The sequence below is a fragment of the Castor canadensis genome, chromosome 2 (genome assembly GCF_047511655.1).
Source record: "Castor canadensis chromosome 2, mCasCan1.hap1v2, whole genome shotgun sequence".
Taxonomy (NCBI): domain Eukaryota; kingdom Metazoa; phylum Chordata; class Mammalia; order Rodentia; family Castoridae; genus Castor; species Castor canadensis.
The window spans coordinates 142,004,394-142,073,612 of record NC_133387.1 but is presented as its reverse complement, the minus strand read 5'-3'; the positions used below and the strand labels follow the sequence as shown (position 1 = coordinate 142,073,612).

The 69,219-nt window shown below is 47.3% G+C and overlaps 2 protein-coding genes and 1 non-coding gene across 4 annotated transcripts; all 3 read left to right on the top strand.

Annotated features, from left to right (window-relative positions):
- The first annotated feature begins 8,519 nt into the window (after positions 1-8,519).
- Positions 8,520-47,869, top strand: Gnb5 (G protein subunit beta 5). 2 transcript variants are annotated; one of them, XM_074065960.1, is made up of 12 exons: positions 8,636-8,721; positions 18,970-19,071; positions 23,598-23,734; positions 26,496-26,537; positions 27,203-27,279; positions 30,336-30,468; positions 34,243-34,386; positions 36,222-36,313; positions 40,887-40,935; positions 43,924-44,020; positions 45,120-45,286; positions 46,481-47,869. In XM_074065960.1, the coding sequence occupies exons 3-12, from the start codon at positions 23,642-23,644 to the stop codon at positions 46,490-46,492; spliced, it is 906 nt and encodes a 301-aa protein (XP_073922061.1). In that variant the 5' UTR covers positions 8,636-8,721; positions 18,970-19,071; positions 23,598-23,641; the 3' UTR covers positions 46,493-47,869. The 2 variants fall into 2 exon arrangements, with proteins under 2 accessions (XP_073922060.1, XP_073922061.1); XM_074065959.1 differs by lacking the exon at positions 18,970-19,071 and having other exon boundaries at positions 8,520-8,721.
- Positions 47,870-48,008: 139 nt separating this feature from the next.
- Bcl2l10 (BCL2 like 10) lies at positions 48,009-52,328 on the top strand. Its single transcript, XM_020162038.2, has 2 exons — positions 48,009-49,965; positions 51,689-52,328. Exons 1-2 carry the CDS (start codon positions 49,531-49,533, stop codon positions 51,818-51,820), a joined length of 567 nt encoding a protein of 188 aa, XP_020017627.1. The 5' UTR covers positions 48,009-49,530; the 3' UTR covers positions 51,821-52,328.
- Positions 51,128-51,230, top strand: LOC141421043 (U6 spliceosomal RNA). Its single transcript, XR_012445745.1, has one exon. It is a non-coding gene; the product is annotated as a U6 spliceosomal RNA (small nuclear RNA).
- Positions 52,329-69,219: the final 16,891 nt, after the last annotated feature.

Sequence of the window (69,219 nt, the reverse complement as noted above, 5' to 3'; positions counted from 1 at the left end):
GACATAAATACAACAGAACATGCTAAAGTTAATTTTAACTCATGATATAAACACTAAATAAAAACATCTGGACATATAAATGGGATAAATAAACAGTACCGCCTCAATGATCTTTAAAAAAATCTTATCTCACAAATGCCACAATGTGAAAAGGAATCCTGGGCAGTGAGATTGTAGGTAATCACTTTCTTCTTTATAACTTTTTGATTTTTCCAAACTAGAAATGGTAACATTATTTTAAAACACTTCAAATTTGCTTTGTAGCTTATCCATGTGTGACCAACCAGATCTGAAATGCTATGTGACATGACTTCAGGCTGATGCGACTCAAAAGTTGTAGTCTCTGTTTTAAAATAGTGTTCCCAAGAATATGCAATGACGTGTAAGGTAAACGTATACCAAGCCAAATGGTATATGGCACATCTTTCCAATCTTTAGAAAGTATACACGTCTATGCTTATAGAGATCCTGGAAGAGCCAGTCACTGGTGGCTCATGCCTGTCGTCCCAGCTACTTGTAGGCTGAGATGGGGAGGATCAAGGTTTCAGGCCAGCTGAGGCAATAAAATTCATGAGTCCTCATCTCAACAGAAAAAAGCTGTGTGTGGTGGTGCGTGCTGTCATCCCACTGTAAAACAGGATTGTGGTCCAGGTTGGCCTAGACCAAAAAGCAAGACCCTATCTGCAGAGCTAAAAGGGCTGGAAGCGTGGCTCAAGCAGTAGAGTGCCTGCCTAGCAATGCAAGTCCCTGAGTTCAAATCCCAGTACTGCTGGAGGGGGGGAAAAAAAAAAAAAGATCCTGGAAGAGAGAATGAGATGTTAGTGAGCCAGCTACTTGTGAGTGTCAGACCATGAACAGTTACTTTTCCTTCTTCGTGTCCTTCTGCTTCCAGTTAGCTATAATGAACATTATAATCTCCTTTTATGGTTTGGAAAATTTGAAATTCAGACGAAGAAGAAAAGCATTGATTTAGAATACTAGCAATTTTCCCACTTCTTTTTCTTTATGCCCTGTAACTCCCAGCCTTCCTGGTGCTCCTTCTCGTCTTGGTCCGAGGGTTGCTCCAGCCTTCCATTCCCTCTTCTGCAGAATACCATGCCACCTTCCTCGTCTCATCAGTTTCTGTGCTGTCCCCTATCCCTCCCCCTACTTCTGCCAGCACAGATGCTGCACTAATCCCTGAACACCACTGTTCCCTTGCCAAAGCCCAGGGCTCAGCGTCCTAATGCTATTACCCAGTGTCTTCAACCTGTCCTTGAAACGCTGGTGCCATCAATTGCCAAGGTGGGGGTGGGGGGCAGTGCTTACCCAGCCCCAGGTGCTGGTGGGCACACCTTCTTGTTCTTTAGCTCACCTTTTGTGACAAACCCAGACTCAGGCTCCACTGCTCACCTTGAACTCCTTGTTCAGTCTCTCTGTTTCCTGGGTGGTGACACACATGTCCTGCCTCCCTCCCCGGTTGTGCAAGATTAGGGCCACACACTCTGTCACAGTGAACAGATGGTGGCTTCCTGTGATCTCATGTCTCTGAGGGGCTGCTTTCTACTCCTCTGTCACCCTGAGTTCTCATGTATTGTGTCACACACACGCACATCCCTTGCTATAGGAGTTTCCACCCAACACAGCTTCTCATTCCTTCTCCTGCTCTGTGTGGCAGAGATTCCCCAGTGTCATCTCCCCGACAAATTCACCTCTGTTGAAATGTTTAGACCAGTGGCCTAAAAATATATGTATCTGTGCTCAAGGGGTCGTTTCTTTGAATCTTAAGGAACACCTGAGATGGCTGCTCCCTTCCGCCCTTAGCCTCCATGTCCTCCATCTTCAGCAATGCAGCACAGCCCTCAGTCTCCCCCAAAGAAACCTAGGCTGTATTGCAGACATCTTCCCCTCCACGTGTCCCCAAGACCCAGCTTCTTCTCCTTCCTAAGCAACAGCCCAGGACACCCCTCACACGGCCTTAACCAGCCCTTGGTCACATCTTCCCATGGGCTCCTCTTGCTCATTCCTCCACACTTCCCTTCCAAGGCTGCTGCTGCCATGCAATCACTGGCACTCCCAGGGCAGCGTGACCTTGCTGATGTACCCGTCATGTTTCTGACCTTGAGCTAAGTGCACTTTGTGCAGTGTCTTTTATAATTCCCCTGACAACCACAGAAGGGTCAATTTTAAGATCTCCATTTGACAGGTTAGTAAAGTTTCAGGGAGGTCAAGTAACTAGCTTCTCAGTGTAAGAAACTCTGTCTTCTGACCTGAAACTGAAACTCCTGGCTCGGGCCATGGATCACGAACTGCGGAACATGGTACACTGCCCAGCCTATATGGACAAGCCTGGGAACCTTCTGCACTGCCCAGCTCACGTGGGCAACCTTGAAACATGCTGCATTCCCAATCCCCTGCCTTTGGTCCTGCCTCTGCCTTGGCTTTAAAAACACAGCCTACACCCTCCCCACCACCCGGAGATTGCCAGACGCCCTTCTATCTCGCTAATAAAGCGTGACTCAACTCCACTGAGGTCTGTGTCCTTTCCAGCCTTGTCCTAACACTCAGTAAGGGGCCACATCTGGGCCACCAGGGCCTGTGCCTTTAGCCACTAGATGGCGCTGCCTCCCAAGGTCTCCTTCTCTCCAGTGGCCTTGGGCTTGAACAGGTAGGGAGGGAGCCTGGGTACTGGGCTGTCAAGGTTTTAATTAGTGGATGCTTACCTTGCTGGGAACCAACTCCACACTAACTCATAGCTTTGATTGCGATCAGGCTCTTTAACTTGCTGACTCCTGTCTGTACTTCAACAGTTCACCCAGAGGGGAAGAATGCTTTCTAAAGTTTTAAATTATAGTATTTATTACAACAATGTTTTCATCGTGAAGCCCATGGAACTCATACTGTGCTGTGAAGACCCTCTGCAAGTGTGGCTGCCAGCTGCCGAAGCAACCGATTAAGCTCGTTACCTCGGAAAACCTACTATCTGACGCTTGCTTGTCTGAGTTGTGTGGACCCAGCCATGTTGGTATACAGCAAAGCTGAGGAATTAACTGTGCGAGCTTTCTGCCACAAGAAGGAGAAGATGAAGAACCCAGTTACTGGTTTTTCTCACACCCTCCCCCTTTCACTTTCTTTCAGCTCTATCTTGGGTAAAACATGTGCGATCAGACCTTTCTAGTTAATGTCTTTGGCTCCTGTGACAAATGCTTCAAACAAAGGGCTCTGAGACCGGTGTTCAAGAAATCTCAACAACTCAGCTACTGCTCGATGTGTGCGGAAATTGTAAGTGCCACATTTTAATTTTCAGTTGCCTGCCCTAAATCAGTATCTAGTGAGAGTCCTATGACAGACTAGTTGTCACAGAATGAGTTGACAGAATGCACACCCAGGCTCAGACAGGCAGTGCAGTACAGGGATTCAGCTGTGGACTCAGGTGCCTGAATGCCTGGAGGGGGGGTGTGCAGGGAGTTCCTCTCTGGCTTGTGTTTCTAGGACAGGTGTGTCTCCTGAAGCCTGTTTTCCCACCCACAAGACAGGAACACTAGTGGCATCTGTCTCCTGGGGTTTCGTGAGGATCCAGTGAGCTCATTTGCTATGTATGGTGTTGAAGACAGTGCCAATACAGGAAGTGAGCAGGAACCATCGTTTAGCTGTCATTGTTCTCCCAGGCTAATGCTTTTCTCTTCTGTCCTCTACCAGTCTGCTTAGCAAGAAACCAAGCTAAAAGAGACCTTGGCCAATAAACAGTCTTGGGACACCTTTCCAAGGGCCCCATCTCAGCTTATGTACAACTGTGTTGATCCTTTCTGGGACTACGTAGCAAGCAAAATTAAGCTACAAAAGTGCTCCCTGGGCCCAAGCCTTCAGGGAGAACTGAGAGCTGAAAAATAAATCCTGGCATTTTTTTTCAAGGTACACAAAGTCAAATCCTTGCCAAAGGTGGCTATGCACAGCTTCAGATCTTGCACCCAAAATGTTCACAGCTCTAGGAATTAGTCCTGTCTCAGAGGATTGGCAAAGCCATGCTGAATAGTGTGGCCCAGCAGAGCCCCCATCTGGTGAAAAACGGTAAAGCACCCTCCCACAAAAGCCTAACAGGAAAGCCCCAAAATATCAAGGCATTAAAAAGCAGATGCAAGAGGGTTGGTGGAGTGGCTCAGGTGGTAGAGTGCCTGCCTACCAAGTGTGAGGTCTGTGAGTTCAAGCCCCATGCCACATGTATATATATATACACACACAAGGCATGTGAGTGTGTGTAAGAGGAAAGAAGGCTTTCACATTTTATCCAACTGAAAAGAAAAAGGGAGATTTATCCTCCTGATTCCAGGGTAACTGCCCAGTGATTACATGGTAAAAGAAATTATTATAGCAAAGCAAATGGCAGTGAAGAACCCAGGATGACGTAAACTATGGGCTTGGTGTAATGGGATTCTATGTGCAGCACATCTTTTTTTTTTTCTTTTATTATTCATATGTGCATACAAGGCTTGGGTCATTTCTCCCCCCTGCCCCCACCCCCTCCCTTACCACCCACTCCGCCCCCTCCCTCTCCCCCCCACCCCCTCAATACCCAGCAGAAACTATTTTGCCCTTATCTCTAATTTTGTTGTAGAGAGAGTATAAGCAATAATAGGAAGGAACAAGGGTTTTTGCTGGTTGAGATAAGGATAGCTATACAGGGAGTTGACTCACATTAATTTCCTGTGCGTGTGTGTTACCTTCTAGGTTAATTCTTCTTGATCTAACCTTTTCTCTAGTTTCTGGTCCCCTTCTCCTATTGGCCTCAGTTGCTTTTAAGGTATCTGCTTTAGTTTCTCTGCATTAAGGGCAACAAATGCTAGCTAGTTTTTTAGGTGTCTTACCTATCCTCACCCCTCCCTTGTGTGCTCTCGCTTTTATCACGTGCTCAAAGTCCAATCCCCTTGTTGTATTTGCCCTTGATCTAATGTCCACATATGAGGGAGAACATACGATTTTTGGTCTTTTGGGCCAGGCTAACCTCACTCAGAATGATGTTCTCCAATTCCATCCATTTACCAGTGAATGCTAACATTTCGTTCTTCTTCATGGCTGCATAAAATTCCATTGTGTATAGATACCACATTTTCTTAATCCATTCGTCAGTGGTGGGGCATCTTGGCTGTTTCCATAACTTGGCTATTGTGAATAGTGCCGCAACAAACATGGGTGTGCAGGTGCCTCTGGAGTAACCTGTGTCACAGTCTTTTGGGTATATCCCCAAGAGTGGTATTGCTGGATCGAATGGTAGATCAATGTTTAGCTTTTTAAGTAGCCTCCAAATTTTTTTCCAGAGTGGTTGTACTAGTCTACATTCCCACCAACAGTGTAAGAGGGTTCCTTTTTCCCTGCATCCTCGCCAACACCTGTTGTTGGTGGTGTTGCTAATGATGGCTATTCTAACAGGAGTGAGGTGGAATCTTAGTGTGGTTTTAATTTGCATTTCCTTTATTGCTAGAGATGGTGAGCATTTTTTCATGTGTTTTCTGGCCATTTGAATTTCTTCTTTTGAGAAAGTTCTGTTTAGTTCACTTGCCCATTTCTTTATTGGTTCATTAGTTTTGGGAGAATTTAGTTTTTTAAGTTCCCTATATATTCTGGTTATCAGTCCTTTGTCTGATGTTAGCTGGCAAATATTTTCTCCCACTCTGTGGGTGTTCTCTTCAGTTTAGAGACCATTTCTTTTGATGAACAGAAGCTTTTTAGTTTTATGAGGTCCCATTTATCTATGCTATCTCTTAGTTGCTGTGCTGCTGGGGTTTCGTTGAGAAAGTTCTTACCTATACCTACTAACTCCAGAGTATTTCCTACTCTTTCCTGTATCAACTTTAGAGTTTGTGGTCTGATATTAAGATCCTTGATCCATTTTGAGTTAATATTGGTATAGGGTGATATACATGGATCTAGTTTCAGTTTTTTGCAGACTGCTAACCAGTTTTCCCAGCAGTTTTTGTTGAAGAGGCTGCTATTTCTCCATCGTATATTTTTAGCTCCTTTGTCAAAGACAAGTTGGTTATAGTTGTGTAGCTTCATATCTGGGTCCTCTATTCTGTTCCACTGGTCTTCATGTCTGTTTTTGTGCCAGTACCATGCTGTTTTTATTGCTACATGCAGCACATCTTGTTCTAAACTTGGCTCTGCAAGTTGCAAAACTGAAAATATTCCTACTGTTAAAACAAGCTGGCTTTCCAAGGGCCCCTTCCTCCTGACCTTCTTAACCTAACTCATCTGTTTCTTAAACAAGTTCTTCTGTGGGCAGAAGGAGCCCTGAACCCCCCGCTCTCTGTCCTCTGCTGCATGATAGCTTCTCCCCGGCCCAGAGGCCCTGCCCAGGGAGACTTCCTGGAGGCTGTCGCTGGGGCTTCCCAAATATTCAGACAGCGTCCTTTGGCTGAGGAGATATCCGGTGATTGACAGCTGGCTTTTCATCCGGGTGTTTGGGCCCTGGATGGAGCCTTTTCATGGATGGGGTAACCCCGCAACTCAACTATTGCTGAGATGTGGCTGACCTCAACTTTTCTGATACCCAGTGTCCTCGCTTCTACAAAAAGGGAACTGCCACCAAAGGACAGGGCTGCCCTTTGCAGGAGTGGCCTGGCCATTAACTGTTCCATGGCCTCATCTCTAGACGGTAGACTCTCCAGACTAGAGGATATTTGGGGTTTAATGGACACAGAGAGCCCTCCAAGGAAGGCACACACCAGTGTGAGGCACCACACATCCCAGGTCTCTACAGTCAGGAAGACCCTGAGCCGCCACATCCCAAACAGAGTAAGAGGGGAGGAGAGGCTGTCACCTTGCCTGGGCCTTCCAAGACAACCCGTGGGAGAAGTGTCCTTCATAACCTCGTGTCTGATCAAATCACTTCACCAAATTGCGCAGGTGTCCTGGGCAGCCTCAGTAAGGCTAATGGTGCATTCTGTGTGTCACTCTTGGGTCTGAATTCTGGACACGGTGTGAAAAAGCTGCCACCCCATTATAGATAAGGAGCCGAGATACTGACAGGGCAGAGCTGGTGTTGGCTCCCAGACAGCATAATCTACAGAGAACCTGAGGCCTCAGCCTTCAGCTCTTCAAATTCTGAAGCAAATATCATATTTTTTGCTATTTTAATTTTATTTTACATTTATTCCTTTAGGTATAAATAGTTGTGTGTATAACAACATTTCTAATTTATATGTTTGTTTAATGTTTAACTACATAATCTGTATATATTGTTTTATATATGCATTTAATGGACTAGCATTAACTGAGTGCCTGCTGTATTAAGCCAAATGCTGAGGACAAATGAGGAATAAGCCCACATTGACAGGGCAGGGAGTTGGCACTTGGCTGACAAGCATCAGTACCTGTGGGAACCAGCGCTATCTACTCACACTGTCTTACTTAATTCTCAGAGCAGCCCTAGGAAGCAGGTATTAGGAAGCAGATTTTCCAGATGATAGAGCTGAGGCTGTCAGAATCTACCCTGCAAGACAGTTTTGAGGACACGAATACATTTCTTCCAACTTCCTCAGACAGAGGACCACAGAAAGGAGCTGGAGTGTCAGCGGGGAGGGAGAAGGAAGGCTTAGTGTGCTTGCCCATGTTCACTGCAGAATTTGTAACTGTGCCTGCCTTCCCGTCCTGCACATAGACGCACACGAAAGGTCACAGAGGAAGGGAAGAAGGTCATTCACACCTGAGTCCAGGGGGCCCTGGTGGAGCCCGACTGCCTGCGTCCAACTTCTGCTTTTCCCTCTTCATAGGAGTGTGAGCCTCTGTGTCACTGCCCATCTGTGCAGTGGGGACAGCAGCACCCAGTCAGGGCGACTCCAGAGGGGATCAAATGAGAGCACTCAGAGCAGTGAAGTGAGACTGGGAGAGGGGATCCTTGAGTGCCCAAGTCACTAAATCCGGGTCCTGGCGAGAACAACAGCCTTTCTTTCCTTCCTGAGGGGAGGAAGCGGCCTCACCCCAGGTCTGAGCTGTGCAGCCACCGCCCCCTGCTCCTGCTGCCGCAGAACAGGCACCTGAGCCCCTGTAAAGAAAGGAAAAGCCAAACCAAGAACCGGCCTCCAGGGCCTCAGACACCCCAGAGCTTCCCAGCAGGCAGATCTGGTTTTAGTTTTGTAAACTTAAGTCAACAAAGTTTCCGGTTCGTAGGAGTTGGAGGGGGGTACCCAGGTCCCTCTCCTGTCCTCTCTGCAAGCAGGTGCCATTTGTCACGCCCCTGGCAGGTGGGATTGAGGGGCTGTGACGCTGGGACTTCATCAGGCTCTCCAGGAGCCAGGAGTCCCGAGTTGGAAACCCCGCTTGGCCTTTCACGGCGTACGTAAAGTCACGCACCGTCCCTGAGCCTCAGTTTCCCCCCCGGGTGAAATGGACACAAGCCTCCTCCCGGCTTCTCCGGGGTGGAGTGCGGGCGCCGCGTTGGGGACGGGTGCCAGGGCCGGGGACCGGGAGGGAGGGGGACAGGGCCGGGCCGCAGCCCCGCAGCCATCACGTCACCGCGGAGGGCGGGGCGCGGGCGGCGCTCAGGGTCACGGCCACCCCAGCTGCGCCCGGCCGCCCGCGCCGCGCGCTCACCGCACGCGCTCTGCGCTTCCCTCCCCGCGGCGCCCCGCGCGAAGATGGCCACGGACGGGCTGCACGAGAACGAGACGCTGGCGTCGCTGAAGAGCGAGGCCGAGAGCCTCAAGGGCAAGCTGGAGGAGGAGCGGGCCAAGCTGCACGACGTGGAGCGTGAGTGCGCGCGGCCGGGGACGCCGGGGGTCGGGGGGCTCGGGGCGCGGGCCAGGCCCAGGCGGGCAGCGGGGACCCCGGCGCCGGAGCTTCGCGGGCGCGTCCCCGTGGTCACCTGCCTGGAGGGTGCAGACCGCCCTCGGCGGGGTGGGGGAGGGCGGCCAGCCCGAGTGGGCGCGGCCGGGACACTCCGCGGTGTGCTGGTCGTCGCAGTGGGTCGCTCCTCGGCTCTGCGGCTACCAGCAGGGAGACTCTGATCTCAAAGCTCGGTTTTTCCCCCATCTCCTCGCTCCGCTTGGGGACAGGGAGCCGGGTGGGGGAAGGGAAGCAGAGGGCCTGGCAAATGCTGCAGTTTCTTTGGGTTCAGGCTGTTTGAGCTCCTGGGTAGATGCTGTGATCGGCGCGAAAGGGCCCTAGCGGTGTCAGATACTCGTCAACACGGGCCAGCACCATAATTCAGAACCCTCTCTGACGATGATGAGGGAGCAGTGACGTGGCCAGGTTCGTTGGCCCTTGGCAAGATCAGCTTTCCCCCTTCTCTTAACTGCGTGCTTTTCTCCAGAGCGTGCCCTCTCCCCTTTGGAGAGCAAGGGCAACCCAGGGTGCCCTCTGCACACCTATGCGTCTGGCTTTGCTATTATCCTGGTTGTTCCACCCTTTCAGTTTCATTTGGAATTAAAATGGGGTTCATGCAAGGGCCCTTGGCCTTTGATTTCTTTAAAAGTCACTTGCTGGAGGTGCACGACCTGAATATGGAATGTGCCGTGCTTTCCCAGTAGGAAACTCTGCAGGAGCTTGTGCTAGACCTAGAGATGTGTCCAGCTATTATTAACCCTGCACCCCAATAACACAGCTAAGAAAACTGGGACTTAGTTTTCTTTCTGTATTTAAATTTTTTGTGGTGGTAGTGGTGGTGGTATTGGCATTTAAACTCAGCACTTCACGCTTGCTAGGCAGATGCTCTACCACCTGAGCCACTCCACCAATCCTGAGAATTAGGTTACTTGCACAACAAGAGCAAGGGTAGGGCCCAGTGTGGTGGGACATGCCTGTAATCCCAGCTATACAGGAGTTATAGATAGGAGGATCACAGTCCAAGGCCTGCCCTGGCAGAAAACCTGAGACCCTATTTGAAAAATAAAGCAAAAAAGGCTGGTGGCATGGCTCAGCACAAAGCCCTGAATTTAAACTTTAGTAGAGCCAAAAAAACCAAAAACACAAGGGTAGGTAGGTAATTGTCAGCCTTGGTGCATTTGGTCAATGCTCCTTCAGGAACTCCGGCCCTCCGCCTTCCCCTGCCTTTGAATGCCAGCATTCGCCCCACGACTGTGACATGATTGCCATAGCTCCAAGTATCACTTCTGTATCCAAGGCAGGAGGAAGGGGGAATGTGGACACCAGTCTCTGTTTGCTCCTTCTTGTCAGGAAAGCCAAAGTTTTCCCAGAAACTCTCTGCAAGTGAGACTGGCAGAGGGAAAGCCAGGCTGGACACATGTCACCCACCAAACACAATAGGGTCGGTTTGGTCAGGGACAGAGTGGGGATGGGCATTGCGAGGTGTGGCACAGGCGGCCCCATCTCCCTTTGCCAGTCCACACACCCTGCAGATGATAATGGTGGTACTGCAAATGTGGCATTTGTGCCTCTGAAGTGGGTCATCTGACTTCTCCATTTGACAGATAAAGAAACTGAGGCTCAGACAGGCTGAAGGCCTTGCTGAAAGACCCCTGCTAATAGAGAGCAGGGCGGGGACTCCAGGCAGGCCGTGTCAGACCTTTTGTCACTGCCCTTTCAGCTTTATGCACAGGGGTTGTCTGGAGACATTTTCAGCCTTTTTTGGGAAATTTGTAAATTGCCGCCATGTCAAGAACACTGCTGTGGAAGGTTCAGTCCCCACCAACAGTCAGGAGATTATTCCCTGCAGCCACAGACCTCCTTTCTTCCACCACCTTGCAGAACCCTGTTCCCATGAAACTCTTGTCACCCACTGTCCTCCCAATGTGTCATTTCCGGTCCTCCCAGCTAGGTATCTTTGTTTCTTTTTTATTTATTTTTCGGGTTTTTTTTATGGGGGGGTGTACCCAGGCTTGAATGCAGGGCCTCATGCCTGCCAAGCAGGTGGTCTACCACTTGAGCCACTCTACCAGCCTTTTTTTGCTTTTAGTTATTTTTCAAGTAGGGTGTCTTAAACATTTTGCCTGGGCTGACTGTTTCAAACCATGATCATCCTAATCTCCATTTCCTGAGTAGCTGGGATTACATACATGAGCTACCATAGTGGGCTAGACTTAGGTATTTCTTAGGACTATGGATGGGTCTTCCTTTTGATCCTAACCCCCCCTCACCCAGGGTTGGTCCTCATGACACAAGCCCCTCACTCCAGCACAGCCCCCAACTGCACAAATGCCTAGCATTTTGTCACCTCTCAGAATTGCTTCTCCTCCTCCTCCTGAGTTCTCATTGCTCTCACCACAGCCTCCGCAGGGATCCTCTCGGACCCTTGGCTCTCCTCTCTGTCAGTCTCTCAGCCCATCCTTTCTTTTGTTCAGTGTTAACTCTTTGACATCATTTAAGGAGCAATGTCACCAAGTCACCTGACTCTCTGGACCTCCTGTCTCTTTATCAGAGCTGCCTGGCAACACCTCAGCCCTGGATGAACCCACTGTCCCCTCTCTCCTTCCTCATCTCCCGAACACCAGATGATGTAGGACAGAGGGCGCCAGGAGGTGTTTTGTCACCATTATTCCTCCCAGGGTCACTAAGTCACCTGGGCTGCCAGAGCTCTCCACCAGGACAAGTTCTGACTTCCTGCACCTGCATAGGGCTCTGCACCACTCTCACTTCCTCCTCCATGGAGAATGGAAGGTAGTAAGCCAGCCCCTCACACCCAACTTCCGAACTTTCCTCACACCTGTCCCCACCCCCCCCCAGCCCACCAGGCTTACTTAGGGCCCCCACTGCCGCCTTTCACCTTTGCATCATTCCTTCTCTCTCCGTCTTTCTGGTAACGGTCACACGTGCCCACAGTTTCATTTCTTCCTCACATTTTGAAGCCCATGATGTCTCAGGCTCTGTCATCAGCCCTCAGGGGCCATGCAGCGAACAAACCACACGGTGCCCCCCCACCCCCCGTGGAGCTTCGGCCCAGATGTGGGGACAGATGAGCAATAGGCTAGATGACAGTGCTGGAGAGAAAAGAGGGGGAGTGGAAATGAGGTGTGGGGGTGCAGAAGAAAGCTTCAGAGAAGGTGGGGGGAGGCTCCTGGAGAGGGGCCTTTGAAACAAGAATCCTTACCTGAAATAGGGAAGGTCAAGCAAGATGACTGCCAGAGGGCAGTGTTCTCAGGACAAGGAACAGCAGTGCCAAGCTGAGGCGAGGAGGGAATTTAACAAGGCTGAGGAAGAGCTAGGAGGGAGTGCGTGGAACAGAGGAGTTGGAGATAAGGGCACAGGTGGAGAGGCCACAGTGAGGACCTGGGCTTTTAGCCTGAGTCAGGAAGCCATCGGAGGGTTTTGAGAAAGGCCCAGCTAATTTTAGCAGGACCATTGTGCCCGCTGCATTCTGTGGGGGAGCAGACTTAGGAGGGAAGTGAGGTGTGAGCTGTGAGTGACCTGGGATGTAGGATGCTCACCAGATCCCTTCCGAAGCCTGCACTGTGCACAACCCCACGTGCACACCAGCTGAAGCTGCAGGTAGGAGAGGGAGCGGTGGTGGCAAAGCCTGTCTTCGTCCTGGTTTGCCCTGCAGCTGTTCTCACAGCACCCCAGGCTCCCTGTCTCCTTCCTACCGAATGTGTGTGCATCCCAGCACTCAGGTGGGGAAGGAGGGGACGGTGCCTGTGAACTTCAGTTGTGAGCGTGATGTGACCTCCCTTGCAGGGTATCAAGCTATTGTGTTTTATTTTGCCCTGTGAAAGTGACAGCCCCGCATTGGGTGTCACCTGGAAGGTGTTTGGAAGACAGGAGATTCCTGATAGGAGAAGGGAACTCTCAAATTTCCAGGCTTATCTGGGACTCGCCCCCAGGCATTTGGAATAACAATGGAATGAATTTTGAAGTAATCCAAGAAGGAGGCACACAAGGTAGTAGGCCAGCAGAGATTTCTTTAATCTAGGAAGACAAAGTGGGGTGCCAAGAAAGAGGAGACTAAGCTGGCAGAACCTTCTGACAGGCAGTCAGAAAGTGGGAGCAGAGGACCCGGTGAGGGTCTTCATCTCTGGGTATTTTTGTCTCCTAATGGGCTGGGAGTTTCCAGTTGAGAGCTGGTCACCTGGATGGGTGCTCAGCAACTTCCCAGTTACCTTGTTTTGGTACTGTCTGTCACTCAATCATGGAAAGAAGAGTCTGGGTTGGCCTTACAATCAAGGGGTCTGTGGCATGGATGTCTGTTCTGTGGTTCTTTTTAGGCATCCTTCCCAGACACAGATTTACAAAAGCCAGGCATTTTCTGTTCCTGGACCTAAGTACTCCTCTGGGGCAGTGGGTCTCAGTTAACATCCAACAGAGAAGGAAGGACGATGGAAGGAAGGCAGGCCTGTACATTCTTGAACAGTTGATTCGATTTCTCGTTGTGCTAGTGATTTTTTTCAGCCTTATTTCCTGGTTCGGTCTCAACTCTTTTTTTTTTTTTTTTCATTTTTCTTTTATTATTCATATGTGCATACAAGGCTTGGGTCATTTCTCCCCCCTGCCCCCACCCCCTCCCTTACCACCCACTCTGCCCCCTCCCGCTCCCCCCCCAATACCCAGCAGAAACTATTTTGCCCTTATTTCTATTTTGTTGTAGAGAGAGTATAAGCAATAATAGGAAGGAACAAGGGGTTTTGCTGGTTGAGATAAGGATAGCTATACAGGGCATTGACTCACATTGATTTCCTGTGCGTGGGTGTTACCTTCTAGGTTAATTCTTTTTGATCTAACCTTTTCTCTAGTACCTGTTCCTCTTTTCCTATTGGCCTCAGTTGCTTTTAAGGTATCTGCTTTAGTTTCTCTGCGTTAAGGGCAACAAATGCTAGCTAGTTTTTTAGGTGTCTTACCTATCCTCACCCCTCCCTTGTGTGCTCTCGCTTTTATCATGTGCTCATAGTCCAATCCCCTTGTTGTGTTTGCCCTTGATCTAATGTCCACATATGAGGGAGTCGGTCTCAACTCTTGAACCTGGCTTCATTTTTATATATTTTCTAATTTCCCTGTCACCCTATCCTGGCTCTACTGCCTCAGAGAATGGACAGACAGCTTGCTCAGGATCATGCAGCTATTGAGAGTAGGGGCCACGGTCAGTTTGCAAATTAGGCTGCCTTTGCTGGGTCAGGGAGAGAAGGTTCTGTCGAGCTGGGGAGGAGCATAAACTGAGTCTGGTTCACTCCTCAAAGCAGAGATCGGTGTCTCTTTATCTAACACAGTGACCAGCATATGGATCTGTTCCAGACACACACATACCAGAGAGGCCCTATTTCTTCCCCAGTTGAGATGACCAGCCTCTGTCTGCTTCATGATGACCCAAGCAGACATTTTCATTATAGAGCCCGAGGACATTGTGCCTTGAATTGAGAACGTGAAGCCAGACATGCGAGATTTAGGGTATGTGATTCAGTTAGGGTGTGTTATCCTAACTGAACACCAGAGGACCCTGGTGTTACTAGATTCAGTGCACTAAGTTAGGACCAGAAGGTTCTTGGTCTCGTTGGAGAAAGAATTGAAGGATGGACACAGAGGAGACTTAAGTAGGAACAGGTTTGTTAATACAAAGTAAAGGGGAAAAATACCCTCAAATGGGAGAGTAGTCAAGCCTAGGAAGGAGCAGTTGCTCTGGAGATCTCCAGACTTCAAATTTTTATTGGAATCTGCAGACACAGGGGCAGTCAGCCCTGGAAAACTAGGTTAGTGTATCACTAACTTCTGGAGATTGACTTATACGTTATCAACAACTTTCCTGTGTCAGAGTTTTTCGCCTTGGATGCTCAGACCAAGACTGTCATTTCTGCCAGCTGCAGGGGCTGCAGGTCTGCAAGACCCTGCCACATGTCACAGGTCATGTGCTAATGTCAGCAGGTCAGACTGTGGCCATCACTCAGTCATCAGGTTTCCTGACTCCTGTATCCGTGGTTTATTGCTCAGGATAATGGGTTAGATATGGGTACATTTTTGCAATTTGGCCCTGTAGCCCTTTTTAGGCCATAAGCTAAAATGACCACCTCATCCCAGTTTTCATGGGACTGTTGGGTTTAAAATACCCTTTGGTCTTAAGCATACAGGATGGTTGGTCACCCTGCTATTAGCTCAGACTTGCCCAGATTCTCACCTTTAAAAAAGTCAGTATCGTAAACAGGGGGAGAAAAAGAACATTTCCTTCCTCCAGACCCTCCGTTCTGCAACTCTCATCCCTTCAACACTCAGACCGCACCCGTGCTGCTGTACCCCATCCCCAAGTCGACCCCTGGCCAGCATGTACTCCACGTGGTTTATGTGGCTGGTCCCTCTGCTCCCAGGGCCCTGCCTCTCCACCCTCCCCCAGAGTTTCTGCTTCTCCTGGACGTCTCCCTTGTCTGCTCATCTTCTACCATAGGTGAGTGTTCCTTCCCTTGATTTTAAAGCACTTGGCTTTTGTGTTCATTTCCTGTTTATACCACGATGGACAAATTCCCACAAATGTAATGGCTTGTCCAGTTTTGGCAGTCAGAAACCTAAAGTGGGTCAGCAGGTCTGAAGGCTGTAGGGGAGAATCCGTGCCTTACTTACTGTTCCCAGTGTCCAGAGGCTGCCCACATTCCTTGGCTCGTGGCCCACATCTCTTCTGACGCTGACCCTGCTGCCTTCCTCTTAAAGGACCCTGGGGCTTGCACTGGGGCCATCTGGTGATCCAGTATCATCTTCTCCAGATCCTAACGCAGTCACATCTACAGAGCCCCTTTGCCTTGTAAGGTAGCATATTCGCAGGCTCCAAGGATTAGGATGTGGATGTGTTTGGGAGCCATTATTTATCATGTCCCTCAGCTCTTGGATCTGGAGGGGTCACCTGTTTGCGCCTCAGTCTCCAGGTACAAAGATTTTTCTTCTTATGTCAACCACCCCATCCCTTCACTGAGACCCAGAGAGGCCTGGAGGCTATGCCTGTCCTCTAATAGCAGAAGATTCAGGCTCCCACTGCAGCATTCCCCACCTCCACACCCCCTACCCCATGCTTGCCCTGCTCTTAGGCTCTTAGAAAGCTGAGATTTGCACTAAAAAAAAAAAAGAAGAAACTGGGGTGGGAGGCCAGTGCCTATCATCCCGGCTACCTGAAAGGCACAGGTGGTAGGATCGCAGTGTGAGCCAGCCTGGGCAAAATCCTGCAAGACTCTAGCTGAAAAATAACTAAAATAAAAAGGGCTGTGGGTGTGGCTCAAGTGGTAGAGCACCTGCCTCACCAGCACAGAGTCCTGAGGATCATCAAAACACAAAGAAACAAGACAAGCAAAGGGCAGACATGCCACGCTCTCCGTGGTGTACACAGAGGTGTGTACAGGCACTAAGTGTGAGCACGCACAAAGAACGTGTGCTCTCGACAGGGCGTGGGAATGGAGATGCTTTTTGTTTGATCCCCGTCTGTACCCTTAATGCTTTATAATAAAAAAGGAGGCAGCGAGTGCTGGAATGGATCAAGAAAAAAAAAAAAGGAGAGAGGAGGAAACAGTTGGACTTTACAGAGAATTAAACCGAGGGATGACCTAGAAAACCGGCTGACAGCAGACAGAGCAGGAAGACAGGCTGTTCACCCCCTGCCAATGGGTATGGCAGCCTCTCGGGCTGTGTGGGAGCCTCATCTAGTTTCCAGCTCATTTGATTCTAATTTTGTAAAAGAACAAAGCAACTCCACACAAATTTATATAATTTCTCTTAGTACAGATCCAGACAAAGTCTGGGCGAATCATAGAATTTTTCGTTTTTGACTTTGCTGTCTGTTCTAAATGTAATTTTGTGAAAGGGTTTATCAAGTACTTGATAGCCTCAGCCTTAAACTAACCTGAATTAATGGTGTCAGGAAAAATCTAGGCAAAACCACGCTTCTAGATTAGCCTGAAGCAGGGATGTCCATTAACTTTCCATGTACTAAGAAAATACCTTCGGCATACCAAGGCTCACAGGAGTTGATTCCCTGCAGACTTCTGCCTACTCCTCTGCCTTCCTGCTGGGCCTTTCCCTCCCTCTCCCCTTCCTTTCGCTGGGCAGTTGTAACTACCCCTGAGCTAGCCAGTGCACATAAATCAGTGCTCACTCTGGAACATTTGCAAATGTTGGAGAAAATAAGCCCTCATAACCCTACCACTGGAAGTGGCCTCTTTTAATAGTTTGATATTTTCCATGACTTACGCTGTTTGCTTATGTTTATATTTACAAACATACTTGAGACTGGCTTTAAAGTTTGAGCCTAGTTTTACAGTTAACCCAGTAAATTGAACAGCTCCCGCCGTCATTTACGTTTCTCTTCAGTGGGATGGTAGTAGTGTCCTGTCTTAAAGATGGCACCACAACCACCCTTCCAACTTCTAATTAGGGAATTCAAGGTAGAGTTTTTGTGGCTAACGTATGGTTTTAACACAACTCAAGGTCTTTGACCACACAAAAGGCAGTATGATTGTAAGTGTCTTCTTTCCATACGGGTGTTAGAGGGTGTTATATCTCTCCCTCCTGTGATAGTCAGACTTTTTGCTACTGGGAGAAACCCTTTAAAGGAGAAAGCGTTTATTATAGCTCATGGTTTCAGAAGTCACAGTCCACGGTCATTGTGCTCCGTTGCTGTAGATCTGTACTGGGACATCATGGCGGCAGGAGGGCCCGCTGGGGACCTTGAGGTAGAATCAGAATAAATGAGTTTTTAAACATTAGCTTTGATAATTTTCCTCCTTGATTCCTTGATTTGCCAAATAGTAGTTACCATGAAACTGCATATCAGTACAAAACTTTAAAAGTGATTGACCTTTATTTTTAAACAGTTCTGTTTTCCCATTTCACTTGCCTTTGACCATATCTTCTTTATTTACAAAGAGCACTCAGTTTCAGAATATTCGTTTTCCAGGGCATTTTAAAGCTTGTTCACACGTTGGTTCTTTTTTCGATGGTCTCATGGAGTGATTTAAAGGACCCCCGTCACATATTTTCACTTTGTAAATTTATGTGGTTTGACTTCTTGTCAAGAAGCACATGCATGTGCTTTAGGTTCACATGTGCACAGATTATGCAATAAACAGCAGAACTAGTCCTTGAAGTTGAGAGTTGTGGCTGATAAAAAGTTAGTCTTTGCCACAATTACAGATTAATCCCAAGGCCTCGTTGAGATAAACTCCCCATTTCATGCAGGACAGCACAGGCTCAGAGGAGCCTCTTTGTTTCCCATTAATTTAGAAATTCTGCCCTTCCCCTGAGGCAGGCTAGCCACAGGACTTGCCTCTCTTAAGCAAACACACTTCTGTATGCTGGCCTTTCCTGCTCCCCCAGCACCACCCTGAGCCGCAGTCACCAGAGCAGTGAATCCCCTCTGAGTTGTAAATATCTTTGCAAGGTAGTGCCCAGAGGGAGGCCTTGTTTCCTCTCCTGAGAGGTAAGAGGGCTGGTGGAGCTCCCTGGCCTTCACACTTGTTTGGCCTTGAGGGTAGACAAGTTTCTGAGTCCCGCCATCTGCCCTTGACCATTTGCTTTGTCTAATCTTTATCTTGGTCTCCTAGTAAGATTTTGTCTAATAGAGAAAGAGGAGGGCATGGACATAGACTTCTACAACTAAAGAAATTTGAAAACCACTGTTCCACGTGGTTGCCATGTTTCAAGCTCCATGCAGCTAGGTCCTGCCATCACATTCAGCCCTACACACTGGTGTCCAGCACAGCACCAGCCTGTCGAAGGTGTCATTGCATACTTGCTGAATCACTCAGGTCTCTTCCGGTTCTAACTTTCCATGACCAGGTAGTGGCCAAGCTAAAATCAAGACAATTTCTGGCCTCTAACCCTGTGACCCTCTGATCTGCATGAAGGGGTGTAGGGAATCCAAGGTTAAGGCATGGACTAGGACGCCATTGTCACCACCTCACCTAATCCTTGATTCTCTAGAGAATTATAGCCACCTACCAGAGGGGCTGTATTATCCACTCTCAGAGGTATATGTTTGGATGCGTGTCCTTCCAGGAGCTTGTTGCCTTCCCAGTTAAATCTCAGAACATAAAATAGATATTAAGAAATTAGTTTCCCATCTACCTTTTCTCTTCTCCAATTCTTAAGCATCCTTCAAAACCAGGCTGTGATGATGGTGCTTCTGAGGGCCACACCTGCCGGCAGAGGGAGCCACACTGCCCCCGGCCTCTGACGTGGGGACAGCCTAAGGTAGCCAACATCAGACTGCTGTACTTGCATGCTGGCCTGTCTGCCTGCTCCAGGCTGTGAGCTCAGTAAGAGTAGGGACCAAATTATTCTTCTTTGTACCCAAGCACTGGCACAGAACTTGACACCTAGTACAGGTTCTAGAAACATCCTTCAAGCAGTAAACATTTGCTGATCTACATTCTAGCTCTCCATCTTCCTGAATTCTGGCCATGGCCTTCTGATTCCAGCTACTTTGGTCTGGAGTGGCATCGCAGACTATGCCACAGTTCAGGCTTCCTGGACCCAGCAGAGTAGGGAGGCACATCCTGGGGGGCGTGCAGGACATGGCTGTGGTTTCTGGAGAGGGGTCTGGCAAGGAAAGGAGTGTCCCGATTGGGTCTCCTCTTCCAGGTTGCCTTCATCAACACTGCCACCAGAGATAGTCATAAGAAGGCATGTCTGACCATGTCACATCTCTGGCTGGCAGCTGTCACCGTGGGATTGCTGAGCTCTGTTGCAGGTGTACAAAGCCATGACTTCCTGCACCCCTCACCCTTCAAGTTCCCATACTGTCCCTAAAACATTTGGTGTTTTTGTGCCTTTGCTTAGGCTACCCACCTAGAACCCCTTACATCTGACTCATCTTTTATCGTCTACTCCAAGCACAAATATCATCCCAAAAAAGCCCAGTGCAGTTCCCCGCCCAATCCTCTGGGGCATAAGCTCCGTGTGTCCACACTTCTAGCTCAGCAAGTCACATTTTGTGGTGAAGGCATCGCTATAGTTCCCTGACTGTGAGCTCCGGGGAGGGCAGGGGCAGAGCCACACACACTGGGATCAGTCAGGAAAGAGCTCCAGCTGTCTGTAGATGGCGTTGGGTTTTGTGGAGAGCAAAAGCCAAGGCCAAATTATCCCAGGGGCTGCACAGGGCTGACAGGAAGGCCCTATTCTGAGTCACAAAGGCTGGGTGAGAGTTCCTGTTGTAGCTCAGGGTCTAGGCCTAACAGCAGCCGTGGGTTGGCCCTGATCAATGATGAGTTGCTTGACAGTTTAAGGAGGGAGGGTAGCTGAAGGCAGGGAAGGAGAGGTACAGACTAAGAAGAGAAAGGAGCTTGAAAGCTTTATTGGCTCACCAATCCTGCTTAGGATTACAATTTTATAAATGTTGAGCATTTCATTCGTTCTCATTGATGCACCAGTTAAATATTTCCTCAGGCCCAAGCTGGAGAATTCAGTGCTAACACTTCCCTCTGTGCCAGGCTTGTATAGTCACGTCAGCAACCCCATGAGGGACACAAGACAGTGAGAAAGGAAGTGACTTGCTTCAAGTGGCACAGCTGGTAATTGGAAGACCTGGGCTTGCACCTGAGCAGCCAGAATCAGAGCTGGGATCATAGCTGCCCTGCTCCAGCTACGGTTCTAAGGGAGCCCAAATGAGACAACTGTCCTCCTGACGCTTACCTTCCAATGGCTTTGCCTGGCAGACTGCCGTCCTTATCACAGAAGCCAGCTGGTGGTGATCAGGACTCCTTTAAACAAAGTTGTATCCAAGAAGGATGGATGGTCAACCAGATGGCAAAGGGGAGACATGTCTGAGAGCCAAGCTCCTATAAATAACATGCAGGACTTATCAGCTCATTTTTAGATTTTTCTTTTACTTCCTGACCTTTAAATTTTTTCAAATTCTTTAATTCAGTGGTTGGAAGATTTGGCAGATAGAAACAGGATGCAGTGGGTTGGGAGACAAACTATGTGGGAAGGGAAAATGCAGCAAGAGAAACTAATTAAATAGTTGGGATTTGTTCAATTTCACGTTATATAAGAAGGGCCCTATTTTAGTTGGTGAGACATCATTTTTTTTTAAGATGGACATTAAAAAGCTATGATTATTCCTACAGCAGAATTGGGAGAGGCAGCATAAACTTCAAAGTCAAATATTAACTAGAATGTGCTCACAATTCTGAACTGATAAAGGCTTATGAAAAACACCTAGAAGAAGTCAGAAATTTCTGGTTTTCAATTTCTTTCAGTGTGCTGTTTGTGGCAGTGTTTCAGCAGAAGCACTAGCATAATTGAAGGCTGATGTGGCACTTTATGGTGCAGCAAGTGATTTCACGGTTGGAGTTTACACAAAGGCTATTTGTGCACCTTTGTTCTTTCATCACAAAGAAGTGGAACCAAGAGTTCTTGGACAACCAACTGACTCCTGGGTGGGGACAGGGAAAGAACAGCAGGAGCCTGGAACAGGAAGTGCTCAAAGAATAATGGGATGTGGCAGGCACAAAAGCCTGCGTGAGGTGGCTCCCTCGGCCATGAGGACCATTCGAGCATCAAAGTAAATAATCTTAGTAATGGGATAGAACCTACATATGGTAAGAACCCATGAGCCCAAACTAATGTAGATGACTCAATAAACAAATAGAGAGGAGGAAAAGCACCTCCTTAGAGTAGAAAGCAGGTAAGAAGCACAGAAGGAATGGTGGGCTTAGAAAAATCAACCCTGGTCAACCAGCACGCAACTACTGGTTCAGGCAGGGCCCATTAGGTGATGAGCCAATCAGGAAATTAAAGTTGGAGGAGCAGCTTGATACTTAATGTCTAAGTATGTCCCACAAGATACTTTTTAGGCACATTGTCTCCAGCCTGTAATCCCAACTACTTTGGAGGCAGAGATCAGAAGGATCTAAATTCAAGGCCAACCTGGGGGAAAAAGTTAGCAAGTGACCATCTCACCAAATAAGCCAGGCATAGTGACATGCACCTCTAACCCCAGCTGCCTGGGAGAAAGAAGTAGGAGAATTGCAGTCTTAGGTCAGTCTCAGGCAAAAATGCAAGACCCTACCTAAAAAAAAAGGATGGGGGGGTGGGAGTAGCTTAAGTGATAGAACGCCTGCCCATTAGCAGTAGGCTCTGAGTTCAAACCCAGTATTGCCAGAAAAAAACAAAAAAAAGATACTTTTTCTCTACAGAAGGTAAAAAGGAACTCTACAGTGGAGAAAACCAGGCAGGTGCCACTATAAAAATAATCAAAGTCACCGTCACCTGTAATGGGACAGATAGGCAGCACGAGCCTCTAAGAGCTCAGCGTAACCCTGTCACCCTGTGGAATTCCTGCCAGATGTGCCTTAGCCAGACCTCACCTAGAGCATCAGACAAGGCAGAATTGCAAAGCAGGACACCTTGGGGCTGAAGAGTCACAGCTGACTGCACATGACCTGGATTGTGCTTTTTTGCAAAGCATGTGTTTGGGACAACCTCATAAGGCCTTAGGTTAGACAGTGGTGTACTGTTGCAGCATTCACTTTCTGGTTTTGGTCATTATTCTGTAGTTATTTAAGAGAGTTCTTTGTTTTGGAAACTGAAGTGTTGAGGGAGAAGGAAGCAAAGGAAGGAAGGAAGGGGCACTGTTGCCATGTGGCTTTAACCTCAAAGGTTAAACCTCAAAGCTGGGCCCTCTCAGCCCAGCTTCCAGCTGCAGGAAGGAGGAGCCATCCCCTATTAGCCACGGCTCCCTGGAAGGAGGGTTGCCCCTGGCCTCTCCCTTCCTCGCTGTGCTGTCTGTTAAGGTGCCACTTCCCTGGCCATCCCCACATCTAGGTATGTCCTTTCTCTCTTCCCCTGCCTGCAGAACGACCTGGCTGAGAGGTTCAGAGGATGGAGAGGTGGATGGGAGGAGTCCACACCTGTTCTCTGGCACAGCTATTGCTAGAGAGAGAATGGCGTCCCCTCTGCCACTGACCATGGAGGGGAGCCCCTGGTTCTGGTGGACCTGTTTCCTCACTACTGTGTGACGAAGAACCCTTGCACTACTTCCTGTGCACTTGTCTTTCTTTGACTCATCAGTCAGCTTCTTCAAGAACTCCCTAGGAAATTCTCCCTTGGCCTCAGGAGAGGGTCCCAGCCCCTAAGAGATTGGTACTGGAGCTCTGTCCTGGTACAGGCAGTACCATGGGTAGACCCTGTGTCCAGGCTTCGAGGACACTGCACTGATCTCGGTGGATGTCACTACACCAGAAACAGGTGTGCCATCTGCTGACAGCTTGCACAGTGATTTATTCATTCATCCTTTCTGAAGCACTTGCTATATTCCAGGCTATGAAGGTACGGGGACAGTTAGAGTGCCTGATGTCAAGCAGCAGGGTGCACAGGGTGGCCCTAATGACTTCTTATAAAGTTGCCTTTCCTTGTGAGTAGAAAGGAGTAGGCAAAGGGCCAGAAAAACCCCAGCCTGGCTCCCAGGGAGTTGTGTGAACCTGCGTTAGCAAAGTAACCTCTGCAAGCCTGTCTCCTCACCTATTAAGCGGGGAGGGCGGTGCACTGCCTGCCCTGCCACCTCTTAGAGCCGTGGCCTTGCTGGGAGAATTCTGTAGCGTGAGAGGCAGTCTTGTTAATTCCTCCATGCACGCAGGACTTGGAAAGCACGGGTCTTCACAAAGAAAGCTGCTGTGTGCTCTCTGCCTCTACTGACAGTGGACCGGGGCCACCTGCCTGCTGCCTCCTGGGTCTGGGCCTAGGTCAGGCAATTGACTGTGGCCTTATCCTTCCAGTGCACCAGGTGGCGGAGCGGGTGGAGGCCCTGGGCCAGTTTGTCATGAAGACCAGAAGGACACTCAAAGGCCACGGCAACAAGGTCCTCTGCATGGACTGGTGCAAAGATAAGCGGAGGATCGTGAGCTCCTCGCAGGTATGTGACACCCACTGTGGCCCAGGCAGCTTGTGTTACAGCCAAGGGGGAAAGCTGCGCTCTCCCAGCCCCTTGTCATCTCAAAGCCCTGAGTTCAAGTCTCATTCCCACAAAAAAAAAAAAAACTTATTTGGCTGTCTTCCAATTTGAGAGTTTATCAACTCTTTATAAAGATCAAATTTAAGGTTGGGTTCAAACCCCAGTACTGGTCCATCCCCCGAAGAGAGCTACCAGATTTTTATAATGAGCGTAGGTCTCCCCTCATACACACCGTCTGCCCAGCTATTTCAAAAAGATGATTTGATTTTTCTTTTTTCTGTTTTTTTAAAACTTATTCTTTAATTAGCACATATTACAGGGGTACAAAGGGGTTTCATTGTAAGATTTGCACGCATGCACGTAATATAATTTACCAAATTCACCCACTCTCTCCTCTCTTATTCTGCCTTCCCCATCTCTTCTTAACCCTCAGAGAACTGCAAGTTCTAGAGAAACTACAGCATGACATTGGGTGACACAGTTGTCACAATCTCCTGTGTTACCTACAAATTCACTGTGTCCACAGTGCATCGTGCTCGCTTCTTACTTTCTGTCCGTACTAAACTTTTCATTTAGGGATATTAAGGAAACATCAAACAATACCGGAAGTTTTTACACCCACTGTCTTTTTGTTTGTTTTTTTTGAGACAAGTTCTCCCTCCATAGCTCAGGCTGGCCTCAAACTTTCGATCCCTCTACCTCAGCCTCCCGAGGGCTGGGATTACAGGTGCATACCACCATGCCTGGCTTATTATTATTGTTATAGAGCTTTTCTTTCAAATGCTCGTTTTTACAAAGTAATGTACACGTTGCCACCCAGCTCTTTTGACTTTTAAATCCTTACAAGCACACTAAATGTGTCGGGGGGGGGGGGGGGAAGGAGACCACACTGTGCTTCTGAGCACCCCCCACCCATCCTCCTGTGCTCCATCCAGAAAGGTGGGAAGAAGGGCATGGAGGGGGAGGGGCTGGGAAACACGGAGACTCTGAAACAGACTTTGACTCATGGCCACCTTCTCCCTTAAAAGGCAGAGTTAACGAATACATTTTAAAAAATCTGGTCACCCTGACAGTGGGATTGGGGTTGGGGGTAGAGGCACAGTCTCTCCAGGTGTGTAGGTGCTGGGCAGATAAATCCGTGCTTGTGAAAAGGACCACATTTAGCTTAATGTGACTCACTCCAGGGGTGGGCACTGGGGACAGGCGGACGCAGAGACAGGGAGGCCGCTGAGGTGGGCAGCACCCTGAGTCAGTGCCACATCCGGTGAGCAGGCTGTAGGCCTGGGTCCCCAAGGTGCAGACTCAGAGCCAGGCCCTGTGTCTGCAGGAAAGACACCTACACAGCCCACATTTATGTTGGGCCACTTAGTCAGAAATTAGACCAGAGGATCCAGTCGGCTTAGGAATCTTGAAAGGCCCCAAGCCACCAACTTTGACAGCAGTGTCACTTTAAAGTCAGACCTTGCTTCTGCCCTCGGTGGTGTTTTCCAGCGTGACCTCCCTACCTCATTCACCAACTTTGGCTCCAAATGGCTCAAGTGAGTGATTTAAAAATGGCCCTCACTGGATGGGCTGCAGATTTACCACCCCTGAGGACACAGGGGACCCACGCACTGAAGGAAGTCAGTTTGTCCATCCTCTTCCGCTCTTTGCCCAGGGAGCACCCTGTTCCGGCTGCTTTAGGGATCAGGCTTGTGGATTTTCCTCCACACAGTTTGTGCTACAAATGGGTGATGCTGTAGTCATACCCCACACCACGCAGGTGGCCATGGTGACAGTGAAAATGGCAGTGTTGTCTGTAGCATCGCCAGCCCAGTGCTCACCCAACAGGGAGTGTTCTTCTTCCCTGAACAACTGGCCACAGGGATCCCCACTGTCACAGGCGCATGTTTCATGTCGTTCTCAGCCTGGAGTGACAAGTCTGTAGAGGGGATTTTGATGTCTGTGGGCACCTGGAGAAGTGACTGAGCCTGACCTCAACTGTCCATAGCACAAAAGTGGATAGAGAATGGGGGAGAGTCTGTGTGCTGCAGGGGCAAATGGGAGATGGGGAGGTATTGGCACAGTGTAGGAGAAAGAGACTTCTTATTCACCTGTCAGGTACCTAAGGTAGTGTCAGCATTTTTCTGCTCCTGAATAATACATTGATATTTAGAGTGTAGAGGATGGTGATTGTATGAAACAATTCAAGCTTGATTGGTCAGTGGTATAAAAAAGTGTCTAGATCAGGCACAGTGGCTCACATCTATAATCCCAGCTACTCAGGAGGCAGAGATCTGGAGGATCACGGTTCAAAGCCAGCCTGGGAAAAAAGTTAGGGAGATCTCATCTCAGTCAGTACGCTAGGTGTGTGGGCGCAGGCCTGTGATCCCAGCTATAAAGGCGTAGGTTGGAGGAGCTCAGTGTGAGGCTGGCCCCAGGCAAAGACGCGAGACCCTAACCTGAAAACTAGCTAAAGCAGAAAGGGCTGGGGGTGTGGCTCAAGTGGTAGAGCGCCTGCCTGGCAGTCTGGAGGCCCTGAGTTTGGACCCAGTTCCACTGAGCACTGAACCTTTAGCTTACTCACCTTCCCTCATGGTCAGGTGGGGGGTCTGGACCACCCAGGCACCTCGCTGGCCCTCTGCTGCACACTGCCCAGCTGGGCACAGCCCTATGAGGACTTAAGCAGCTAGTGGTAAGAGCGCACTGCCAGCTTCTGAGCTGTGTCCTCTTCTCCCTCCAGGATGGAAAGGTGATTGTGTGGGACTCCTTCACCACCAACAAGGTAGGTGCCAGGCCGCCCCACAGCGGACTTCACGGCCCCAGCCTGGCTTAGAGGTGCCCCATCCTGATCCCCTGCAGGCCCCCCGTGAAGGGTCCACCCAACCTCCAGGTGTGGGAACCCTAAGGAAGGCAGCCATGTTTGAGTAGCTGGGCCAGTCCAGAGCAGCATTTATTCCTGTCTGGAGATGCAGTCACTAGCCCTGGAAAGAGTCCATAGAGCCACGGTCAAGGGCGCCATGCTAAGATAGTGTGGGCACTGCATGGAAGCTGTCCTGTTCATGCATGCAGTATGTGAGTGAAGATAAGCCCCAAAGCCCCGCCATCTCTCCCCCTCAGACCCCACAGCACTGCGGAGATTAGCAAGGGGTGGGGGGAGAAGGAGGCCGCGGTGGTATTGTTCAGAGCGCCCCGTGACACTGTGGGGTCTGAGCCCCTTGTGACTCAGCTCTGCACATGCACACCTCGAATTAGATCAAAATTTAGGCTCTTACCGCAAAATAAAGGCTGAACCCCTCGTCATTCTCCAGTCACCTTTATCCCTCGCCGCTTCCCCCTGGAGCCATGGGATCGGTCACTCAGTAGGAACGGGCGCTCTGATTTGGTGATGCTCACGTGGAGGCCTGGGGGCCGGTGCCTGTCGCTCACCCTAGGACTGCTGTGTTACAGGAGCACGCGGTCACCATGCCCTGCACGTGGGTGATGGCATGTGCGTACGCCCCATCTGGATGTGCCATTGCCTGCGGGTAAGTTGCTCGGATTCCCATCAGCCACAGAGACCATTGTGATGGCCTGAACAGGACAGCGAGTGGGAACTTGTCCTGTTTTTATTATTTGCTTGTTAAGCCATGTGTCAAATCTCACTAGCTATCAAAGAAGAAACCACAAAGCTCGCTTTCATAATTATTCTTACTATATATAAACCACAGAAGGGTAAGTTCAAGCCTGTCCCTGCATCTCAAATGCTGCTGGGGACTATAAGTCCATGCAGGCACTTTGCAAAGCAAGCTATGGTTGGTATGTTTCAGAAGCCTGGAAAACTTTGTAACTTTTGCTCAAAAGTGACTCCACTTGTAGGAACTTGTCTGAAAGAAGGACCCAGAATGTACCCAAAGCCATGAGAATGATGACATTGATTGTATCATTTTTTAAGAATAAAGGAAAAAAGAAGCAATATATTCACCAAAAAAAAAAAAAAACAATGGTTAAGTAAATTGTGGCATGTGAATTGAATGGAATATTATACAGCCTCAAAGAGGGACATTCTCAATTATGGCATGTAAAAAGAACATCAAGATTTCTAGGAACATTTTGCCTCTCCTCTGTTCTTCTGGAGCTCGGTTTTACAGAGTTTGCAATGAGAACCTAAACCTATGTAATCCTTTATCTCTGTATTAATTCTGGGACCATTCAAAATATTTTTCCAATTGTATCTCAGCCATGTTTGAAAAAAGAGACATAGTAAGGACTAGGGTGAGCTCTAGTCTGTGCAGTAGCAGTTCTTTCTGGATAATGGGACTATGAGGGGTTGGGCCTTCTATATGATTTTTAATCACATACTATTTTTATAATCAGGAAAAAATAATTTTATTTTAAAAAAAGAAAACCAAAATCTTGGCACGCTGGCTAGCCAGTCTCCACATATTGTTATAGGTAACAGTGAGGATATTTTCATCTTCTGCTGGCTTCTGGGTCTCTTTCTGATTTGGCTCCAAACTTAAAACACAGAACCCTGGTAGCAGTAACATAATCCCCTTCCCCAAAAAAGGGTGTCCATTTTTATGTCTCTAATACATAGACTTCTCTGTGCATCTTTCTTGTTTGAGAGCCAGGCTTCCAGGAAGCCTTTGTTAGGTGGTGGACTCTTAACCAAGCACCCGTGTGAAGCTCTGCTGGTTCAAGGACGAATGAGATGCAGATCCTGGCTCCAAGCAGAAAGAGACAGGAAAAGGAGAGTAGGCGTTTATCAGGCTTTTGTCTTATGCCAAGAACCGTCCTGAACTCTTTGTATTATCTTCTTAGCCACCCCTGGGGCTAGGTGAGTGGGATCCACTCCATTTTATTGTTGGGGAAACTGAGGCCTGGGGAAACTTATAAAACATAACCAAGATCACAAGATTAGTTGGGTAGGAAGACAGAGCTAAAAGGAGGCAGGGCTCCTGGGAATAAAGGCTGCTTTTAAGTCTGGGGAAAGAAAAGAAGTAAGCCTAGGATATTTTTTTGTTCCAGAAAGTTAGGAGGAGCTGGGGTGTGGCTTGGTGGTGCCCCAGGCTCCATCTCCAGCCACAGAAAGAAAGGAAGGAAATGTGCAAAGACCGGTAGTGGCCACAGCAAAAAACCATGCTGGCTTGAAGGGGCCCTGATCAAACATCCAATGAGGGAATGACAGTCATGGATCCAGAGAGAGAGAGAGAGAGAGAGAGAGAACATGGTCGGTGCTAGTGGGGAGCAGTTTGATCTTCACAGAAACGCAGGAATACCCTCAGAGGCACGACAGAAGTCGCAGGCCACAGTTCTGCATGTCTAGAGTAGTTCTTCATTCAGACACGCATCATCATGCTAACGCCATGCTTGAGAGGTACCACTTATTTTCGTGGTCTCAGACTCTCGTGCCACAGGTCATTACTGGTTACAAACAAACGCCCTTTCCTGAGACGTGGGTGGCCCGCCTGCACCACGTTGCCATACCTGGCTTCACCGGGCTTAGAGGAGCGGGCATTCCCAGCCTTCCCCAGTGAAGCAATTGGAAAGAGGTGCGCGTGAAATCACCTTGACATGGAAAGGACAGAACGGTGGTACCGGTTGTTTCCCTAATCTAGAAATCTGAAATACTCCAAAATTGAAACTTCTGAGCCTCAACATGATACCACAAGTGGGAAAGTCCACACCTGACTCCATAATACGGGTTACAGTCAAATCCCAAGTGCGTTAGAAATACTGTGAGGCTGTGTGCATAAAGCATATGTGTACATGATTTCATGTTTGGACTGGGGTCCTGTCCCCACAATTTATTATGTGTATGCAAGTATTCCAAAACCCCAAAACTCTGGAATCTGAAAACAGTTCTGGTCCCAATCACTTCTGATCAGGGACACTACAGCTGTACTTAACTAATCATTAAACAGTGTGACAAACCCAGAATGTGTGACATTCTATAAGACAGCTGACCCTAAGATCTCCTGTCATGAGCAACAAAAAACAGGAAGAGAGTGTGTGCTAGATTAAAAGGTCTTTTTAAAGCCAGGTGTGGTAGTACACAGCTATAATCCCAGCATTTAGGAGATAGAAAATCAAGAGTTTGAGGCCAGTCTGGGCTGTACGGTGAGACTCTGTCTCAAGAATAAAACAATAAATTTCAGAAATTCAGAACACCTGAATGCAAGAGTGAACACTTGGGAGAGATTGAGTATGGATGGCGTGTTAGGTGATACGGGACATGTGTTGATCTCCTCAGCTGTGATAAAGGTGTAGAAGATATCTAGGAGAATGTGCTTGGTTTTTGGAGATACGAGTTTGCAGGTTGACATATTTAAAAGTAAAATGTCACATCTGCAGACTGCCTCCAAATGGTTTTGACTTTGCTCTCCCAAAGGTGACAAAATGTGAACCTGAGAAGGAACCCACATATTTGTTTTTGTGGGGTTTTCGTTTCCATTTTTCTGGAGGTTTGAAATCTTCAAAGCTGAAGTTGGGAAAGGTTACTGTCCCTGGAAGGAAAGAGTTTTTCCGTCGGTTTGAATGAGAACACCCCCTTTCCAGTCCATCCACGTCAGCCTGTGCTCCGCTCTGCTTTCCCGGCTAGGGGCTTGGACAACAAGTGCTCTGTGTATCCCCTGACATTCGACAAGAACGAGAACATGGCTGCCAAGAAGAAGTCTGTCGCCATGCACACCAACTACCTGTCGGCCTGCAGCTTCACCAACTCCGACATGCAGGTAAATCAGCGCCCCAGGGGGCTGCGGGGGAGGCGCGCCCTGCCGTCTCTCTTTCTTGCTCTTTTTGTTAGCGTGCATCAACTGCACAGAAGGATTCTGTCACCCTGGGCTCTTTTAGCCATGTGCACGCCTGCAGCTCGCTCTAAGAGGAAGCGCCTGTCATTTCTTCTTGGTTCCCATCAAGACCAGAAATGGGGAAGTTGTGCTATTGATTGTTGGCAGAGTTGAGATAAACTTCAGTGTGTGTTGAACTTGGGAGGAGGGGAGGAACCTTCCAGGAGGTGGGAATGCCGCTCTCCTGGTCAGAACAGGCTTATAAGACACTTACGTGTGTGGTGCTTCACCGAGCTGCTGAGCTTAAGGCTGTGCACTTACCCATGTCAGTCACTGGCCACACTTTATTTTTAAGGTACTGGGGTTCGAACTCAGGGCCTGCACCTTGAGCCACTCCACCAGCCCTTTTTTGTGATAGGTTTTTTCAAGATAGGGTCTTGCACAACTATTTGCCTGGGCTGGCTTCAAACCATGATCCTCCTGATCTCTGCCTCCTGAGTAGGTAGGATTACCGGTGTGAGCCACTGGCTCCTGGCCACACTTTACATTCAAAGGCAAAATGCTTCCAGTTCCAAATCCATGCCCCACTTTTTTCTGTAGTTTATTTAGTTACATTATTCAGCAGTGCCTCCACCAGGGGGACACCTGGCATCCACATACCAGACCCCACCTGCCCCACCAGACCCCACCTGGACCACCAGACCCCACCTGGCTCCATGTGGAAACCTGTCTACCCTCAGTGACCTTCACCAAAATCAATTGTGATTGAACAGTGGGGGAAGCTGAGGAGCTCACAGCCAGCAGGAGGAGGGGGGAGGGGGACCCCAAACTTGCCATTGTCTGTGAAGAGGAGTGGCTGCCACCTGAGGCTGCCACAGTGTGTGAGGGAGCCTGGTGGGAGGCAGGCAGCCTCAGGGTGCCCTAAATACCGGGGCTGGCCCTGGGGGCAGTGGGAGCCATTGCTGGGTGAGTCAGATTTGGATCATTTAAGATTTGAGATTTGAGACTTCCAGCAGATTGCTGTCAGGAGTAGGGGAAGGCTGGAGGCAGAAGGCAGAGAGTCCAGGTGCCTGGGCGATGGTGTAGTTGCTGGCCTGAGGGCTGTCTGGACTAGAACTGCCGCCAGAGGGCAGGGCAGTGTTTGCATCTGCTGTTTGAGCCCTCCCAGAAGTCTTGCAGACTTGTGCAGTAGGGAGCTTGCAGTGGCCATAGTCAGATGACCCCTGACCTGAGAAGCACCCAAAGCAACACAGGATGTTGAGTCTGGATAGAGAGGCTCAGAAGGATGCAGAAGAATTGGTTGGCAGTAGGCACCCACCACCCTAATTCTGCTGCTACAGATGCTGGTGCTGGGGCCTATGGGAACCCTTTGGTTAGAACAGCAGGGAGTGGATGGAGATAGAGGGAAGTCCCAGCTGGCTTCCTCAGTGGGAGTGCCTCCTGGGAGGCAGAGCAGGGCAAAGGTCTTGGCCCTGAATGAGACAGGATCTCTTCCCAGACTGGATTTTAATTACTATGTGATTGGTTTTTCTCAATGCAGATAAGGATGGTAGTAAATCCCTCCTGAATTAAGGTTTTCTGAGAATTAAATGAAATGGTTTGTGTAAAATGACATAGTCTTGGGTAAACAGCAACAAATATTAGCTGATATTATTTCCCTAGTAGTAATGACTCAAAGCTTTATGGGCAATTCAGATACACAGCCTGAGCTGTGTGTACTGAACTAGTGAACCTTGAACTCCTTCCATCCCTAGGATCTAGGATGATAAAGGAAAAACTCAAGTGGCTGGTGTACAACTATGGTATTAAACCTGCAAATTCTCTGCCTACGAGAACAAATGAGTGACAATGAATTTGGGACTCTGTTGACTGCATTTATCTGATTTAAATGTTTGGTTTTCAGATTTTGTTTTTACCTACATTGTAATGAAGATCACAAAATTTTAAAACAAAAAAAGTCTGTATTAAATAGAACTTACCTTTGACTTTTGAGAACTTTTTATTTCTTTGGTGGAAGCGTATGGTGTAAAAATTTCACAAATTTCAATCATTTAAAGCAGATTATTTGGGCCTGCTTTTTCAAAAAAAGGATTAAGTTACTGAGCTTTTGCAAGAGTTAGGACAGAAAGGGGTGCAGCATCCACTAGTGGGTGAGGCCAGGAGAAGAGTGAAGGGGATTGGAACACATTACATTTTGCTGGAACTCAAATTAAGACTCTGTCCAAGTCTTGTGTGTTCATAAACTACTTTTGCCAATGTAGACAGACCTTCTGAGGGAAGTCGAGGCAGAAGAGGGTTCTGTGCACAGCTTCAGGGGCTTTGCAGCCTTAGAGATTCCCTGAACTGAGAATGCCTCTGTGGAGGCTTTAGGGAGGGGCAGTACCATGTGGCCATGAGCTTGAGAATTCACCCAGCTCTTGCTCTATGGAGGGGACTCGAAAGTGACCACTCGTGGCTGCAGGGAGATCCTAGGCCTCCCCAGACTGCCTGACAGGAAACCCAAGCCAAGACGGTGCAGGGGCAGGGACAAGGCTAGGATGGGAGCAGATTTCCCTCCTTTGTAACCTGAGGTTATTTTTTGTTGTTACTTTTTTCCTTTTTGGCAGTAGTGGAGTTTGAACTCAAAGCTTTATCTCACTTGCTAGTCAGGTACTCTTACCTGTTGAGCCCCGGGTCCTCTTTGCTTTTTAAGTTGTTTTTGAGATTAGGGGGTCTCATTTATGTCCAGGCTGGCCTGGACCTGATCCTCCTATTTATCCTTCCCTCATAGCTGGGATGACAGGTGCGTGTGCCACCTCACCCAGCCATTGGTTGAGATGAGGTCTCATGAACTATTTGCCCAGGCGGGCCTCAAACTGCAATCCTCCCCATCTGTGGCTCCTGAATATTGAGGATTACAGGTGTGAGCCACCACACCAGCTTGATAAATAAGTCCTGCGGTTGGTTTGCAGCCTTTTGTTCCAGAAGCAGTATTGCCTTGAGCAAGCAGCTAGCCTCCTTTCACTTAACCTCAGTATTGTGTAACTACCACTTCCTGTTACCATACAAGAAAGTGTGTCTGGCCCCAGAATGGTTTATCACAGAGACAGGCGATGATGTTGGGTTTTTTTCCTCAGTGACTATCCTGTTAACCCAAATTCCAGAGCAGAGACCAAGGTGCAAAAGCAGGAGGAGGTGCTGACAAAAGGCAGCCTAGGCACACACTGCTCTAGTGTGGTCCTGTGACCACCCCCAGCCTCACCTGGGAGCTCGGGAGAGATGTAGGCCCTCAAGCCCGACCCAGACTGCTTCAGTCAACAAGCATCCCAGTGGTTTGTGCGTGTGCTAATGTCTGAGAAGCACCTTAGCCTGCACAGCAGGGGGAGCCATGGAAGGTTCTGCTCAACAGACGTTCACAGAGCACCTCGTACATGCCAGACAGGAGCCCCGTAGGTACCCCAGTGAGGCACCCAGATTTCAGCTCTGGAGGAGGACAGGCACACAGACACATGACCCAAGGACTGTGAGAGTGCCAAAAGTGGACTTTGGCCTTCTTGCTACGGAGAGACTTTTCTGATCCAGAGAGCAGTGTGTTTATGTGTGTCTGTATATGTGTGTGTATGTCTGTCTGCGTCTGAGTATGTGTCTGTGTGTGTGTGTGTGTGTGTGTGTGTGTGTGTGTCTGTATCTGCGTCTGTGGGACTGAACTCCCCTAACTCTCCCATCCTCTCCTGTGGGCAGATCCTGACGGCCAGCGGAGACGGGACGTGTGCCCTGTGGGACGTGGAGAGTGGGCAGCTGCTGCAGAGCTTCCATGGGCACGGGGCTGATGTCCTCTGCCTGGACCTGGCCCCCTCAGAAACCGGAAACACCTTCGTGTCTGGGGTAAAGACCCAAGGAAAGCCTCTAGGGTCCTTCATCCCCTAGGGAGGCATGTGGTAGCAGTTCTCATTCATTTGTGGGCCTGGACCCCATCTTCCCCTAGAAGGGACTGTGGGAGGTGACCAACTCCCTGCCAGACCCCCCAGTTCCTGAACAATGGCAGAGCTGGTGCCAGGCCACCTTCTGTTCTGCCACTGACATTCAGCAGTCTACAGAGAGATCTTGAAGGTTCTTGTGGGTAAGCATTGAAACTCAGGGCACAAACCTGCCAAGCTGTATTGGACGTCCCTCAGAGTTTGCATAGTCACAGGGCCCCAAGCAGGGCGAGGGCTGCTAGGGTGAGGCAGCACTAAAATAAGTTAATGGCTACGGGTTGTGAACATTGTCACTTCCCCACATTTGCTGGCCACTAGCCACTCTCACCCCAGGGTGCAGGGAACAGAGTATTTGAAGGCTCAGAGCTGGCAAAGGCCACATGGCACAAAGGAGCGCTGGTCTAGGAGTCAGCGTACTTGGGTCCTGGCTTTGCCACCTGACTGAATTTCATCATCTGTAAATTTAACAATGTGCAGTAGTACCTGTCCCTTCCCTGTGCAGCAGTAGATGCAACAGTTTACAGTGTGTTGTGCAGAGGAGTGGGGTGAGGGTCCTGTGAACCCCTCGAATAAGACCCCTGGACTGAGCTGACCCCTAATCCTGCCTCACCTCGCTCAGGTCACACTGGTGAGGCAGGACAGCAATGCACACTCTGGCCAGTGATTTTTACAGCTGGGAGACAGCTCAGAGCTCTTTGCTCCAAATTGCCCCGCTGGGTCCTGGGAGTCAGGCCAGAGTTGTGTGGCCCCTCAGTAGCAGGAACTCCAATTTTCTTCTTAGGTTTTTGGCCATCTGTGTGTGTTTTAGCCCTGGGCTTTGTGTACCTACATTTGTCCTCGCTCAGCTGTGTTTTTTAAAATTACCACTCTCGTTGCTGATTACATTGTCCCTTGTAGAGCACCACGTGCCATTCAGTGTAGTGTCTGTTAAAGATGTGATGACATCCTGATTTCCTTGTCCACATTCTCAGGGAAACACTGAGGGTGCCACACCCCCAGCAGACCTCCCTGACGTCCCTCGCCCTGACTCAAGGCCAACATCTTGGACACAAATTTTAAGACATTGCATCTTCTATTTTACAATTGAGAGAACACGTTTTACTTCCCAAGCTCGGTAACTCGGTTGCTCTGCAGGACTTGGTCACCTTGCTCCCAGAATCTTGACAGGATAATGTCTGTGATTCTGACTCATGTTAGCCACTCAAAGAGAGCATTTACTTTAGAGGTGTTGAGACAGAAGCCCAGGGAGGTGACTTGCCTAAGGCCCCCAGCTATTTGACATCAGGCTATGAAGGGGGGGTGAGAGTGGGGGGACATGAAGCATACTGGCCAAGGACGCCTCCTCTCCCCCTTTGAAGGCTGACCCTACACTTCAGACAAAGCTGGGGACACTCAGTCTGGGCATGCCAACCCGTTCTGTGGTGACACAGGCAGACAGTTTGCCCATGCCTGCCTTGCTCTCTGGGGTGAGGGAGGCAGATATAAAGAGGAGAGAAAGGAGGAGAAAATGAAGGGAAGGCAAATGCCTGGGAGGAGGTTTGCCTCCATTCAGAAACGTGCAAAAACGTGCTATAGAAGGAGGCTGGGTGCCTCCCAGGCTCCTCCCATCCCATTAGCATGTTCTGAGTTCCTGGGAGGATCGATTGAGGGAAATGGCTACTCAGGAAAGTGTGTCAGGACCTGTGCCCTGTCTGCAGACAGTCCTTGCAGTGGCCATAACTCTGGGTAATTTTACGTTTACAGGGATGCGACAAGAAAGCCATGGTGTGGGACATGCGCTCGGGCCAGTGCGTGCAGGCCTTTGAAACACACGAATCTGACGTCAACAGTGTCCGGTCAGTGAGTAGAATATGTTTGTTACTTCTCTGTCCTGCTGGCATTACCTGGGCTTGGGTTGTCCTCAGCCCAGGAACCACCTTCAGGCTCAGTTTACCTGGCTGAGACAGGGCTCCTGACTAGGGAAGGCTAAGTTAATTGGCAGGATTGACACTCTAGATCTTATGGAGAGTTTCAGTTTAATTGCTTCAGGGACAAGTGACATCCTCATCCATTCAACAAATATTTATTGAGTGTGTATATGCAAGATATTCTTAGAGCTGGGATTATAGTGTGAATGAAATAGACAAGGTCTGTGCTCTCACAGAGGAAACAAACTAGATTAAAAACAACCAGACAAACATACAGTTTCATTTGAGATACTGATAAATGCCATGAAATAGAGTAGAACAGAGAGGTGCAATGGGGTGGGCTGGTTCTTAGAAAGAGGTCAAAGAAGGTCTCCCAGAAAAGGTGACATTTAAGCTGAGGATGATAGAAAGGCGAGGCTTACAGAGAGCTGGGGGGAAGAGCACAGAGATGAGATGTTAAGGGACCTAACAAAAGGTCAGGCAGCCACTGAGAGTCTTGAGTTGGGGGAGGGGTGGCTAGCGTGATCATGTTTTGCCTTTAAAGATAACTCAGGCTGAATGGAGAATAGCACACGGGAGTAGGGATAGAAGTGTGATGGCCAGTTAGAAGGCTGTTGTGTGAATTTAAGAAAGAAATGATGGTGGTTGAAACTCAAGAGGGTAATGGTGGAATAGACAGATAGATGTCAAGAATAATCAAGGGTCTGAGATTACCTGCCTGCAGATGAGGCTGCTGCAGCTCATGGATGCGGGCAGAAGACACGAGATTCCTGGGTCAGAGGTAAAGGACAGTTTATTATAGCAGGGCAGTAGCAAGAGTATCACCATGTGTGTGCTGGCTCCTGGAGTCTAGCACCACAGGGTGACACCTGTGCATGCAAGACACACATATAAGGAAGAACCCCGAGTGTGGGAACCCAAATCTCTTACCAGACGCAGTACACAGTGAGCCATTTCCCCAACAGGGAAGGCTGGAGGAAGTGCAAAAGAGAAAGGCGGGTTTTGCCCATGCATCCAGGAGCTCTGTTTGGCAAGATCAGTTTGTGACATCCAGGCAGGCAGCAGGATCTGTGAACGGGATCCTAAGAGAGAGGTCAGGACTTAATGTATATGAAAGATGCCACTACTGAGTGCAGTAAGCCTGCCTTATTCACCATTTATTAAGCATGCTCAAACTCAGTCAAAAATAATAATTAAGCAGGGCACCGTGACTCACACCTGTAATCCTAGCTACTTGGGACAGAGATTGGGAGTGTCATGGTTTGAGACCCGCCCAGGCTGCTGAGACCCCCATCTCCAAAATAATGAGAATAAAATGGACTGGAGGTGAGGCTCAAGCAGTAGAGCACCTGCTTTGCAAGTGTGAAGCCCTGAGTTTAAACACCAGTCCCACCAAAATAATTATAATAGTAATAAAATTTTAAAAGTGAAAAGGATTTTAATTTTTAAATTCCCACACAGCTCAGCGGAAGTGGAGAAGCTCTGTTGGGCCCTCGTCATCATCAGTTGTGTTTAAACCATTTTGTGATCTGAGTGTTTCCCAGCCCTTCATTTTGTGAAAATCTGCCTCCCAAAAAGCAAATTGTGCCCAAAAAGCAAGGTAAAAGCAAATGTGCTTAATTGAAGTGATCAAGTGAAAATGTGGAATCTGTTGAAAGGCGGATGTCTCTAGTGGAAGTTGGGCAGCGTTACAGAAAAATGAATCAAGCATCCTCAGTACTGGAGATAAAGGGCGTGAAATTAGAGCTAGTGTTTAGTGAGCAGTATTAATGTGCACAGCAGCAATTCTGTGACAGTAATGTAGCCTGCTGCATGTGGTTTCTGGTTACAGATTCTCAGCCCTGCAGTATACATGATGGTACAGGTAAACTTGAGTAAGTTCAGAGGACTGAACTCTACGTCCTGAGCGCTTGTGGGTTTTCCTAAGTGGCGGTGTCCCTGGCATCCCATTCCTGCATGTACCAAGGGTCTACTGTATATGAAGTGTCTTCATTATACTCAGAATCCCAACGATCTCCTTTATTCTTAGTGGTAAAACACTTAACTCATGCCTCTTAAAAGCAGGAACAGGGCTGGTGGAGTGGCTCAAGTGGTAGAGCACCTGCCTAGCGACTGTGAAGGCTTGAGTTCAAACCCCTGTACTGCCAAAAAAAAAAAAAAAAAGCAAAAACGAAAGAAAGAATGCTTACTTACTTTAGTACTCCCTGCCCCCAAATGTGAGATAAGGAGAAAAAAAAAACCTCACTTTTGTAACTGAGTAGTATTACTAGAAAATCAGGAGACATCAATCCAGAAATCACTACAGATAGCAGCAAATGAAGTTACTAAAACTGCAGGATGGGAAATGAAGCCACAAAGATAAATCCCGATATCTTCATGATAGCTCTGAAATGTACACTCATCCATGACGTGCTCTGCCCTGAGCCCTCCTCCTCTGAGTGTCCATCAGGTTCCCAGGGCTGAGCCAGGTGCTGTCCTGTGAGAGCTGCCTCACCACGTGGCCAGGGTATTCATTCATCTCTTTGGTGGAGGAAGTCAGAGGGGAAATACAGCTGAACTCGAGTAAGCACTTATCAATTCTTAATGGAAGAAAGAAAGTACTGATAAATAGAGAAACAGGGTGTGTTGCTGGTAGGAAAGACAAAATACTACTTATTTTAACTGGCCATGCTTTCTGTGTAAATGATTGTAGTCCCAATTAAGTAGTTTTATAAAACGGCATACATTGATCTGGCACATTCTACTACAACTGACCCAGTGGGCCACATGGTCAGAGTATTTTTGATTTTCTCCTAGGAAAAACACTGGCTACTGTCCACCCAGGGCTGAAGTCACACTGGATGTTGCTACACTGGTCTCTTAGCATGCCCTTGATTGTACACTGGACTCTGTAGGACATGGGCTTATGTGACAGAGGCCTATCTGACAGGATCTTAAGTATGGCAGAAGTTCATTCTCACATTACATCTGAGCTGCTAGCGGGCTCATTCTGTCTTGCATCCCCTTCCTCCGATGATGCTTTCCACCTACTGGCCCAACTGGCCTACCATGTCCTCTTTCCAGCCAGGGGGAAGAGGAGAGTTGAACATGCCAGTTCCGCTTACACTGCACGAGCCAGAGCTAGATCACAAATGGCTGCATCTGGCTGCAGAAGACTGGACGTGTAGATTTCATTCACCATGAGCCCAGGGGAAAACAAACCAGTGTACTCAATGGGACACACTCCTGCCATTTGGGGTAGGATTTGTCTTCATAGACTGACCATGTAAGACATTTAGCATCCCTGTCTTCCCAAGCCACTGAATTCTGGTAGCACCCCCCAGGGCTTGGTAACAACCAAAATACCCTGCTTCAATAACCACAGCCATAGGAAAGAAAGAGGTTAGATTCTGGGAGCTGCAAAAGTTGGTTCTAGATGACTTCCCTTCCACAGAAGGAAATCACAGCCCCCAGGCCCCCCAGTGGGTATAATCCAGAAATTGCTAAATTGAGAGTAGAATATGGGTACGTCTGATACTGCGTGAATTCCTCATGCTTTGAAACCATAGTGAGTGCACGCTGTGGAGTGGGGCAGAACTGAAAGTTCTTAGCGTTTCTCATCCAGTCTTTCTTTAGACCAGGGTAGGTCAGTCACACAGTCAAGCTGCCTCCCTCTTGTCAAACACTTTTACTCTCGTCTCCCCCGAAGGACAGGTAATTCCATAAACTGGTTTAAAAGGCCTGACTCCTCTCCCAGCCTTTCTGGAGCTACAAGGTGAGGGCCATTTGTACCAGAAGGAGGAAACAGTGGAAGGTGTGGGGACGTAGTGGGTGAGGGCAGAGTGGAGGGGCTAAAGACCTTGGTTCTAACCCTCATAATCTAGTGCCCATATTTCTTATTGATCACTGAGAAGAGAAGGGCGTGGCGGTGGCAGTCACTTGCTGAATGCTTTTATTTGGCTCCATGCACACTCCTTACATGTGCGGTCTTGTTTAATCTTCACAATACGAAGTATGCATTTGTAGCCCGGCTTTTCAGATGAGGAAACTGAGGTTGGACAAATAAGGCTACTTACGAAAAATCTCACGGGTAGTAAGTGACAGTGCAGATGACTGAAGGTGGCTCTGGACCCCTGGCTCCAGTGTCTGTGTTAATAGCCACTGTCTTATCCCTGAGCTCTAAACCCAGTCTTGGGAATTAGGTGTGTGGTGAAGGGGCCTGAGCATCCAGGGGGTCTGCTCTGCTCCACACCTGATGCAGATGACATATCTGTCACTTATGCTAACACTCAGCAAGCCTGCTGTCATTGTCCCCTGTTTACAAGAAGAAAACTAGAGGCCAGTGGCCTGCCATATGGGTGCCCCCTCTGGGGACATCGGTGACAAAGGTTCCTGTGTTCCTAGAAGGGGGGGTTCTGGTTCTGAGGGCCTAGCATGAGACGGCCTGCCCAGGGTTCTGCAGGGCACCGAGGGATAGCGTGACCACTCTGGGTGACACACTTTCTCCATCCTCTCTCTGCAGCTACTACCCTAGCGGAGACGCCTTTGCTTCTGGGTCAGATGATGCCACGGTAGGTTGCTAAGTGATCGAGAGCTTTACCAATGCAAAAGAGAGATAAGTAACTGAATTTTATTTTTTTTTAAATATTATTTTCTGGTGGTTGCATAAGTAATATGTATTAACTGAAGAAAATGGGAGGAGGGAGTTAAACTACTTTTAATGTCCCTGCCCAAGAAAAATCACAGTTGAATGAAATCCTATCTTTTTACTTTGTAAACAAAACACTTATTTATATATTTGCCCTTTTTTCTAGCAACAGATTGCAGACTCTTTCCCATAGCAAGAACATTTTTCTCCAGTATATCTTCTTAACGATTGCATAGTCTCCATGTTATGGACGGACGTGCTCTCTTGGGCGGGGCAGGGAGAGGTAGGGCTGGGGTTTGAACTCAGGATTTCGTGCTTGCAAAGAAAGCACTTTACTGCTTGAGCTACAACTCCAGTCCATTTTGCTCTAGTTTTAGAGATTGGGTCTCTTGAATTATTTGCCCAGGCTGGCCTCAAACTGTGATCCTCTTGATCTTAGCCTCCCAAGTAGCTAAGAATACAGGTGTGAGCTACCAGCACCTGGCTTGTCATCATTTACCTAATCATCCTTCCATTTTGGGGCATTTATTTTTTCACTGCTCTTGCCTGGTGTGGTGGTATGTACTTATAATCCTAAGACTTGGGAGGCTGAAGAAGGAGAATTGCAAGTTTGAGACCAACCTGTTATAAAGCAAGACCCAGTCTCAAAAAATAAACAAATGAAAAACACTTCTTTAAGTAAGTATTTTTGTTACTGTTTTATTATTTTCTTAAAACTCTCAGACATGGCCTAGCTCAATGGCTCAAGCTTATAATCCTAGCTACTTGGGAGGCAGAGATTAGGAGGATTGAAGTTTGAGGTTAGCCCCAGCAGATAATACTTGAGATCCCATCTCAACCAATGGCTGGGCACGGTGGTTCATGCATGTTATCCCCAGCCACACAGAGAAGCATAAATAGGATCACAGTCCAAACCACAGGAGCATAAAATGAGATCCTATCTCAAAAGTAATCAAAGCAAAAAGGGCGGGGGGGCCCAAGTGATAGAAGGCCTGCCTAGCACGTGCAAGGCCCTGAGTTCAATGCCCTCTACTGCCAAAAAAAAAAAATGTCTCAGACATAAACTGCTGAGCCAAACATGAACCCAGTTGTCTTTTTATACTAATGGCAAATTTTGTGGACCTATTTTTTTTTTAAATATGAAGTAGCAGGGCTGGAGGCACAGCTCAAGTGGTAGAGCACCTACCTAGCAAGTACAAGGCCCTGACTTCCATCAAACCCTAGTACCATGCAAGAAAAGAAAAGAAAAGATCAGGTGTTTTTTTAATAACAGATTTCACTCTGACTTACTGCTTATGGAAGAAACCACAAGAGAATAGCTTGAGATTTTTTGTTTGTTTGTTTGTTTTTGTTTTTTTGGTGGGACTGGGGTTTGAACTCAGGACTTCCTGCTTGCAAAGCAAGCACTCTACTGCTTGAGCCACACCTCCAGCCCTGAGATTTTTGATAATAATCAAAATTTTACAATTTCAGATTTCAGAACTATATAACGAAATACAAGGTTGTACATTTTGGAAAAATTTGTGCCACACAGGTGGCCAAACAGGTAAAAGTCCTTTGTGACTGGGGGTGCGTAATCAAGATGAGCACTAAGGTAGAGGAAGGGTGTAGGCAGTCTCCTTGCAAAGCAGCAAATGCAGAATGGCAAGTAGACACCCGAAGTGTTTGCAAAGCCCCACCTAGAGTCAGACAAACGCAAGCTCAAATGACCAGCTGCCCCTTTGGCCTCCTGGACCAGCCAGGCAGCCTCCAGGTAGAGGCGGTAAGGCCGAAGGAGTCTTGGAGGAGCCTGGGTGGGGACCTAGGGTACCGCCCGCCCTCCTGCAGCTTAGATCTCTGCCCTTTGGTCTGGTCACGCCACTTCTCAGGAACAATTCTATCCTAAGGACTCTACTCTTCAGCTATTCTAAGGAAAATACCAGAGATGTATGCAAGGATTTTTACACAAAAATGCTCACCATTCTGCTATGTATAAAAGAAAATTTGGTCACAAGCAAAATACTTAACAGGTAATGATATATCCACACAAGGGGTATTTGACAATTATGTAATTCATCTTTTTTGAGGCCTATTTAAGGATGTAGGGAAATGCTTATAACATGTTAATAAAAACAACAGTGAAACATGGACCCCATGTGCACACATAAAACAGAAACAAGACGAAAGGAAATAGCCCAGACCGTAATAAATAGCTCTAGGATTTGGGTGGCTCATTTCTTTCTTTGTGCATTTCTGAATATTTCTGAATTTTCTACAGTGACCACATTCATTCATCAGGAAAAAAAACCACAAAATTTCATTTTTAGTTTTATACCTAAAAAATTTTTTCTGTATCTGCTATTCCTTTTCTTCTCCTCTAATTCATGGGAATTAACAGAAATCAGGATCGAGGGACGGGGCAAGCCAAAATAGCTCAGTTGGGAGAGTGTTAGATGGAAGGACTGAGGGATGAAAAAACAGGACTAAAAAGGTTTTCTTCCCTTACCCCTCAAAGCACAGAAGCTACCAGCACCCACCGGTAGCTCTGAGATCATCATTTCACCAAAGTGGAGGTAGAAGTGCCCCTTGCCAGGCACGGCAGCTCACACTGGAACTATAATCCTAGCAACATGGGAGGCTGAGATCGGGAGGATCACCTTAGAGAGAGGCAGAAAGATCAAGAGATCCCATCTCAACAAATAGCTGGGCGTGGGGGTGTGCCCACCTGTCATCCCAGCTACTCAGGAAGCATAAATAGGGAGGATCTGCAGTTCAGGCCAGCCCTGCAGAAACGTGAGACCCTATTTGAAAATAAACCAAAAAGGGTTTGGGGGCATGGTTCAAGTGGTAGAGCAGTTGCTTATCTACCCTGAATTTAAAGCCCGGTACTACAAAAAAGGAGTAAGTGCTTTTTTGTTTCTTTGCACTCCAGTGTCGCCTCTATGACCTCCGGGCAGACAGGGAAGTCGCCATCTATTCCAAAGAAAGCATTATATTTGGAGCATCCAGCGTGGACTTCTCCCTCAGTGGTAAGATTTGCTTCAGAAACCATCCCAGGACTGTAAGACTGGACCTGAGAGAAACCCAGCTCAACTTCCCATGCACCAGTACCCCGAAGCCTCCCACCTCTCCTGGCCATCCACTCTGGGGAAATGAAGACTGTCCCACCTGCTGCTGTCCTTGAAGCCAGTCTGTGCCAGGACTTCACAGCTGCAATGCTTTGGCCATTTTCTCCCCAGTCTTCCTTTCCCCCTCTGTGTCCAAAGGGAGCTTTCTCATAGGCAGATGGTGGGAAACAAGAGTCCCTTCCTTGTGTGCCTGAGACTCCTGACTCTTCTGCCAGGAAGCAGGGCTGATGGGCATGGTCCCTGGACCATTCTGTTTTCCAGACCCTGTCCCACTCCAAGTCTGTGCCTTGCACACAGTGATGCTCCAGCCGACTAACTTCTCCTGCACAGCAAACTCCTACTCAGCCCTCAAAAGCTACCTCAAATGTCGCTTTGATTTTATCTCTGTAAATTCACATTTTTACAAGTTGCTAAGTACTAAAGGGTTAAAACGGAGCTGTTTTCCGGGTACCAGTGTCTCACACCTGTAATCCAAGCTACTTGGAAGGCTGAGCTGAAAAGAATCAAGGTTTGAGGCCAGCCCCAGCAAATAGTTTGCAAGGCCCCATTTCCAAAATAACCAGAGCAAAATGGACTGGAGGTGTGATTCAAGCAGTACAGTGCCTGCTTTGTAAGCGCAAAGCCCTGAGTTCAAACCTCAGGCCCACCAAAAAAAAAATAGAGCTGTTTGTGTCTGCAGTGCCACCTCTAGCCTCCTTCCTGTGTGGCCCCATGGCATGTTATACTCCCAGTCCCCTACAGCCTGGCTCTTAGCATGCGATGCTACAGTGACTTACTCCTCTCCCCACGTCCTCCATGAGGACAGCAACTGTACTTTCTCCTCTTTGAATCCCAAAGGCAAAGCACACCGGCTGGCACGTAGTGGGCTGAAATCCCTGCTTATGAATGAATGGATGAGCAAATGAGTTAATGCATGGTGCGTGAGTGACAGTGACAGTCATGAAAAGAGAAACAGGAAGGAAGGAGCCAGTGTGATCACCATCCTGTCGCCCACTTCCAGGTCGCCTGCTCTTCGCTGGATACAACGACTACACCATCAACGTGTGGGATGTTCTCAAGGGCTCCCGAGTCTCCATCCTGTTTGGACATGAGAACCGTGTCAGCACTCTGCGCGTGTCCCCTGACGGGACTGCTTTCTGCTCGGGCTCGTGGGATCACACCCTGAGAGTGAGCTGCGTTTCTAGTTCAGTGCATGTGAGAGGAGGGGTGCTGGCCTCCTTAGGGCAGAGGGGCCCGCAGAGCTGAGCCGGCCATCAGCCAGATGGCCCTGCCTTCAGCCCTGCCTGCAGCAGCAGGACGGGCTTGTCTGGGAGGCCGGGAGACCGCATCCACACAGGTGTTCACTCAGAGTTTAGACAACTAGATCCCATCATGGAGTCGGGGGAAGGGGGGCAGGGGGTTGATAATCCAGAATGTTCCTTTTGACCCTAAAAGTCTAGTTCTTATGATTCTAGCCTTTGGCACACCATAGATTCTTACTGCTATTACTGACCTTGCTGTGTGGGGTCACAGACCCTGGAAGGCCTGCAGAGACCCTGGGAGACCCTGGGAAGCCCCTAAAATGACCTGCCAGTGTCTGTTCACGTTGTTCCAGACAGAACTCTGATTTCCACTAGATTTTCAAACTCCAGGGTCTGTACACCTTTGGCTGCCCCAAAATATCATCACAATAGCCGAGTCTTTATATGCCCAAAATACTCATAAAGCAAAGTTTATTACTCACCTTCGCAGTAGATCACAAACCTGACGGAGGCTTAGTAACCTCTCAGGAGAGGAGAGGCATGGATGAGGGTACTGGGGTCTGGCTTAAGGCAGGTCTTTGGATAGAGGCACTTAAGCAGGATTGGACGTATTTATGGCATAAGAGTTTTAAGATTGCTGGACATGAAGAGGGGAGGGTTTTGAAGACCCTGTCGGACAGTACACGGTCATTTTGATGTTCTGTATTGTCTGAGACATGGGCATCTTTTCTAAAGACAATAAACTGAATGTCTGGCTTCAGGATAAGTAGATGAAAGGAGTTTTGCAAAGATCTTGAAACAAAAAAGTTACATGTGAGTGAGTTCATCTTTGTGGGTAGTAAAGGATGTTGATGTACACAGTGAGCTGGGTGGGTACAGATGGTTCAGTTCCCAAATCTAAAAAAGTTACCAATCCCCAGTGGAGAGGCCACAGATGCCCTGGACGCCATTAGCTAAGGGAGGGGGAGTTGGGTGCACAGAGGGTGTGAGTACACCATTTTGCACGGAGTGTGTGTGTGTGTGTGTGTGTGTGTGAACAGACTGATTCCATCTCTGTGACTCAAGTCTTACAAGTCATTCACTCCTGAGGGACTCAAAGCCATCTTTTGTGTCTTCACAGGTCTGGGCTTAATCATGTCACAGAGACAGAATGCACCGAGAATAAGACATGAAATCTTCACCTGTAAATATCCATGACTTCTAGAGGAGTGGAGGGTTTCCTGCGGGTTAACTTAAGGAAGCAACTCCATAGCTCAAGACCCAGAACACAGCTCCGGTATCACTATTAAAACCACCACCCCAGAAATACTCCAGCGTTAGCCGTCAGCACTACAAGAACCCCTTTAACCACAGTGTTTTTCACTTTGAACACTTTCTAAAATTTGTCCATTTGTAAGAATATTCTGAATTTTATTAGTCTCAGCTCATTCTGTTACCAATAGGATTCAGCATTTAAAACATTCTGCCAGAGCTGATGGCTCACGCCTGTAGTCCTAGCTTCTTGGGCGGTTGAGATCAGGAGGATCACAGTTTAAGGCCAGCCCAGGCAAAAAAAAGTCAACCAATAGCTGGGTGCAGTGGTACACACCTGTTATCCCAACCTACATGGGAGGCTGAGATCGGAGGGATTGTGGTTCCAGGCCAGCCTGGATAAAAACTCCCAAAGAAAAAAGCTGAGCTTGGTGGCATGCACCTATCATCCCAGTGATGGTGGGAAGTGTAAAACAGAATATAGGTCCAGGCTGGCTTGGACAAAAAGAAAGACCCTATCTCCAAAATAACCAGAGCAACAAGGGCTACAGGAAAGGCTCAGGTGATAGAGTGCCTACCTAGCAAGCAGGAAGCCATGAGGTCAAACCCCAGTATCACCCAAAAAGAAAACAAATCCATATTACTACATTATTTCCTGGCATCCTTGGTTTTCGAGCACTTTACAATCTGCCTTCTCTTGGTGTGGACTATGACTCTTGGAAGCTTCCTCTAGAAGTGCTGGTTTTATAGACCGTCTGAGAAGGACAATTGATCTGTGAAAGAAGAAATTCCAATTCCAAATGTAATTACACAAAATTACTTTTTTTAAATGTGTTTTTATTGTAAAAGTATCTTTTTCAGCCTCCTGTTCTATTGTCTTTCTTCAGATAGACATTTTTGTCTGTGTGAACTATTATAAATGAAGCAGAGGTAGGCATGGTATGGATGGGATGTCTGACTCAGCGATGTAGGGTGATGTGAATATATCCTGTATCACTCTAGGGCATTTGCCCTCACTGCAGGGAAAGGCTGAATGATGTTTGTAACACAAATGCTTCTGAGAGGGAGCAAAGCCCTCCTGTGGGAACACAGGACAGTGAACTTATTAAAAAACCTATTAGTAGTATTATTGAAAACACTTAGGTTGAAGTGGAGTGTGTCTGTATAAATTATATTCCTGTGCATTGCACTGCTACTGTAATTATATAGACAGATTGATTGGCAGTCTTGAATAATAATGCCTTTGTAATCAAAAGAATATCTTGTCTTTATTTGAAATTTAATTCCTTCTAGAAAATACCAAGTGCTTTTTTTTTTAACAGACTCCATTCTTTTCCGTTTTTTTTTTTTTTAGTGGTATAGAGGTTTATTCTTTGTTTTAGAAAATCCCTCATTCAAAAGATAGCATGTATGGTGATACACAGCTATAGTCCCAGCTACTCAGGAGAGAGAAAGGGGAAGATGGCTTGAACCCAAGAGTTTGAGACTAGCCTGAGCAAGATAGACCCCCATCTCAAAAAAAGAAAAAAGAAAGAAAAAGCAGCAGCCAGGCGCCAGTGACTCACATCTGTAATCCTAGCTACTTTTTTGCTAAGATAAGAAGGATTGCAGTTCAGGGCTAACCTGGGCAAAATAGTTCGTAAGACCCCATCTCAATGGCAAAAAGCTGCACATGGTGGTGCATGCCTGTCATCCTCGCAAAGGGCGGGGGGAGCTTAAAATGAGAGGACCATGGTCTAGGCCAGCCTGGACAAAAAGCAAAACCCAGTATCAGAGAGAAATGGGCTAGAGGTGTGGCTCAAGTGCAAGCATGAAGCCTTGAGTTCAACCCAGTAATGTGTGTGTGTGTATACAGGAATACATTATTAGGGGAATAAAAGGTCACCTCAGACAGTCATTCCTGGGTAAAGCAGGTGGCCAGGGTCTGGCAGGCAGGTGCATTGACTCTGGAGGGACTGTATGTGCCTCCCCTAAGCTGTCGGTCTGACCACCCCTTCTCCCAGTGGGGGTTCTGGCTTTGCAGGCCCAGCCTGAGCCTTGCTCCTCAGAGAGTCCCTTCCACCATCATAGCTGGCACAGCTGTGGGAAAAACCTGGGGGCCTGGGGGAGGATGTCAGACCCACCTTCAGAGCTGCCTGTTCAGGTAGGTGATGGGCCACAGTCAGAACTCAGCCAGGCCAGCTGTTCCGTGGACTCATTTAAGTAAGTGGTAGCTGTAGTCACTTGTTTGCAGAGCAAATGTTTACTGAGGGTTTTACTACACACCAGGGAGTAGAGAGAGAAAGCAAAATGGCCCCAAGGCTAGAGATGGAGCATGGTCCAGGGGAACCAAATTTTAAACTTCTGGCCCCTGGTGGTGTCCAGTCTGGGCAGGGACTCGGGAACTGGACTGCTAAGTAATTCACCATCAGTGTGGGTCTAGTCCGAGAAGGAAGCTATAGAGTAATAGGGACTTTAAATGTAACATGTATTTAGTCTATCAGGACTGGAGAAAAGAGTATTGGCTGGTAAAAAGTAAAGATCTCTAAGCATATAGAAATGGTAGTAAAAGCAGCAACCACCTCCCAAGAACTGAATACCTGAACTTGGACTATTTCAGTAACAATTAACTGAAATTCAATGAATGGCCCATTCCTTTGTGCCCCGCCCCCCAACTCTAGACCTTAGAGTCCTTGAGTCGAGGACCACAGGCCTTGGTCTCCATTACAGCTCTAGGGCTGAGAGGGAGTAGGCCTAGCACCCCACAGGCTGACTCAGTGCAGGTGAGTGACTGAATGAGTGAATGCAGCACACACGTGTGCACCTTCCAGGTGCAAGTGGGATTCCCATCAAAGGCTCCTCTCCCGACCTCGGAAAAGCAAGCGGCCAGGCGGGTCTAGAAAACAAGCCGGGGGGCGAGGCAGGTGCAGAGGCTGGAGCATGGCGGACCCGCTGCGGGAGCGCACCGAGCGGCTGCTGACCGACTACCTGCAGTACTGCGCCCGGGAGCCCGAGCCGGGCGCCCCCGAGCCGCCCCCGTCCACGCCCGAGGCCGCCGTGCTGCGCGCCGCCGCCACCCGGTTACGGCGTCGCCACTGGGCCTTCTTCTCCCGCTACATCGGCTACCAGGGCAATCGCGTCGAGCTGATGGCGCGGATGGCCGAAGCTACGTTCTCCGACAACCGCGGCCTCAACTGGGGCCGCGTAGTGACGCTCGCGGCCTTCGCGGGGACGCTGCTGGAGAGAGGGCCGTCGGTGGTCGCCGAGTGGAAGACGCGCCACGAAGTTGCCCGGGACTGTCCGCGCCTGGTGGCCTTGCTGTGCGCTCGGCTCGTGGGACAGCACCGTGCCTGGCTGGAGGCTCAAGGCGGCTGGGTGAGCAGGCGCGGGCATACAGGGGTCTGACCTTCACCTAGACTTAGTCCTGGGGCTTTCAGGAGGCGCCCAAGTACTCGGGTCAGCACACTTTGACCTTGACCTAGCCTTAGCCGGCCTGGGGCTATTAGGAAGCTCCCACCTAATTGGGTCTACACGCTTTAACCTTGACCTAGCCTCAATCAGCCTGGGGCTTTCAGTAAGAGTCCACGTTAGGTCTGCCTTGCTCGCGTAGAATTTACCGGGGAGTCAGTCAGCAATGACCTGGCGCCAGCGGGGTGGATTTAGTTTTCCCTTCTCTCCACTGCCTGTTAAATACACCTTTGGAGAGGGCCAGACCCATGAGATAGAGGGGTGGGGAAGTGTGTGTGGTCATCCTGAGGGGACACTGACTCAGATTCCTTCACTTCTTATGCACTGTATCTGCCCTCACGGGGACCTCCAGTCCGAGGCTTCAGTTGGAGTCCTCCATCCATCTCTGTGGTGTAGGCGGGGTGTAGGGCCCCGCCTTTGGCCTGCAGCTCCTAAGCTGAGCGAAGGTTTCTTGGATTCCAAGCTAGACCTCTGTTTCTTTCCTCCCGTCCTCATTAGAATTGAATCAAGACTGAAAGGGCATGTTGTAGGATAAATTTAATCTTATTAAAACCAGCGAGTTTTTTTGTTAATTCAAAATGTGCCCTCCTGTCTGCATTTAGACCTACTATGGTGACAAATATTCCACTTGAGGAGGGAAAGGCAGTGTCAGCGTTAGTGGGGACACCAGTGTTATTCCTGGTGTTTATTGGCCCTCACTGGGCCTAGTTTCTGAGAACCCCACCTGAGCCTGGTTCTTCTCTGCACCTGAAGAGGAGGGGAGGGGGGAATCTGGTCTTCTTCTCATTGTTTTGGCTAATCAGCACTGACTAGGGAATCATCTCAACATCAAGCAGCTGAAATTCTTCTGGAGGCCTAGCGCACAAGCTCCAAGTCCTGCGTTCAAATCCCAGTACTGCCAAAAATAAATAAATAAAAGCTGAACTCAAATTGGCTAACTAGGGCTCCCCCTCTCCTCCCTCTGCCATTGAAATGCCACAGCCTGGGGTTCATGTCCCTTCCTTGCTGGAGCTGCTGGCTTTATTGTCTCCAGTGATAACTTTTCAATGTAGTAATTTGAAGTTCCCAAAGTGGCATCTGTCCTTTGCTTAGAAAAGAGCATGATTACAGAGCAGATTAGCATGGCTCCTGTCAAGGATGACACAAAAATTAGTGAAGCATTCCATATTTTTTAAAAAGAAAAAGAAACAAGCATGCTTACTTATATACCCCCCACACTCGACTTTGAGTGTGACCCTTCTCTACACAACAAAGTTTTATTTGTTTTGGCGGTACTGGAGTTTGAACTCAGGACCTTGCACTTGACAGGCAGGTGCTCTGCTACTTGAGCAGTCCCTGACAAAGTTAAATAGTTGGTTCTGTGTACCATGTTGGACTGCTTCTTACAATCCTGGCTCCTCCAGGGTTTCTAATTACCTGGTGCTCACTTTTAAGTACAAGCATTATTTTATTGCACAATCTAGAACCTCCTGTGCATTTGGGGGGTGTTTTGTTTTTGTGCTGGGGATTGAATCCAGTGCCTCGCACATGCTAAGCACACACTGGCCCACTGAGGTACACCACCGCCACCACCCCCGCCCCTCCTGTATACGGTGAGCTAGGGTCTAATTCTCCTCTCTGTCCCTTATAGGATGGCTTTTGTCAGTTCTTCAGGACACCCTTACCACTCACTTTTTGGAGAAGACGGTTGATCTGGACTTTCCTGTCATGCTTTTTAGCAACGGCCTTAATGTATTTCTGGACACAGTTACATAAGTTCTAAAAATTTTAACCCCTTTTACCAGCTAAGTGACAATTTTAAATGAGAGAACAAGAACTAAGGAAAACCTCCTCCCCTGGGACATTTTTACCTACATGCTACAGGGCCAGTGTCTTAACTAGGGGCAGGCACTCAGGTGTGAGGACCAGTGCAGATGCAGCTCTTCTGTGAAAGGAGGAGTGAGGGTCTGATGGTTCATGGTTCCAAAGAATGGCAGAAAACTGCGTTCCATGAACTGAGAAGTGTGCTGTTGACTGCATTTGGATAAGAGTGAGGACAAGCCTCCCCCATCTTCCACCATTTCACATGCTGCTGCCTGCTTACCATGGCCATGATTCTGAGCAAGTGACCTTTAAGCTGCCCAAGTCCCAGTGTGACAAGGACGGTGACATAAAGCCTTCAGGAGGAAGCCTTAATCTAATTCTTTAAAACCTAAATCCTGTGATTCCTCATCTCTGGAACTTATAAATTTGTAGAGTTAATATTTTTCTCTGACTTTAATAAATTTTAAGTAGCTGCAAATTTTTAATAAATTTATCTTTTTAAAAAATACTTGATTTTCCTCTGACTCAATAAGACTATTCTTAGTAATTTTTTTCCTCTTTATTAGCACATATTAATTGTACAAAGGGGTTTCATTGTGACATTTTATATGTGCATATGATGTATCTTGATCAAATTCACCTCCTCTGTTACTTTCTTCCCTCTTATTTAAAACAATTTTAATGGGTTCCACTCTATTTTCATCCATTTGTCAAGTATTTTAATCATAACTTCCCCCCTTATCCAGACTCTCATCCCCAAACAGTGCCGTTTTTGATGAGTTTCTTTTTTTATTGTCTCCTTAAATATACACCAAGTAACAGTGCTTTGTTTGAGACATTTCATCAACACACAATCCCATGAAAACCCTTCTTTTCCACCTTGCATTCCTCAGGCAGTCAGCCCATCCAGGACTAGGTAACTAACAGGGACAGGACACCCTTTCAAGCCTCCCTGGCCATATTATGCTCAGAACTTGTAAAACTGGCCCTGGTCCTGATCCTTTTCTTTGATTTTTTTTTTTTTTTTGAGACAGTCTTGTTATGTAACACAGGCTGGCTTCAAACTTGATTCTTCTGCCTCAGCCTCCTGAATGCTGGTATTACAGCTGTGAACCACCATACCCAGTTTGGAGCAGCTTAATGTAATGGGCTCTTCTCTTGGAAGCATGTCGCTCTGCCTCACTGTTCTCACTGTTGAAGTGAATTCTATAAGAAAATCCCCTGGCTTAACTCTCCCTCCATTGCTGTGGATATTAGAGTGTTTCTCCTTTTTCAAGCTACTGGAAACAACGTTGTGTGGATTGTGTGTGTACCCTTCCAGACAGGCAGGATTATGTCAGTACAAGAATCCTAAAAAAGAGCCAGAAGCTGGTGGCTCACACCTGTAATCTTAGCTACTAGGGAGGATGAAATTGGGAAGATCACAGTTCAAGGCCAGCCCAGGCATGTAGCTTGAGAGACCCCCATCTCCAAAATAACCAGAGCGAAATGGACCCAAGGTGAGATCAAGTGGTAAAGCACCTGTTTTGCAAGTATGAAGCCCCAGTCCCACAAAAAAAAAAAAAAAAACTTAAGAGAATCGGACTTAGAGTTCATATGTATCAAAATTTGATGCTATTATTCAAAATAGGCTGTACCAATCCAAATCTGCACCAAGGTTGAGGAACCTTAGCTCTTAGTTTGCCAGTGTCACATCGGCCTAAAGGTTTGCCTTATGGAGTTTGGGATTTGGGTGGTCTTTAGGAAGTCATCCTTGTCCTGGGATTATTGAATCATCTGTGTTCTTGGTCACCGGTGAATACTAGAGTTCCTCTACCGTAGGCATTGGGGAAGACTCCAAATTGTGTATTGACGGTCCCTTTTTTTTTTTTTTTTTTACTGATTTGACCATGTTCTCTACTTTCCTCTACTAATAGAGAATTTTTCTCTCCTAATATCCCTGTCTCAAATTTCTGTATTCCCCAATATGTTCATATGTGTGCTGCAATAATCTACTTACCATCATTTCTTTTCAAAAAACTTGGCTGCAAGTGTGATGCCTCATGCCTGTAATCCTACCTACTTGGGAGGCAGAGACTGGGAGAATTGTGGTTGGAGGCCAGCCCAGGCAAAAAGTTTGAGAGACCCCATCTCAACCAACAAAAGCTGATCATGGTGGCCCATACCTGTCATCCCAGCTACAATGGGAAGCGTAAGTAGGAAGGTCCAGGCCAGCCCAGGCATAAACAGGAGACCCCATTTAAAAAATAATTTAAACAAAAAGGGCTGGAAGTAAGGCTCAAGTGGTAGAGCACCTGCCTAGCAAGCAGTACCACCAAACAAAACAAACTCCTTGGCTCTTTTTCTGAGTTAAGAACTTTAAAAATCAGCTCATAAAGATCAATTCAGATATTGCTTTAGGATTTGATCAGAAGGGACGGATCGGTTTAGAAAGATGAGTTTTTATAACACTGTGTGTCTTCCCTTCCAAAAACACAAACTCCTGCCCTATTTCTTCCGGGCTCGATGGCTTTCTTTAGGTGGGCTCTGTTTTTTATCAGACGAGTTCCACCTCTGGCTTCCGTGCTGCTAGTAACAGAATCTGGAGGAAGTTGTTTGCCTTTCCCAAAGTCATTACTTCTTGTGATAACCCTCAGTTTTCTTTTTTCTTTTTCTTTTTTTTTTTTTTTTTTTTTGGTTTGTTTGTCTGTTTGCTTCCTTTTTGGCTTGAACTGAGGGCCTTGAGTTTGGTAGACAAGCACTCTACCATTTGAACCATCCCCAGCCCCAAATCCTCTCTTCTTACACCAAGTGGCTCCAGTGGGATCCACTTTGTCCCCGCTGAGATGGAGAGCCTGGCATACCAGAGTGCAGTCCTCAGCAAAGCTGACAGGACTCGGCTGCTGGGTTTCTGCAGACACAGTCAGGGGAGACTGTCCCCACTGCGTGGAGAGAGCCTGCTCAGAAGAGCAGAGGGTGGACTCCAGAGACTGAGGGCAGGAAACGGTTCTGGTGACATTACCCCAGCCTGGTGATTTGGCTGTGCCTGAAGCTACCTGGACTCCTTTTCTGTTTAAACCAAATTTTTGTGCTGTTGTTGCAAGTGAAACTCAATTAAGTCCTGAGTCCCAGAATTGCTTTTCCCTTATTATTTGGCTATAGCGGTTTTGTTTTGGTGGTACTGGAGTTTGAACTCAGGGCTTCCCACTTGCTAGGCAGGTGCTCTACCACTTGAGCCACTCCTCCAGTCTTGGTTATAGCTGTTATGAAAAGACATGTAATGTAAACTGGACACTGGTGGCTCTTGCTTATAATCCTAGCTACTCAGGAGACTGAGATGGGGAGTTTCAGGGTTCGAGGCCAGCATGGGCAAATTGTTCAGGAGATTCTCCCCCCAATCTCCGAAATAACCAGATCAAAATGGACTGGAGACGTGGCTCAGGCAGTAGAGCACCTGCTTTGCAAGTGTGAGGCCTTGAACACCAGTCCCACCAAAAAATAAAATAATGTCGATTCTAAATGTGGCTATATTGAAATTCCTTAGTTCTGATGCTTCCGTTTTCAAGCACTTACACTTCACTTTCCTTTTCTTAGTTAATTGCATAAGTCAATGAACAGTGGTGATGATTGTCTCCTATCTACCCAGAATTCCTTGGGTTGCTGGTCTATGATGGCTGCCTTTGCTTCCAACCCTTTTTTCAGCATAGGAGGAAGGAGAGAGGGAGATGATTCTGACTGGAATTTAACCTAGAGGCATTCAGGTTCTGTGAATCAATTAAGATTAGACATGGCTGCTTGAATTCTCCCAGGTAAGAAGCCACCTCCTGCAGGTGGGCAGCACTGACCGCCGACTGTTTTCCACCCGAATGTCTGGCCACAGAAAAGCGATTCTTTGTGTGGCCGTCGCTCCTCTGATCTCTAGCATACGGGTGCTTGTGGCACAGCTATGTGTTCAGAGCTGTAAGAGGAACCATGCCTAGCGTGACATGCTGGTCACTGTGACACTTCAGGCTCATCAGCTTGGATGTCATAGGTCCCTCAAATGACACCTCTCAAGGGGTGGCAGCCCTGCCATCTTGCAGCCTGGGACTTTGGGCCTCATACCCCAACCCTGCTCTCCTTCAAGTGCTCTGCTTGTTACTCTCCCAAGCTTTTCTTGCATTTCTTGCTGCTCACTGGGCACCGCCAGGCCAAAGCTATTGGCTTCAAATCATCCATTTCCCCCAGCTGTACTTTCCCTGTAAGCTTGGCATCTTCTGGGACCCCTCTCCTCAGCTCCCCTCCGCCTTCCATGCACACCACTTCTCCCCTCAGGAGCTGCCCTTTCTGTCCACTCAGGAGTCTGCTATCTCTCCTGCAGCCTTTCCTGGCCCCGGCTTCCTTTGGGACCTTGAACTCTCCTTATAGCTCCCTTTAGTCACATTCCAAAAACCCAAATCTACCTGCATCTCTGTACCTACAGGATGCTAATAAAATGCAATTTTTTTTTCTTTTTTGTGGTAGTAGCATTTGAACTAGGGCCTTACATTTGCTAACCAGGCACTCTACTGCTTGAGCCACACCCCCAGCCCTTTTTGCTTTCATTGCTTTTCAGATGGGGTCTCACATTTTTCACCCGGGCCAGCCTAGACCTTGATCTTAATTACACCTCCTGGGTAACTGGAATGATAGCTTATTTCCAGCTTATTGATTGAAATGGGGTCTTGCTAACTTTTTGCCCAGGCTGGCTTTGAACCACTATCCTCTCAATCCCTGCCTCCAGAGTAGCTGGGATTACAGGCACGAACCACCATGCCAGGTACACTAGTAAAATATTTCTCAGGGAGAGATCGTCGTCCAGAAATCTTCAAGGATTCCTCATTTCCTATAATGCAAATTGTGGCTTTCCCTCATTACTACCCCATTCCCTTCCCTCATATCCCTCAAGGGGTTGTAAATTATTAAAGCAGAGAAACCGTCTTTTACGCCTAAGTCATTTCCAACCCAAAATCAAGCATATACGGTGTTCAAATCCTTGATAATGACCCAGTGTTATCTCTTAAATAGCTCCCCGGGTACACAGAATCACATTAACAACCGTAGCTCATGATTGTCACTGCTCCATGCGTACCTGGTCATATTTACTTCTAACGAAATGAGAACCCTGAACCCACTGCTCAGGACACAGCCTGGCCCTTGACCAAATCCTATCCAGCTCTGTGTTCACTCCCAAAACCTGCAAACACTTCAAATTACAAAATCAAATTACACGTGTATGTGCCATGCCTAGGTGCTGTGTGAAAGCAGGGGTTATGGTGACAGCATGTGTCCAGTCCGACATGACCTGGGGGACAATCAGTTGTCACAAGTGGCAGCATAAAAAAGGAACTGAGAGACAGGTGTGCCTGCCAGGACAAACAAGACTCTGCCCGGGTGCTGTTCTCCCCAGGCTCAGCTAATTATGCAACTGTAGTTCACTGAGTCACCTTTAGCCTTGTCCAGGAAAACTTCTGCTTCTGTTCAGATTAGCCTCGGGGTCTCTGCTGCTTGCAACTCAAAGAACTGTAACCAATATTCTGGACCCCGGGTGGGTGATGGGCAGGAGAAAGGAGCCCTTCGTGGGGGCGTCCAGTCTTTCTCATCCGATGTGGTGGATGGCTATGAGGCATTCTTGAACTGGCAAACCTTAATGTGCACAAATGCAGAGAACTACAAAATAAAACCTATTGAAAAGCTGATTTGGGGCTCCCTGAAAGTGGGTATGAGTTTGTCAGGGCTGCCGTACCAAACGCCATAGGCAGAGTGGCTTAAACAGCAGACACTTCTGGAGGATGGGAAGTCCATTGTCAAGGTTAGCAGTGTTGTCTCCTGAAGTCTCTCCCCTTGTCTTACAGGTGAGCCATTTTCTCACCATGCCCTTCCTTCCATGCCCCTGGTGTGTCTCCCTTTCCCTGTGGGGACACCAATCTTATCAGATTAAAGTGCCACCCTTATCCCCTCATTTAAGTTTTTTTTCTTTGGGTACTGAGGTTTGAACTCAGGACCTACACCTTGAGTCACTCCATCAGACATTTTTGTGTTAGGTTTTATTGAGATAGGTTTTATTGTGATCGGTTTATTGAGGTCAGGTCGCTCCTCCTGACCTCTGCCTCCTGAGTAGCTAGGATTACAGATGTGAACCACCTGCGCCCAGCTTCATTCGGTCTTAATTACTTCCTAAAGGCCCCGTCTCCAAACACAGCCACATCCGGGGTAGGGCTTCAGCATATGACTATAGCAACTCCTTTCTCTTCAGACTGGGAGCCAAGCAGCGCCCCTCCTGGCAGTCCTCCGCATTGCAGCCACAAAGCTCTCTTTAAGAGCCGTCCTACCGACTGGAGAAAAATGCAAGTCTTCTTTCAAGGCTTGTTATAAAAGGAAGGGAAGGATGTAATAGCTGGGGAGTTGGTGGAATTAAATTTATTTTTTAAAGTTTTTGTGTACATTTTTAAGCACATACAAGAATAGAGGAAAGACTAAAATGAACCCACGTGCACTCACTACACAGCTCCAATACCTACCCATATCTTAACAATCTGGCTTCATCTATAACCACTTTCTCTTGATTGCAGTATTTTAAAAAATCACATGTCACTTCTGATAGTTTCAGTATGCACAGTCATCCCATACAATCTAGGGGCGATTGGTTCCTGGACCCTTGAAGAAACCAAAATTCACAGGTGTTGAAGTCCCTTATGTAAAATGGTGTAGAATTTGCATATAGCCCAAGAACATTCACTCAGATACCTTAAGTTATCTCTTGATTACTTATGTAATACAGTAAATGCTACCTAGTTATTTGACTGTGTTGTTTAGGGAATAATGAGAAGAAAAAGTCTGTACATGTCTAGTACAAAAGCAATTTTGTTTCTCTAATCTGAGTTTGGTTGACTTGGTGGATTTGGAGCCCACAGATGTGGAAATGAACTACAATAACAATTGTTAGCACAATAACACAGTTGTTAGTCACAATAACAATGTTAGCAATAGCACTTTAATATAATTTAATAATCTCTCTGGCAGCGGGCATGGTTACGCACTCCTATAATCCCAGCACTTGGGGAGGTTGAGGCAGGAGGTCCATGTCCAGACTCTGCTACATAGAGTCTGTCTCAAACACCAACAAAGCAAAACACATGCACACACACACTCATACACACACACGTGCACATATACTCGAACAAACACACGCACACATACACAAGCTTTGTATTCAACTTTTTCCAATTGAAGAGACAGTCTGATTTTAAGGGGAGAAATAATAGCCTATGTGAGTACTGATGGGAACAATGGAGGTTTGATGATGCAGGAAGGGAGGAGGTGGCTCTGGTGCCAGTGAGGAGTGGGCAGGAGGCTGGAGCCACCAATGCCCACAAGCCAGAGGCAACAGGCCAAGGCTGTGCCCCATGCCAGGAAGTGGCATCTGGGAGGAGGGAGAGGGAGGAGGGGGAGGAGGAAAATCAGCTTGACATTTTTCATGGCTAATCTGGAATAAAAAAACTAAGTCATTCAAAGTGTATGTGGTTTTTATTTCCTTTTTTTCCTCTTCACCTTCATCTAAACTTCCTCTAGATCACTCCTGCGTCTTCTCACAAGTATCCAGAACTTCTAAGAGCTGGGCTGTTGCTCAGTGGTAGAGCACCTGCCTAGCAGGCAAGGCCCTGGGTTCCATCCCAAGCCCTGCAAATAGCGGGTTAATTAGCACTCATTCATCTTGCTCTCCAGGTCCCACTCCTTTGCGGAAGCTGAGACTTTGAGAAGTTGAGTCTTCACATCTTTTCCCAAAGACATGAAGTTGGTAAGTGGCCAGTTCTTGAACCAACATCATGTGACTTCAGATGCTTTACATCAAATGTGGCCTACATCCAGCTGGGGTCCTCCCCGGACCCCACAGCCCCTGGCAATATGACAGCTGAAAAGCCTCAGCCTGCCCTGCACTCAGCTCCCCCACTTTTCAACTGAGTGACAATGGCCCATAAGTTAGTGTAACATTGCTGCTGCCCAATGAGCACATGATAAAAGCGAGAGCACACAAGGGAGGGGTGAGGATAGGTAAGACACCTAAAAAACTAGCTAGCATTTGTTGCCCTTAATGCAGAGAAACTAAAGCAGATACCTTAAAGCAACTGAGGCCAATAGGAAAAGGGGACCAGGTACTAGAGAAAAGGTTAGATCAAAAAGAATTAACCTAGAAGGTAACACCCACGCACAGGAAATCAATGTGAGTCAATGCCCTATAGCTATCTTTATCTCAACCAGCAAAACCCCTTGTTCCTTCCTATTATTGCTTATACTCTCTCTACAACAAAATTAGAGATAAGGGCAAAATAGTTTCTGCTGGGTATTGAGGGGGGGAGCGGGAGGGGGTGGAATGGGTGGTAAGGGAGGGGGTGGGGGCAGGGGGGAGAAATAAACCAAGCCTTGTATGCACATATGAATAATAAAAGAAAAATGAAAAAAAAAATAAAAAATAAAACAAGCAAAGTAACCTGTTAGAAAAATGAAAAAAAAAAAAAAAAAAAAAAAAAACATTGCTGCTGCCCAGTGTCCGTTTTCAGACCTGAGGTAAGGCATTCGAATCCCAGTGACACAGCATCTACATGGCCTAGTTAAAACTTCCCCTCCCTGACAGAGCACTTGTAGCACAGGCCAGGTGTCCCTTGTCCCATCCACCCAACTGTCCACAGCTGCTGCCCTCAGAGAGTACCTAACTGTCAACAGCAGAGTCCTGCAAATAAGTCCCCTGTGGACTAGTTTCCTTGACCCCAAACAGTCCACAGCCCACAGGAAGTCCAGGCCTCACGGCAGGCCTGGCCCATGGCCACTTCTCTGACTGCTCCCTCCTGGCCACCCCCAGGCTCCATCAGCCTCCTGTCAGCACCCCTAACCTCCTTGGGGTCTATAAGTAACCATTTTCTTAAATTTTGTGCATTTTGGTTTAACTTCCTCATTGTGTCTCAAGCAGAGCCTAAACTCTCCCCTGGTCTGGTGCTCTCCTAGAAAGTGACCTTCTTACAGTCACTTTGAAGAGAGTGACCTCAAGACTAAACTACAGTCACCATGATAATATATATCACCACACCCCAATGTTTAATCTCAGGGGGAAAAACACTTCTTAGTAATAGTACTTCTATCAGAAGTTGTTTTGATGGTAAAATTATATATAATACACTGCTCTATGCACATAAATGAATATGTTACTTTATATAGAGAGATATAAAGTGTTTAATCCAGAAACTAGCACAGGACAAGTACTAAATAGATGTAACAAAACATTATTGTCCTTACCACTCATTAGCTTTGAGTGACTCCCCTCTCTGTAAAATATGATAGGATTTTGAGAATCACTGCGCAGCGTACAGCAGGGTACCAGGGGGACCTGAGTCCTGGTTTCGCCGTTGGGGTGACAAACTGTAGAAAGGTCCACACATCCCCTCTCTGCCTCTCCTGTGAAACTGGCTTCCCCCACTTCGTTACTTAAGACTCGGTACAGAAATTTTCCCTAGTCAGGGCTAATTTCCCAGAGACAAAGATTAATTGTAAAAATCACAAAAATAAGAAGGATGCTCTTTGGGAGAGAGATAATTAATCAGCTCTCGGAGATTAAGAGCTAGTAGCCACGTTCAGTAGCGCTGAGTTTTGTGCAGTCAGCTAGGCGAGGAGTGGAGAGAAGGGTGGAATTTGGGTTCCAAGGGCAGGGTGGTCTGAATCAGCTACTGGGATTCCCTGGGCTTGGGCAGTGGAGCAGATTGGTGCCTCCCGCACTGCCCTGGGGCAGCTCCCTGGCAGCTTTCCTGACATCAGGAAACCATTTCTTGATTTATCTTCAAAGCAAATTAATGTTTGCCCAATGGAAGGAGGACAGAGACCTTGCTTCACTTTGCATTTTTAGGTATTTTTAAAATGCTCAGGTTTTTATAATTTGAGGGGTAAGGGTACTTTATTTCAACGCGTCTGAAAGTTACATTTCTCTTTCAGTCAAAGCATAGAATTAAATTTTAGTCCCTTTGGACAGAGAACTAAAGGCATTTGTCTGTTCCCTGGCCACTTAGCTCTCTGATCTCAAATGCCTAACTTCCCTGGGTCTCAGTTTACCAGCAGGTGTTTGTAAAGTTAAAATGAACACATATGAAAGTTACCAGTGGTTATTAGTATTTCAAAATGAGAAGGAATTAGAATTTAAGACACCTGGGAACCGGGCACAGTGGCTCACATCTATAATCTCGGCTACTCTGGAGGCAGTGATTGGAAGGCTCACAGTTCAAAGTCAGCCCAGACAAAAAGTAAGACTTCATCTCAACTAATAAAGTTGGGTGTGGTGATACATACCTGTGACCCCTGATACGCATGAGGCTGTAGGTAGGAGGATCACAATCCGGACTAGGTGGGGGGAAAACATCTTAAGAACCTACTGAAAAAATAAAGCATAAAACGGCTGGGTGGCTGGTTCAAATGATAGAGCCTCCTAGCAAGTGCAAAACCCTGAGTTCAAACTCAAGTACTGCCCCAAAAAAAAAAAAGACACCTGTGAAAACAATGGTTGATCACTTCTAAATCTGTGTTGTAACAAATTCACCAAACTCCTAAGAAAATGGTTCTTCCTCATTTGACTACCATTCAGTGTGGCCTGACACGGGCTGGCTCACGTGATCATTACCTGTTAAAATACACATGTAACTTTCACCGCCCTGGACCCTACGTATTACTTACTGGCTATTAATGTAGAGTTCTAGGTATTGTTGGTGACATCCTGAAAGGTGCCATTCTAACTTGGTGCAGTGGTGAAGCCACAGTGGAAATTCCAAATTCATGGTTCTGTTATTTTCATGTCTATTTGCACAGTTTTCTGTTAGAGGCCACCTCTGGCCAAATTTGGGACAATTGGAGGACCAAATATTTTATGACAGGAAAGGATTAGAACTCGCTGAAGTAAAAAATCGTGATCCCATCCTGACAGGGACAACGAAGCCGGACACAGGAGAGCCAAGGAGACCTGGTTCCTTTCAGCGACAGACAGGGTTGAGATACTGGGCTGCTTTTTGTAGCTCTTTGTCTTCATATCTGTGTGCACCTGGCTTTTAATTATTTTGTTTTGATAGCAAGACTAGGTTTTAATAGAATGCAACTCAGCTTCTTACTGTTTTATTTTTTGCTATCATTTCTAGCCATTATAATAGGAAATTGCCTCGTCAGGGTTTTTTTTTTTTATTGCCAAATAAATGAATATGCATGTTTAAGCATTAAAACATAATGTTCAGTATTTTTTTTCAGGGCATATATCTTAACCTCCCCTTTCCTTCCCAAATTCTATTGAAAAGACAAACTGGGAGGGATGCCATTAGAATGTGGAATTTCTAGATGTAAAGTCAATAGGAAGGCGGGGCATGGTGGTACACACCTGTAATCCAGGTCTGGGGAGGCTGAGACAAGAGGATTGAGAGTTTAAGGCCAGGCTGGGCTGCACAGGGAGACCCTGCCTTGAAAAACAAACTCAATGAGGACAAATAGCCAGTGAACCCAGCAGAGCTGAGAGAGCTCCAGCTCGACAGCCAATAAAGCAAGTCCCCAACAGTGAGGTTTTCTCACAAAACTAGGCATCAGTGCCAGATGGACAGAGCCGTCCCTGGAAGTGGGTGGGACTGTCAGTGAAAAGGAAGGAAGCTGGCCTAGTCTCCGCCCCCACACATCCAGCCCTACCTTGTGATCAGAGGATGACAGGACAATCCAGTCTTCCTGCAATAAGAATTCTGACAAGGAATCCTCACAGAGGGAGCCCTGAGCCAGTCAGGGCTGAGGTCACCACAGTCCCAGGCTTAGCCAGGCAGCCCCATACGTGCAACAAGCTACCTGCACCCTTGTCTGCTTGCTTTTCTCTTTGCTGACCCCCTACCAAGTGTGTGTGCCAGAAATCAAGGGCTCACAGGTAACCAGAACAGGCACATCAGTTAAGTGAGATGAACAGCATTCAACTCAGCTGCACAGAGTCCCCTGGGGCTTTGCCCCAGTGCCACCCCTCTCCCCTCCCCAGAAAACCCAATGCTATCTACTGCTGTCCCAGGTGACCCTAATCAGCAGCCAGGATTAAGGACTCCTGAGTTAGGGCCTTATCAATAACGAGAAGTCACCCCCCAACATTGCGAGAAAGACTGACTATGCAGAAGTAACAAACTCAGCAGAGAGAGTGCTTATAAAGAAGCAACTAGACTAAAACTTAAAAGAAACATGGAACCCTCCATGTTGGCTCTCCAACTATCTAAAACACCTTCCTGTGACGAGTGTTCTTGGAAATTAAAATTATTACTAAAATATAGGCTGGGGTCTAGCTTCAGTGGTAGAGCATCTGCCTAGCAAGCATGAGGCCCTGAGTTCAACTCCCAGTACTGCCAAGAATTTTTTTATTATAAATGTTCATTAGGATATGTTCATTATACAGGGGGAATTCAGAGTGACAATTCTGATTAGACTTAAATTGTACACTATTTACATTGCTCCCATTGTCTCTCCCTCTCAACCCCATCCCAACCCACTTAAAGCAATTGCAAGGGGTTTCTTAGTTCTGTTTCATATAGGTATATGAAGTCCATTAACCATATACCTTCACCTTAATCTCCTCCCTTCACTGTCCCCACCCCCCACACATACACACTATGCCTATTTTACAGTCCTGGTTTTCATCAATATTTGAGTTAACATTCAAAGGGGTGTCTCAATGTATGCCCGAATTTTTTTTTTTAAAGAATGAAATGTGGTTTTAAAACTAAGATGAATTCAAGTCATTGTGCCTTCGTGACTAATAAACGTGGCTCTCACAGTCTGAAGAGAAGTACAGGATTGTGAGGGGCCATTGGCTTGCATTTATTCTGTGCTAAAAATAAATAGTTTCAAAGGCTTAGTTTTCTGTGCTTCTAAGAGTAGAAGGCTGACTTGTGCTCTCAACACTTGATAAAGAGGGAATCTTCCAGCCTCTGGTTTTCTTCGGGAGGAGATGGGAAATGCAAAAGGGAAGTCAGTCGAGCTATGCCCTGCACCTCAGGCTTTCCTGTGCTGAGGTCACGGAAGCCACTGTTGTCATGATGTTTGGAATCTCATTGACCTTGACTTCCCCATCCAGCCTGGATACCTTGTTCCAGTCCTACCTCCCAAGTGGGGTTTTCATCTCGTCAAAGTGGGGCCAGAACTCTTCAGTAGGTTCTATGCCCCTGATTCAGTAGACTATGAGTTGCATTTAAAAGAAATGGACAGGTAAAATTTTAAATATTCCCTCGTGGTTTTTAGACCACAGTAGAATCACCCGAAGTACATTTATTTATTTTGCTTAAAACAATAGAATTATTCTCTCATAGCTCTCTAGCCAGAAGTCTGAAATCCATGGGGTCAGAAGAACCATCCTGGTCCTTGCCTCTTCCACCTTCTGGTGACCTGAAGTACATTTAGACTTAGGGATGCCTCTCCTGGTTCCGGTGATTGAATTTGATTGGTTTAGGTGGAGCCTGGCACAATCAGGTTCTAAAAGCTCCCCAGGTGACCCTCATTGAAACCAGGACTGTGCATCCAGACCTGCATTAAACAAACATCTGATCTTTAACTTTTTATGTGAAAACTGTGCTATTTGAGCTCTATCAAGTTAATTGACACTAGATTTCAATTATACTTTAAGAGACTTAACATAAGGCCCCAAGCTCCCCCAGCTCCCCCCAGGCCTGGTCAGCCTGTGCCTGGCACCGGCCATGACCCGCGACACACTATGCTGCCCATTTTCTACAAGTACTAGGCCCTGCTGGTCAGGGGGCAGCAGCTGGAGTACTGGCCTCCCGTGTCTGCTCAGGTGTCTCTGGGGCGGGGACCGACGCTCCCTAGCCTCCAGCTCATGATCAGGATTGCTCGTCACATTTAGTTTTGTTGTTCTTGTTCTAAATATCCTCTGACTTCCTTCTCTGTTCCTGAACAACACTTGGGTGTTGGAGGGGAGCACTGGCACCCTCTACCCAGCCACCTCCACCTTCACCCCAGTCTCGTAGGATTGTCACTGTCTTGTAGCCAGCGGGGTGTGACCTGTCCTCTCTGGTCCTCTGCCTGCCATCTGTGCATGGTCTTTCCAAAGACCCCTGGAGGTGGAGGAGCGGCGTCCGTGATTCGCATTTTGCACACAGGGATTCTTTGCCTCTTTTTGTATGAAAGGACAAACAGACTTACTGCAGGTGCCCCTGACAACTTACTCTGAAAGGCTGAACAAAGAGCAGCTTTTGGCTACTTTTTTTCCCTAGAAGTGTAGCTGTCATTTTCTCTCTTCTCTCCCTGTCCCCTCCACATTGTGACCTGGAGGACTGTTCAAAATCTTTGCTGTGACTGAGTGGACAATCCTGGACCATCATCTTGGGCCAACTCCCTACACAGAAAAAGGGACACACCACTAATAATGTAGAGATGTTTAAAAAGACACACAGACACAAATCACATTTTTTTAAAAAGTGGGGTGAAGACATCCAAGCACTTTAACTTGTACTTTACCAGGTGAGCTGATAGTTCGAAAATTCCTTTACACTAACTGTCAACACAAGAATCTTGTATTCTATTTTGTAAGGATTTAGTAAAAGTCATAAAAACCCTTAAAAAAAAAAAGGATGTCCACTTTGGGTTAGATGGCTTCAGCTGTTCTTTTTCAAAATTATATATAATTTAATTGGAAGAGCCAAATACTTCAATAAGGTCTGCTAGGGAAAAATAGCCCAGACATAACTGCTTTCAGTTCTTTTAATAAACTTTTAGCATTTGCCTCTGTCTTTAAATAGAATGCTTGTATTACTTGTTTCTTAATCAATTTTCTTTATACCTATTGCAGTGCAAAGATAGGTGTATGCCTCTCTCCATCTCTTGCCACACATATGATTAGCGTCCCCCAACCCCACCCAATATAATTATATCATACTTTTAGCTAAATCAATTTTCATTATTTACATTATGAATTTTGTTTGCTATTCAGAGCTGAACCATGTAATCAACTATGATTATTTCTTTCTGGCACTTTTTAAAATTTCCTTGAATTCATAATTGCCTTAGCGTTTGACTAGCTTTCTATAGACTTTTCAGTAATCCATCCTTAAATTCTCTAACAGTTGTTTAAATCTCTTCTCAAGACATTTATTCCCGTTGGGTAATTTATGTTTAAATTACAGACATTAAAGGCTGTTTCTCAAGGCCTGTTCATACCTGAACTGTCCATCCTCTGTGGCAGGTGCACAGTCATCATCCTGCAATGTTCCTTCAGTATCACAGACCCAGGAGTCCTGTCACCTTTCTCCTGTGTTGGATCTCCTGTTCTATCCCGGCCTTTCTTTTTCTTGGCTATCCTCTCATTTTGATCCTGTAGGATCTTCAAGGCCAACCTGGTAATTTATCAGGACACTGTCTCAAAATAAAATAAAAAGAGGTGTGGTGTACTTCAGTGTTAGAGCATTTGCCTAGCATGTGCAAGGCCCTGGGTTCAACCTCCAGTACTGCACCACCCCAAGAACTGTGGGAACACATCCTCCAAAGCTTCCTAACAAAGAGACAGTAGAAGGTGAATACTCCAGCGCTTGCCTGTCTGCAGTGTCTTTATTCCACCTCCACGGCTGATGAATACTTTATTCTAGATCGTTCATTGTTTTCCTTCAGGATTTTAGAGGAACCGCTCCATTTTCTTCCAGTTTTCAGTGTTTTTTTCATATTTCTTTACCTTATGATATGGATTCCTGATTGCATATATGTGTGTCTGCCTTGTCTTTTCTGTCTCTTTGACTTCAGAGTTTGAAATTTCATGAGGATATATGGGCATACTTTAAACTATTGTGCTGGACACTGTGTGAAACCTTTCAACGTGGACACTTTTGTGTCCTCCCATTTGGGGAGACCTTCTTGGTTCTTTCCACTGATTTCCTCCATATCATTCTCTGTTCTGTCATCTTACAACTCTTAATTTTTGGATGTTGGTCTTCCTTTGTGCCACGTAATTTTCTTATTTTCCATTTCTTGGTTTGGGGCTAGATTTCAAGTTTATCTTCCGATTCTCTTCTTTTAATTTGTCACTCTCCATGTTCTTGCTTTCCTAGAGTTCTTTATTGTTCTGTGACTACATTCTTTTCTCAAAACACACTTATTTTGTTTCTTTTTGTCTTGTGGATGTATAAATGTATAATCTTTTCTTTCTGGGATGTTAGGTAGACTTCTTGCAGTCTTTTTTTTTTTTTTTTTTTTTTTTTTTTTTTTAGTGGCACTGGGATTTGGACTAGGGGCCTCATGCTTGCTAAGCAGGCACTCCACCTCTTGAGCCATTCCACCAGCCCTGTTTTGTGTTGGATATTTTCGAGATAGGGTCTTGCAAACTACTTGCCAGACTGGCTTTGCACCACTATCCTCCTGATCTCTGCCTCCAGAGTAGCCAAGATTGCAGGCATGAGCCACCAGCACTCGGCTTCTTTGCAGTCTTCTTTTCCCTTCTATTTGTCATTGGCATTAAAAAAATTTTTTTTGTTTTTCTCATTTTAGAGGCTTTTCTTTGGGTGGGGGGGCATGGAAATAAAATGCTGATTGAAAGCCTTGAGGGTGTTTCTCAGTGCTTCACTACAGGGCAATCTGGCTGGAATGCATGTTGGGGAAACTCCAACATGGTTATCTCTGGCCTGTGCAAGCTCATCCTACAAACCTAACTGGGAGAAAAGACAAAAGACAGACATGCAGAAAAGCTGGGATCTGGTGGGCTGGGCACTCTGGTGGAGACACACAACAGCCTTGACCACCTCTAGTGAGTTTATTATATACAGCGGCAAACCAGGAAGTTAAAGCAACAGTTCTCTGGGTGGCGTGACATTACAGATATTGGGAACAGGGGGAACCTGTAATTGCTACAGCTGTGCTGCATTTTGCCCTTGCCCCTTTCTGCAGCTGTGGGCTGTGCCAAACCCAGCCTGCAGACATGGCTGTGTTCATGTCAAGTTCTTATAGGCTGATCATACTCCTCTCCCCACAGTTATCCCAGAACCTTTCTTGGGAAAGCCAGATTCTCCAAAGGAGACATTTTCAATCTCTTGTGAAAATTAGTTATCAAAACAGATGAAGATCCAGGCATGGAGGTGCACACCTGTAATCCCATCTATTGGGGAGGCTGCAGCAGGAGGATCCCAAATTCAAGGCCAGCCTGAGCAATTTAGCAGGAACTTGGCCCAAAATAAAAAGAGGTGGAATGTAGCTCAGTGCTAGAGTACTTACCTAGCATGCACAAGGCTCTGGGTTCAATCCCCAGCACTGCAGAGAGGAAGGGACAGACATACAGAAACAAAGATCCTTGACCTCATGAAGCTTATGTTCTAATGGGAGAAGACAGCA

Excerpts from the sequence above, each read along its gene's own strand:
- Gnb5 (XM_074065959.1), top strand. The coding sequence starts at position 8,610 with ATGGCCACGGACGGGCTGCACGAGAACGAGACGCTGGCGTCGCTGAAG. Across the intron at positions 23,735-26,495 it reads GGATCGTGAGCTCCTCGCAG|GATGGAAAGGTGATTGTGTG; the intron begins GTATGTGACACC and ends TTCTCCCTCCAG. Across the intron at positions 30,469-34,242 it reads TCACCAACTCCGACATGCAG|ATCCTGACGGCCAGCGGAGA; the intron begins GTAAATCAGCGC and ends TCCTGTGGGCAG.
- Bcl2l10 (XM_020162038.2), top strand. The coding sequence starts at position 49,531 with ATGGCGGACCCGCTGCGGGAGCGCACCGAGCGGCTGCTGACCGACTAC. Across the intron at positions 49,966-51,688 it reads TGGAGGCTCAAGGCGGCTGG|GATGGCTTTTGTCAGTTCTT; the intron begins GTGAGCAGGCGC and ends TGTCCCTTATAG.